Here is a 68887-nt window from a genome sequence, read left to right as displayed (position 1 = left end):
GTATCTTTAGAAAGTAATTACAATGGTGACCCAGATTTCGCCTGAGGTAAAGTTGTATCAGTCCAGAAGCTGCTGTGTCTGCGGTAATATGTCAGGTTCAAGGTGTGAAAAATTAGAGCTGTCAAGTTGACCATTTGTGGTTCTGTGCATCATTCAGTTTAATGTCCTTTTGGAAGTTCACTACAGATCTGAACTGGTCCAGTTTAATATTCGTGCTTGTGGTCCATCTTGGCCATCTTTGCCCGGAGGAACTGGATCTCCAGGCCGAGCTTTTCTCTTTCCAGCAGCAGATTTCCTCTCTTCAGCTCCAGCAGTTCTTCGTCAAAGAACACAAGCCGAGGCTGAAGCGGCGGTACAGGATCTGCTGAGGAGAAGAAGCATAATCCACTGAGACCTGCAGCTACATCAACACAGTTATGGAAGGCTAGTCTTTTAAAGAGGACATATTATCCCCCTTCTCCACCTTTTCAAACAGTCTCCTGTGGTCTAAATGAAACATCTGTGCTGTGCTTTGGTCAAAATATAACATGAATCAAGCACCAGAGGAGGTTTGTGACCCTGTATACACCAGCTCTCTCAGAACGCTCCGTTTTGGTGTGTGTGTCTCTTTAAATGCAATTATTCAAGAAGAGTAATGCACATATACAGTCAGGTAAACAAAAAACAATATTACAATGTAAATCAAGTAAAAGGCAGATTAAATAACTGAAAAACATCCAGTAGGCTACATAAAGGAAAGTACAAATGAAAGACAGTAATATAAAGTAAAATAAACCAATACAGACGCATTTAAATAGTGAAATCATTATTTAAATTGGGGCGCGCTGGTGGTGCAATAGTTAGGGCGCGCGTCCCATGTATTGAGGCTCTCGTCTTGAGCGGGAGGCCCGGGTTCGGCTCCACCCGTGGCCTCCTTCCGCATGTCATTCCCCTCTCTCTCTCCCTGGTTTCCGACTCTATCCACTGTCCTATCTCTGCATTAAAGGCACAAAAAGCCCCCAAAACTTAACCTAACCCTAACCCTAACCCTTTAAATAGAGGGGGAAAGGTTTTATAATAATGCAGACATTTTTTATATTTTCTGTTGTTAATTAAAAGTAGTGATTTCAGTCGGGACTTTAACTCTAGATTAAAAATTTATTAAATTAATCCACGCTCGTTTGTTTTGATTTGGAGGCGCACGTGATGTGACGATTTACGTTTAATTTCGCACTGCATTGTGGGTGGTAAAATACAATTAATTTCCTGAAAGCACGCATCCGATCCATACTGCATAAAACCTGCAAGTTAGTATCCATACTGAAATGTTCAGTATACTGCGCGGACCCTAAAATGCATACTGAATGACCACGAAAGTTCAGCATACTGAAACTCCATACTGAAAAGTACGTACAGCATACTGAACTGTGGCTATTCGGAAAGGGCCCTTCTCTAGTGAGAATAAGAATGGCGGACCTGCTCAAAAGTTTTGTTCTAGGCTGGGGGTGGAGTCCATGGGTGGAGATACCAGGGGAGGTTTTTTTTTTTTTTTACCATAATCCCACTGTGACATCACACGGAGAGCAAATTTGAAACGGAGCATTTTTCACTGTGTTGTAAGACTTATGCAGACCACAAACAAAGGACTGGATGGATTTATTTCACATTTTGTGGTTCGGTAGACACTCAGGTTACCCAAATATATGTTCAAAAACACTGTACAAGTGGATTTTTTATAATATGTCCCCTTTAGAGGTTAGCCTAGCCTAGCATATACCGGTAGTCTGGACACATGCGAAAAGCGTGCCTCAGTCCAGTGGGAACAAAATCTACCTTTTGGCACCTTTTAGCTGGAGGAGGATCTGAAGTTTAAAGGGTTTGTGTGAGTGACTGTTTATCGACCAGGAACAGTTACAGCAACTCTGTCTGATAAAAAATAAAATTAACTGTAAATATTAAGGAATGTAGCCTGAGTGACGTCATCTGTCTGCTCCTGCAGGGGGCTTTGGAGGCCTCCTTGCTGGAAATCCTGTCTCACCCTAACTTTTAGTCGACCTAATGACAGGCTGAGAGCAGGAGCTGAGGCAGGTTTTAAACTTCCTAACAAACAGTAACACCGCGCCCGCCTGTCAATCAGGTTCAGCTACACGCCTAAAATCAAAACAGATGAGTCATCAAAACATTCACACAGCGTTTGTTCAGTCTGTATTTATTCACAGTCTTTAAATCAGTCTTCTGCAGGCAAAAAAGATGCCTTATGATTCTCAGCTAACCTCTCACTCTTCAAAAACTTAACAATATTTTCAGGATTATTAAGAACAGCAGTCCTGGTAGAAGTAATTTTAAGAATGAGATGAGTTGTTTACCATCCTCTTCAGGTGACGTCTTTGTCACAGACTTCATCTCCACCTCCACGGGGTAATGGTCACTCACATCCAGAGCCTAGAAAATTAAAAATCATGAATTCATGACAAGCTGTTTGTAACAGTGATCTTTAATGTAAGTCTGAAATTTTGTATCAAATCACAAATTATGATGCCAATAACAGTTGGCTTCATGACTGAGTAAGCCAGTTAGGTTTCAACAGGTGTGCAAATTTCCCTACGTATGCAGAAATATTCCAAACAAAGTGGAACAGCTGTAACTTTAGTTTTGCTGCAACATCGACGGAAGGTTTCCATGGCTCTGAATGGGACAGTCAAACTTGGTTAAACTTTAAACAAAGGGATTGTTGCGCTTAAAGGCAGGGTTGGTCATTTTCAAAAACTAGCATGATTTTTGAAAGTAGCATTCCCTCAGTGCTCCGTCTGCACCCACCCCCCTCCCCTCTGTGCTCCCTCAAAAGCCACGCCCCCTCACTTACATGAACGAAAAAAGTGGATCTGGAGAAAATTACCAACCCTGCCTTTAACTCTTTAAATTCCATCCCTGTGAATAATGATAGCATAGACTCAATAACACACCTGCTCCTGGCTCAGTTTATATGCTTGCTGGAAGTTGAAGGGTTTTGCAGAGTTTGGCACCACAGCCTGAAGCATGTCATCTCCATAAACAACTATCCTGAAAACACAAAGGTACAGTTTATGTTTTACTTTTTGAGCCACAGTCGTCACTACAAGTACTCTCTCTTTGAAGAGAAACTAGCCATCAACTTAAAAAACAATAAATAATATCTTAGGCCTGTCAGCATTAACCAGTTAAATGCGATTAATTAAGGTCTGCACGCTATTTTGTTTATAACAGTTTAATGTGTTCTACCTGTCGTATGTGTGGTCGTTTTTGTTGTTGGCTGTGGTGTCGACGTCGTCCGCAATCAGCCAGTGGAAGTTTTTGTCACTGCGGATACGGATGCCTTTCATCTCCTTCTTGGAGACGTACAGACCGTCTGCATTGAAGTCGCCCAGAATCATCACGTTCTGGAGGTGGAAGAGCATCAACACAACGTGTGAGAACAGGGTCCAAACTGTATTTGTCTGTGTTCTGATGATGTCATGTCCTTACATCAGTCCTCCACTTCCGCTTGACGTGCTGGAAGAGGTCGTAGAGCTCGTCCAGCTCCTTCTCCGAGTCCTCTGGTTTAGTGTGAACGGGGATCAACACCAGGTCCTTCAGGACTGTGGTGAGAACACACACACACACATACACACACACACACACACACACACACACACACACACACACACACACACACACACACACCGATACCTTATTATTCAGACAGATGCAGCAGAAAACAAGCCCACTGCCGTTGGTGCCATGTTTCTTCATTAATTACACCCAACCTTAACTAAAGTAGTAAGACCCTGTTTTTGCAGATCATACTATAAAGCCCCTCTTTATTGAACACGTCTCTCACCTGTGTTGAGGCATCTGAATCGCAGGATGTAGGGATCTCTGGCGAAAACGTCTCCTCCCTCAGTCGCCGTGTCATCAAACTGATACGAGCCAACCAAGTCAACCAGGTCATCCCTAGGTTTGCAGAAACATGGACTTATAATGCGTCAAAATGAAAACTTTGAAAATAATTTGGCTCATAACATTATACTCATAAAGTGAAAAACAAGATGTTTGCGCAAAAGAAACACTACAGTCCACTATACGATCCTTCAATTGGAATATTTGTCTTTATATCAATGCTACGTGTCGTTCAACAGTGTCCCTATCTGAACAAAAGAGCGGAGAAGAACATACTGGAGTACAGAAAACATTACGCAGCAGTTTAATTATGTGCCGTTACAATTCTGGACTCTGTTGGGGCCCAAGATAGAGACTCACACGGGGCCCCACTAAACAGCGATCATTCCCATTATGTTATAAATAATCACCAACAAACATATTTCGCAGAAGTTATGGTATTAAAATGTCTCCCATCCATATTTAGGACTCAACAAGCATCATTCAGTCATTCACTATTATTTGAGTGAGTGCTGTCAGATGGGGACCCCTTAGGGATGTTTCCTACTGTCATTGCAAACTTTGCACATTTTGAGCCACTGGTTTAAAGTTTGTCATCCCTTGGGGGCCCCCTACTGGCCGAACGTTCAAAGCAGTTGCCTGCCTTGCCTGTTGACAAGCAACGCCTCTGATTATGTGCACAGACATGGTAGCGGTCATGTGCAACACCACCCCACTCCCCCTCACTCGAGATGAATTCTCCTGATTAAATGCTGCTGCGTTCTCAAATCAGCTTATGCAGACTTTTGGCAGAAAAACTCTGGTTCAAGTCATGGTGAAAAATGTGTCTGTTTGCATTCACACATGCATGTGAACGTAAAAAAGCAATAATATGTATAAATCCTCTCCCTAATCGAGCCAAATCAGTCATCCATCAATAAAGAACAAAAATTTCTTCACTGACAAGTTTTACAGACAAACTGCTGCATCTGCTGCAGGTGAATTCTCACCTGTACAGGAACATGAACTGCTCCTTGTAGCGCGTTCGGCCCAGACGACTGCTGATCTTCAGAGTGTAGTGATGTTCCCTGTTGGATCTGGACAGACAGAAAAACAGACAGACATATACAAATTAAATTTTAATTAATTTGATCTTCCATGACAGAGAATTTATATTACAAAACTCACGTGTTGAGTGCGTCCATGAGAGTTTTTATAGACTCTCCACTGGCGTCCACAACCTCCAGAATCACAATGATGTCATACCGAGAAATTATCTGAGGGAAAGACATTAAATTAAATCAGTGTACCATATTTGGCACGCCCTTTTTTCCTTCTCTGGTTGTCTTTTGTCAAAACTTCTGCTTCCTAGATGTATTCAGTAAAATGGAAAACACAGGCAAACACTTTTCAGTCCTTAGTGGTTCAGTGAACTTTACATTTCTTCAGTTGACTGACATGTCTAGTTTTATGAGGAGGGCTTATTGAATGACTCAACAAAGGACATCAGGTTTAAAAACAAACAAAAAAAAAAAAACTCTCCTGACGCTTTATGTAACAGAGATCCAGGTTAATAATGAGTTTACATTATTTTAATTCTTTCACATTGTTGATTTAAAACATTGATTAAACATTGGACTGTGTTTATTGTAATAGTGTAACCAAAAAAACAGACTCCATTGTAGCTTTGTGTAGTGGATTAAGAAATGACTTTAAATTATCATCTGCTGCACGACTGAAACTGAACATCTACAGTATGTTCATTGGGTAAAGTTTACACGTGTTTCTGTGATTGTGTGTGTCTGTGTGTGTGTGTGTGTGTGTGTGTGTGTGTGTGTGTGTGTGTGTGTGTGTGTGTGTTTGTTGTTACCTTAACCAGTATGTTGAGCACCTTTGGGTCGGACACTTTGTTCCTTCCAAACTTTTGGATGTTAAAAGCAGCGACTTTCATGATGGCTGTAGAGTAAACAAAAACACAGATGGCAGAAAGCTTTAAAATATTATGAAGATTTTACAGAGCATGTGTGTGTGTTTGTGTGTGCTACTGTGTGTGTGTGTGTGTGTGTGTGTGTGTGTGTGTGTGTGTGTGTGTGTGTGTGTGTGTGTGTGTGTGCAGACCGATATGGAAGGCCAGACTGTTCAAATAGACGTGACTTTCATCACGTTGACAACAAGTTAACAACACATTGTCTACACATTAAAATGTGACGCGTCAACAACACGTACTGCACTGTACATTGTTGTCTCTCACATTCACACCTACGGGCAATTTTAGAGTCAGCAGTTAACCTAACGAGCATGTCTTTGGACTGTGGGAGGAAGCAGGAGTACCCGGAGAGAACCCACACATGCATGGGGAGAACATGTAAACTCCACACAGAGAGACTCCTGTCAGACGGGGATTCAAACCAGGAACAACCTCGCTGTGAGGCAACAGCGCCCCATACATAAATAATCCATTTTCTAACTTCCTCCTGAACTACTTAGTGAAAAATGTAGGACTCGTTCAAACAGGTTTAATCTGTGTTATTATGTCGCCCCTTCCTGAATCCCCTCTCTGTCCCCCTGCAGCTGTCTGCCTCACATCATCACAGGACACTGTACATATAATCCACTGTAAATGTAGCTCCAAGCACACATCTGTCAGTTCACGATAAAGACAGAAGCCCCCCGACATTTACCCGTCGCCTCTTATAGACACACAGAGACTTTGTTTGAGAAAAATGCAAAGAAATTTCCAGGTAATCGGTCTGAACACGTCATTTACGTTTCACGACTGTGAAAGACTGAAAAAACTAAATACTGTATATCTCCTACTGGCTCGAGGTGAATTCTCCTGATTATATCCTGCTGCATTTTCCATCGGACTTGTTTCATAAAAAATACTAGGGGCATGGTCACACTGGCCATCTGTACCGTGCTGTAACCAAGCACGATTGCCCCCCCGCTGTGCCATTCCCATGCTGGCCTGCACGGCACGCGGTCACACTGGCCAGGACTAACCGTGCCTAAAAGCACGATTACCTCTTGTACATAACGTCGTAATACAACACGTACACACTTAATGTTATTATGAAGCGTGCTCAGTTTACAAACAGGCGGACGAGAGAGAGAGAGGAAGAGAGAGAGAGAGAGAGAGAGAGAAAAAGAGACGTGCAGTCGAGTCCACATCTGCACATCAGAGAAAAACACAGAGAGCATGACAGCTACTTTACAGACTTTGCAGCTTATTTTAAGCCATTTTAATCAGACACAGCAATAAATACATTTAAAAAATAAAATAGACGTGCAGCCGAGTCCGCGGGCGAGTCCGCAGCCGCACATCGGAGAACAACACAGAACATGACAGCTACTTTGTGGCTTATATTGAGTCATGTTAGTCAGATACAGCCATGAAACTCTGGATTTCTCCATAATGAAGGCTGTCAGCGTTGTGTACCCGCGTGCTTGTGCTCGTGCATGAAGTGTACCGTGCCTGAGCACGATACTTAGCGGTCACACTGGTCAAACGACTTTAGCATTGAAGCGTGCTTGAGCACGGTACGGATGGCCAGTGTGACTGCGCCCTAAGATTCTGGCAGGAGAAACTCAAAGTGAAAAATGTGGCTCTTTGCGTTCACACATACAGCTCCTCCTGGGATAATAATATCATAAGTTTTCTGCAAGTGTAAAAGCCCTCCCTATATACACTGACCATCCTATCCATCCATCCATTATCTATACCGCTTGTCGGGGTCACGGGGGGCTGGAGCTGATCCCAGCTGTCATTGGGTGAGAGGAGAGGTTACACCCTGGACTGTTCATCTGTCAATCACAGGGCTGTTCAGAGTCACCAGTTAACCTAACGAGCATGTCTTTGGACTGTGGGAGGAAGCCAGAGTATCCGGAGAGAACCCACATATGCACGGGGAGAACATACAAACTCCACACAGAGAGGCTCCTGTTAGACAGGGATTTGAACCAGGAACCTCCTCGCTTTGAGCCAACAGGGCTGACCACTGCTGCACCGTGTATCTTCCATCCTATCTAGATAATTTTAGATAAATAAAGTTATCTGCATAAAAAACAAATATGTTCACATCACAATATGTTCTTCCGAAATGACCTTCAACGTTTCCATTTAATATCGAAACTTTGCAGGATTGCAGGATTGGCCCTGAAATATTGTTCCAACTTTGTAAATCTGTGAGACATAAAATATTTCCTTTTATTTATAACTTTATTTAACAACTCAGACATAACAGAGCTGCCCGTAGGAGATCAGTTCTCCATAATGAATTTAAAACACTCTAATTGAAGTTTTCTTTTGCATCATAAGTGAAGCAGCAGCATGTGCTGAAATGCATCTTTTATGTTCAGCAACAAGCGGCCTCGGGACAAAGTGTGAGTCACTGTAGTTTAACATCTCGCCACAGGAATGTTATTGACATGTAATCGCTTCTGTCGTTCAGGAACAGGCTTCTTTTTATGTCTTCAGATCACACACATGCACAGCTGGAGGCGTGCTGTATCTGCTTATTATATGTCTGTAGCGTTATTTTTACTGCTGCGTGTGCTGCATGAACATGTCATTAAAACAGTCTTTTAGCTATAAATGTTTGGTATTAAAACACTTTAATGACTTTGTATGAATCTGGTGCCAACACAGAATATTAAGTGGTTCACACTGGTGTTTAAACTAAGAGCAGACACAAGACGAAGAGGAGAGAGGGATCAACAAAGAGGCTTTACAGATAACTGTCCTCTAACTTAAGTGAGTTATCCTGATGTCAATTTACAGATAAGATCCATTATATTTATTTATTCAGGATGTACTTCAGAGTATTTACTGCCTTGGTGTTATTTTTCTAGAGATTAATATCGAAGCCCATTTTGTTTCTTCACTGTGCTGCTGCAGTTTTGGTTGTACTTTGTTTCTGTGAAAAAGGGAGAAGTACGGTGGCTGGGAATTGCAAAACAAAATTACAAAGTGTGAAACACTTTTACAAAACTTGAGACACATTTACATTTTGAAAAAGATTTTTACATTTTATAAAACAAAATCATAAAACCCAAAACACTTTTACCAGTCCTCAAACAAATTTACAAATGTCAGAATCTTGACGGGAAGGGAACGTACTAAATGCCAGAAGTATAGTTCTAGAAGTGGGTGGCCCGGGTTCAAATCTGACCTGTGGCTCCTTTCCTGCATGTCATTCCCCACTCTCTCTCTCTCCCTGATTTCCAATTCTATCCACTGTCTTATCTCTTTACAAAAAGCCCAACAATAAATCTTAAAAAGATGTGGAGACGTACAAGCAGAGATCTCTTATCTCTTTCTGGTCCAGTTCATACACCTGGATCAGCCTACAGTGAACTTCACTGTAATTTTAATTATTAATAATAAGAAGCCCACAGCAGATAGCTCAGGTAGCAATCAGACAATAAGCATATTATATCATAAGCCAGTTGTTTTACACTCTGACTTAAGAGGAAGTAACTCACAATGTCTGTCATAAATAAAACACTAAACCGACCTGTGTAGGAGGGCGACAGCTCCAACGTGCTCTTATCTCTGTCTGCTCTACTTCTCTTTTTGGCTCTTTGCAGCTCCTTTCCTGTACATGCATGTCTGTTTCTTAACCGTCTTACTCACTGTGAAATGTCCAGGTAAAACATAAACACATGCCGTGAATGTCTAAACTTGCCTTCAGACAGCGATGACAGGCATTAAAGATCAGAGCACAGAAAGCCAATTATCTTACTGATGGTCTGGTTTGCCTTAAGTCAGTGGTTCTCAACTGGTGGGTCGGGACCCAAAAGTCGTTCGCAGAGCTGATTTCAGTGGGTCGCAAATTTGGGAAAAAAACATTGTCAAGTGCTTTGTGTTCCATTTCTTTGTTCTGTCTTTTGAGAATCGTCGGAGGCCGATACTAAACACTTTTTAATTGAATTAATCTGATTGGTTGACAAATATTAGAAGATTTGGGTAGCGATTTTCAAGGAAGGAGTTGGTGGTGGGTGCTGAAGCTAGACCAGATGAGAACCAATGCTTTAAGTCACATGGGAGATTCAGAATGAATTAAAAAGTAAGGTATGGGGGGTTATAGTATAATACTCTGGGTATTCATTGCACCCCAACATATTAGTCGAGCTCACCCCTCAGCACCGGGAGAAAAAAAATCCTGGCGCCGTCCCTGCTTGGCCCCTTTACTTCCTGTCTTCCCCCGACTCCCGACTCTCAATATTTCCTGTCTCTCTTCAGCTTTCCTATCCAATAAAGGCCCCAATATATATGTTTTTAAGGTACAGGGAGTTACTTTAGGTCAATGCACAAAATAATTGATGATTAACTAAACCGTTACAGGGCAGCGTTTTATCCATGAGGATTAACAGTTTAACCGTCACTTGTCACTCCTTGGTTGCGAGGCGACCCATAAAACAATAAAACCCTTTGTATGTGTCTGTGTGTTTGCATGAAGCTGTCCAGCTAGTTTGTAAATATGTCAGCAGCAAAAAAGACAGTTAAACGTATCAGTTTGTGTACAAAGATCACGTTTAAGATCCCGCCTCCTCACAAAAATGAGTTTCAGCCAAGACCTGTTGAGGTGAAGTTAGCAGCGTAAGTCAGGTATAAGCCTCCAGACTCGTGTTAGCATTCTTTCAGACGGTAAACAAAGACTGGTTGGATCAGTATTAACAGGATGCACAGAGAAGAAGGTGAAGTTTTACCTTCTCAGTGAATTTCTTTCTTCACTTCTGAGCATCATTATTTTTTCTTCACTTTGGACCTGTTAGTGAGCATCTATCTGTGACCATGATGGGCCAGTTGAAACAGGGTTTGGGTTTTTGAAGGTGCTGTGTTTTCTAATCATAACATTTTGCATGCTGCCAGTGTGACCTGAGCTCTGGAGAGTCTCTGACTACTGTTGTATTCAAGACCATACAAACCGAGACCAAGACACACCCAAGACCAGAGTGCTCCGAGAATGAGACAAGACCAAGACAAAGGCAGGGCGAGACCAAGACAAGACCAAGACATTTAGGGATTGAGACCGAGTTAAGACCAAGGCCTCAAATATCACTGAGAAATCATCATCTTGTAGGGGCCAGTCACTCATTCAGAAAGTAACAATTGGACCTGGGGTTAAAAATTAAACTACAAACCAACTACAAACCAAATTAAGTTATTTGTTATTTCAGAAAGAATCTTTTTCTTTCTAATCACAGTAATGACAAGGAAAAATAACCTCTCAGTAGTAGTCTTGACCGGTCTTTATTTAAAATCCAGAGTCCGCCCAGTCTGAGAATGTGTCACCTGTCTGGACGTGTGGCTATTTAGCCTCAGTGTTCCTTTACTTCTCTGGCATTTCATTTGTTTTTCCACCTGTAGGTCAGTTGGATTTTTGTCTGGACTCTGAAAAAGTATGCTCTCGCTTTTGCCTTTTTGTTAAAAAAAATCCTTCCTTTAGTTCCCTTTTTGGATCCTCCTTGTTGTTTTCTACATTCACGTCGGGGACAGGCTGTCATGAAGTATTCTAATTTTAATGCTAACAAAGCATGCTAAGACAATTTGCCAACTTTGCACATTTTAACTGAAGCTGACCTATCAGACCTGAGATGACCACGAGACACTTTGGGAAGGTGGTTGTTATTTGGTCTCTAATCCAAAGTTGATTTGTTGACACATTAGTGCAGAAGAGTTTTAAAAGTAGACATGTTGCCCCTCACTTTATAATCCCTCCAATAGTTTCCCATTCTGACATTCTGACGCTTTGGGACAGTAAACGTCATCCCGTCGTCAGCAGTGGAACAAAGAGTGTGAAGTACAATAAGTGAAATGCTGTACACATCCAGGTGCACACTGAGGCTTCAGGTTTCACTCTAATTTTAACTCTTTGTTCATCTGAGGAATTTACAGCACAAAGAGTGAGGGGGCCGCACACAGTGAGTGCTCCCGAGCTGCTGGAGGGGGGGTTTGGTGCCTTGCCCAAGGGCACCTCAGCAGGGATCAGGAAGTGAACTGGCACCTCTCCAGCTACCAGCGCAATTTCTAGATGTGGTCCCCCACTGGGACTAAAGCCAGCGACCCTCCAGTTCCAAACCCAAGTCCATGCAGACTGAGTTTCTGCCACTATATGTCATCATGTGCTCCTTGCAAATACAATGCAGATGTTACAGAATCACTAATTGACCTATGATGCAGTTCATAATAACGCCTTAGCCAGAGCTCTGGGATTAAATTATTTTTATGTGTTTCTAAGATCTCTGAGGAGCTGAATCGAAGTGTTTGAAGTTGTAGCATCCTTGATATGCCTCAGCTGTTATTCTCAACGATAAATTGTGAATTCTGTGTAGGACGTGTTGTATCGGGGGGGGTTGTGGGAAATACCCAGCTCTTACTGCTGCCCCCCTTACACTGAACATTAAAAAAAACAATGACAGATGTTGTTTGATGCCATTTAAAAAATCCTTAAATGTAAAAAAAAATCACAAATTCAATTTATATTTCAATCAATCTGAAGCCAGAAGAAAAATCCAAAAATATTTTAAATGTTGAAACCAATTTCTCCAACGCAGCGGCAGTGTTTTATTTGTGCAACAGCACATAAAACATCCACTTTTATAATTAATCTTCCAAAGATGACCTGTCTTATTGCATGTTAAGACGGTTTTATTTTCACTCTGCTTCTTTGTTGAGTGTAAAATGAAGGATTCAGATGACTGAGATCTGCACTGAAATTACTTGTCTGTTTTACTCTGAGTGTTTTAATCCTACAGATGGAAAAAGGCTTGTTTCATTGTTAAGAAATATGCAAGGCCTCTCAGGTATTTAGCTCAGCTTGATGAAAAACAGACCTACAGTCGAGTTATTTCTCACCTGCAGGAGGAGGAGGAAAATCCGCTGCTGCTGACGGGACTTTAGATCAGGTTTGAATAATCCCAATAGTGAAAAGATTCAGTGAAGACAGAGAAGAATTTAAAACCTTGTCAGTGAGCTCTTAAGTCTGCACTGTGACTGCCGAGGGGAAAGCATTCTGTAGTGTTTGACCACATGCAAGGTGATTGGTCCAGAGCCAACCAATGGCATGAGAGAGAAGGAGAGAAAAAAACTCAACATATAACTTCCACCTTTCTTAATGTTTCCCTGATGCGTGTTAGATAAAGTATCTTGAAGAACACAAATGAGGCTGACTGGTGGTGAAAACATGCAGTTGTCATTGTTTCTTCATTTGCTCAAAATAAAAAATATCTCAAGAAGAAGCAATAAAGAAAATGTGTGCGTGGGAAAGAGGATGTTTGTGGGCTTTGAGTTTCACAGCAGCAGAGATCGGAAACATATGGCCTCATGATGAGGCGGAGTCACAGGAAGCACCCACAGGAGATAACCTAAAATATAGAAATACATGATCTTGTTTCTGACTGATAGCTGTGACATAAACCTGCAGACTAACAGTTTAAAACAAACTCTCCACAGTCCTGCAGCCGTGCAGAGTTTTAGAGGGTCATAATGTGTAAATGACTGTTTATAAGGTAGCTGCTCTTAAATGGATAATTATGTCCCAGTTGGGTGTTTAGTGAGCAGAATCAAAGTATGCTCATTTAAAGGGGACGGCATGTCCGGAAACAGCGGCACAAATTGTCTTGACCTCTGCTGTGCCTCCTCCTCACGTCGAGTGTTTCTGTAGCCCCTTTCTGAAAAGCCGCAGTTCAGTATGTGGTGCAGACTTTTCAGTAGACTGAGCCCTCGTGGTCATTCAGTCTACAGAGGTGGACCCAAGCAAAAAAACGCCTTCTGAATGACCACGCAGGTTCAGTCTGCACCCCGTACTGAACTGTAGCTTTTGGGAAAAGGGCCCAGGAGGGAGCTGGCAGTCTTGGTCAGAGGACCACTCGGCTGTGTGCTACTCTCATAACCCTGTAGAGCACTGGTTCTCAACTGGTCTAGCCTTTGGACCCACCACCAACTCCTCCATGGCCAATTGGGACCCAACATTCTGATATTTTTTATTTAATTTAAAAAAGAAAATCAAATTTATTTCGTTAAAATTGTGCAGTTTGGAGGGTACAAAACATGTGACATAAGCGAGAAACTGGGAAAAATAACAAATAACATTTTTTTAAACATATACTGTAGAGAGACCAACTGAAAACAGCGACCCACTTTTGGGTCCCGACACACCACTTGAGAACCAGTGCTGTAGAGGTTGTACTCCTTCTGTGGAAGGAGGGTTTTTTCCTGAAGGACTTGGTGCTCATTGTTTATCTTTATTGTTAGGCTTCTCTTTAGTTGTGTTTTCTAAAAGAAACTAGTTTTCCTTGTTAAGTTTTTCTGATTTTGTAAATAATTTATTTGTGCTCATACGTAGTTCCTCCTTCTTTTCCCTGGGGTTTTATTTTATTAGGTGTTTTTGAACTAAACAGTTCTGGGGACTTTCCGAAAACACATATTGTTCCTCCCCTCATCCCCTAAAGCCATCTTGGGGAACATAACAAGTGACAGAGGAAAGTGATCAATCCTCAAGCTTAAAAAGACAAAGACAGCTGAAGTGATCAGTTCAGTGGGCGATGAAGGAATCAACATTCATTAATTAAATATTTGATCAAAGGAGCGTTACAGACGGCCTTTAATCAGTCAGAACAGGAAATGAGAAAGTAAAAGGTGATTAGTTGAGGTTCAGGGTCTTTATCAGTTTGTTGTTTCATTTGCATCATCAAAGTCTTTTTCTCTATTAGAATTTATTAGGGCCCGAGCCCGAACCGTGCGAGGCCCCTCTTGAAACCCTAATGATTATTTCACTTTGTTTTCAGTGAGAGTATCAGGACGCATTCTTACTTCCCTCCCTCGTTTTTATTTTGAAATATCCTCAGATTTTAGTGCAGTGATTCCCAATCTTTTCTCCTTGGAGCCCCCCCACCCTTCTTGTATCTTAAAAAAGCTCAGAAAGAGTTCGACAGGGACCCCAGACCCAGACTCTCAAACACCTTCTGAGGCTTTGTGGCCGCTCAGAAACCCTGTGTCACAACCAGATGTGTTTTAAAAACCGTCACAGGGAATTCTAACGAAATGATCTCCTTCCATTTTTCCTGTTGTGACCTGTTTCTCAATGTGATGTGAAGCGAAACGTGTCTTTTTCTTCACACAGGCGGAGGACAAGTATGAACTCATCGTGTTTCTCTTGGCATTCCTCCAATGAGAGGTATGTATTCATCACACCTGTCTGGTAGAGCTCGGCTTAAAGGCCCAGTGTACCTAATCTCCTGTAGAGTCTGAGTGCATCACCGGTGGCCTTTGAAGGTTTTTATAAACGATGGATTTTAATGTTGACCCAGATCCAGCATGATAGAAGCCCAGGAGGCCTTGCCCCCCACAGCAGAGGCTGCAGACTCTTGAGTAGACGGAGGTCCCCCAACCTCCAGCGGGTACTACCTGACGTCCCAGACGCCCAGCCATCACCACCGGACTGTGTCATCCCCTCAAACACCGGCGTCCTCGTTCATGCATGGCCTGCTCTGACCTCCACCTCAGCGACAAGGAAGTGTGGACAACAGGAACAAGGGGAATACAAAGGAGAAATCCTTCCTGTATCTTATCCCACCAAGACTTTGCAACTTCTCGCCCCTCCCTGCAGCACCATCTTCATTTAATCAATCAATCATCTTTATTTGTATAGCATCAATTCATAACAAGTGTTATCTCCAGACACTTTACAAAAAGCAGGTAAAAGACCTTACTTGTTGCTATATTACAAAGACCCAGCGTTAATCCATCATGAGCACTTTAGTAAAAATTTAACAAAAGTTAAAGTGGCAAGAAAAAACTTCCTTTTAAGAGGAAGAAATCTTGGGAAATCCAGGCTCATGACAAATCTACGATCTACTGGTACTGTGCCGGGTTTGAAAACGAGATAAGATGCAGGAAGAGGGATAGGGAACGGGGGTGATTGGGGGTGGGGGTGGGGGTGGGTGGGGGTTGGTTGTTCAGTCAGACCGTCTTCTAACGATCCCGAGAAACCTAAGAGGGCTCAGGAGCTACCAGGAAAAGATGTGGTGAGTAACTGAGATTTACAGATAGTGAGAGAGAGAGAGAGAGAGAGAGAGAGAACATGCAGGTTAAATGTTTGACTCTGACTGTCTGTCAAAGCTCCACCTCCAACTCATCAGACACCAACCAGAAAATACACGGTTGCTCCTCCTCTAGGAAGTGAAACACACTGAGAGAGGGAAAACTCAGAACAAAACTTCTCCTGAGGGAGGAAAGCGACAGCAGGACATACAACTGCAACTTTAACCTGGCTGCTGGTGCGTTCAAGGACCAGGAAGTACGGAGAGGCACTAACAGGAGGGGCTGAGACTTACTGGTTAGCATTCTGCCCGGTCTGTTTTTAGCCTCACTCTGAGACAAAATGTCTTTCAGATCCAAGGAGGATCTCACCTGTCCGGTCTGTCAGGGCGTCTTCAGAGATCCCGTTGTTGTGTCCTGCAGTCACAGCTTCTGTAAAGGCTGTCTGCAGAACTGGTGGAGAGAGAAACTGACACAGGAATGTCCAGTTTGTAAGAGAAGGTCATCGAGGACTGAACCGCCCTGTAATCTGGCGTTGAAAAACTTGTGCGAGTGCTTTTTACTGGAGAGAGAACAAAGAGCTTCAGAGGGGTCAGAGGCTCTGTGCAGTCTGCACTCTGAAAAATTCAAACTCTTTTGTCTGGACCATCAGCAGCCCGTGTGTCTGATCTGTCGAGATTCAAAAACACACACGGACCATAGATTTAGACCAATACATGAACTGGCTTTAGATCACAAAAAAGAGATGCAGAAATCTTTAAAACCTTTACAGGATGAACTGAAAATCTTTGAAAAAGCTAAAGGAAACTGTGACCAAACAGCAGATCATATTAAAGTCCAGGCCAGAAACACAGAGAGGCGGATCAAGGAGAAGTTTAAGAAGCTTCACAAGTTTCTACAAGAAGAAGAGGAGGTCAGGATCTCTGCTCTGAGGGAGGAAGAGGAGCAGAAGAGTCAGAGGACGAAGGAGAAGATTGAGGCTCTGAACAGAGAGATAGCAGCTCTGTCAGACACAATCAGAGCCACAGAGGACGAGCTGAGAGCTGATGACATCTCATTCCTGAAAAACTACAAGGCTGCAGTGAACAGAGTCCAGCAGCGCACCCTGCTGGAGCATCCACAGCAGGTCTCAGGAGCTCTGATCGACGAGGCCAAACACCTGGGTAACCTGAGCTTCAACATCTGGAACAAGATGAAGGAGATGGTCTCTTACAGTTCTGTGATTCTGGATCCAAACACAGCAAACCCAGAGTTCATCCTGTCTGAAGATCTGACCAGCGTGAGTCACGGAGAGAGACAGAAGCTTCCAGATAATCCAGAGAGGAATGATTACCATCGCTCCGTCTGGGGCTCTGAGGGCTTCACCTCGGGGACTCACAGCTGGGACTTTGAGGTTGGAGATAGTGCAGCGTGGTTCGTTGGTTTGGCAGCGGAGTCTATCCAAACTAAGGGACGATTAAAATCGGGATTCTGGCAAATAGAGTTCTTCGGCGGTAAATACAGCGTGCGCTCGCTCGGAGCTCTGACCACCGTACTCAGAGTGAAGAAGAAACTGCAGAAAATCAGAGTTCACCTGGACTGGAACAGAGGAAAAGTGATTTTCTTTGATCCTGACGCAAACACACTCATACACACGTTCACACAAACCTTCACTGACAGACTGTTTCCGTGCATTGGCACCTTAGACGAGCTCCCGTTAAAGATATCACAACGCAGGATCTCCATAACAGCAGAATAGCTCCGATATATGATGATTATGAGGATACTGCAGGGGTTGTGTTCTCTCTGTGGTTTAAAGCATTTAAAGATGTCAGCTTACAATATTTTCTACTGAGCATTAAATTTGTGTCGTAAGCTATTTGGTGCTAAACTGTATTGTATTTTTTTAAAGCACTTCAACACTACATTTCAATCAGTAGAGACTTAATTAAGAGTGAACAGTTATTTATTTAACCTCAACAATAGCCTCATAAAGTGCAGAACTTGAGTCTTTAACAGATTGCACAGAATGTCAGTCAGTTGTTGCTGCATCATTTGACCACATGGTGGCGCAACAAACCGCCTTGTGTCATTCCTAAAAGCCTTCAATGTTGACACCTCAGGGATCATCAAGCTGCACTGTATCGTCTTGCAGAGTGTATCATAGTAATCATTTGTGTTTTTTGTGACTTTATGACATTATAAACAGAATTGTACTTTTTGCCTACATTTCTTGCTTTGTTTCTTTTTTCATGCAAAATAGTGAAATACAAATATCTTCAACATGACACACAGTGAGTATTTTTTTTTTTTTACTTTTAGCCTTTATTTTGATAGGACAGTGGGTTGAGTAGGAAATCGAGGAGAGTGAGAGAGTGGGGAATAACATGCAGGTAAAGAGTTGAACCCAGAACGCAGCATTTCTAACATGGTGGCGGCCGTCTATGAGCCTCCGGACCCTCCTGCAGGAACAGATGGCTGACGTCACCCAGGCTTCGTGCTTTAATATTTACAGTCTATGCTCCTAACATGGGGCGCCCTAACCACTAGGTCATCTACGCCCTGTAGTGTTTTTATCCTGATGTGAAACTAGACAATACTAACAAGTACTTTATTTTTTAATTTGCTCAAACTTGTTATCATTTATATCATTTTTGCATGCTGTCGAGTTGTTACACTGCGTTGTGTCTTTGCTGCAGACATACAGACTGCTTAAGTTAATGTTTCCATACCTTAGTGCTTGACAGACTTACTGTATAGTATCAGGGAGTTGAACACGCTAACCTGCATGTATGGTGCAGTTAATGTTTACTTTTCTGCATCCAGTCCTAATAATAAATACCTTCTGTTTACCTAATGAACCAAAGTCTATACTCTCATGATGGCAGTGGATAAAAACATGCAGAAGTCTGACTTTTCTTTATAAAATTTTGACAATTGTCAAAAATGATTGTTGGTAAAAACATTATGACCCGAAACCTGAACCAGATCTGACAAATCTACCATTTTCTGCCTGATCACAAGTTTCATTTCCTTCTGATTAAGTACAATGTGTGTGTGTGTTTATGTGTGTGTGTGTGTGTGTGCGTGCGTGCGTGTGTGTGTGTGTGTGTGCGCATGTGTGTGTGTGTGTCAGAGGAAAAAAGAGGAATACTCGTCCTTTCTATTACAGCTCGAGATCTCGTCACTTGAGACAGAAAACTTGAACGGTAAGTGAAAGATTTTGTCTGATATCATAAATAAGTTATTTTGGAGGATTTTTGTTTATTTGTATAAATAATGTGTGTCTATATTGGATGTTTTTTTTATTTTGCAAACGAGCTCACACAAGAACTGCTTTAAGGAACAAATAGTAAAATATATAAGTTTTGAAACAATTCTCAGTGTTTGCCTGAGTCTTCCCCCTGCTGATAGAAATGTATTTCTGATTATTTATATATGAATACATCCTGCAGAGATTTAGATCTTGCTGCTTAACAACTTTGAACTCTCTCAGTTTAGATATATACTTATTTATCTTTAAATTAAGTATTGGGGGACTTGTGTTTCACTGCCCTGCATTTAAAAACGGAAATTCACCATCGACCCTCAGAATCCTTTTCATATGCACATTTTTTAAATACTTCATCATGTGTGACTCAAAGCCATGGCCAGCACCTGGTTGAAAGTAATTCACTTTTCAGAGATGTGAAACGTCAAGGGAAACTGACAAGAGTAGGTCAGGACATTTACTGCACACTAAACAGAAAGCACCCGACATAACAAGCGACCTTGAATCATCCATTGCACTGTCAAGACTGCCACAGATCACAAAAGATTTATAAAAATGTATTTGTCCTTTGCACAATGAAATGATTAAGTCCCCCCTCCCCCCCTAATATTACTGCACAACATCTGCAGGGTTTGAGACTTTTAACTGCACAATGGTTTATGTCATTACTGCTTTTAATCTCTAACTTATTACTAAACTAAATACAGTTTTTTTTATGGTAAATGGAATTGGGCTTGTTCAGTTATTTTCTAGTCTTCTGACTAGTCAAAGTGCTTTTACACTGCAGGTCACACCTTCACATTCACACACTGATGATAGAGGCTGCTGGGTAAAGAGTCCATTAGAAGTAACTTATCTATTCATACACATTCATACCACAACAAAGTAGCAGGAGCAATTCAGGATTAAGTGTTGCACACTTAAGACAAGTGTGCAACCACAACAAAGCAGCAGGAGCAATTCAGGATTAAGTGTTACACACATCAGACAAGTGGCTGGAATCGAACCCCGACCTTCTGGTTAAGAAATGACCGACTCTACCACTGAGCCACAGCAGAGCCAAAAGTGTAATGATGTCGTGGACTCAAAGCGCTCTGCTGATCTCTTGCTGAACTGAAATGCGTCATGTTTGTCATCATGTTTTTGTGAAGCCAAAGACAACTTTCCACATTTTGGACAAATAAAGTTCTATTTTATTTAATACATTAAAAGCCAATATGGCCTCCAACTTTCTAAAATTGACACCCAAGCTAATAATTTTCTTTTTTCTTTCTTGTTGCCTGTTAAACTTTAGTCGTCAGTGAACTTTTTGACCTAAAATTAAGATCTGAAAGATATTTAAGAGCCATTTTCACATTGCCAGGAATTTAAAATCTATAAAGAGAAATACCATTGGCCTAAAATAACTCGCTCTTTAAGGTCGGCATCAACCTGGGAAATAAAATAATTTTGACTTTTTTGTTTTAAATTGTTGACTTAAAGCCCCAAATTGACAGAACAAATAATCAGTGCTTAGTCTCAATACTTTTCTCTTTTTGTGTTTTGACTTTTATCTTCTGTTTCTCCTCTAAATCAGTGATTGTTTCCAACCATGGGAGGTTATTATGGGATGTTGGTTCTGGTGGGTGTGACCTTGAGTCTGACATCCATCCAATGTGACGTGAGCTGTGGAGGAACTAACGGACAACCAGGAGTTAACGGAGCCCCGGGTAGAGATGGATTACCTGGAGTGAAAGGAGAGAAAGGAGAGCCAGGTATAAACGTATATTTTGTTGTCTATGATGCCCCCTAGTGGCCAAAAATATTAATGTTTAATGTTTTTCCTTCCAGCTTTGATGGCGGCCGGTCCAGAGGATGCAGACGTCCTCCTGAGGCTAAAGGGGGAGGTTGGGAGTCGCGGTTCTCAAGGGGATATGGGTCCTAAAGGTTACAGTGGAAATCTGGGAGCTGCTGGTTACCCTGGAAACGCTGGTCGCCCCGGGCCCAACGGAAGGAGCATCGGCCAAGGTAATGGCTCGTCCTCCAGCCTTACAGTCTAGAGTTTATATCATGTAAAAGTCACATGACATCGAAATAAAGTGAATAAAACGGTGTGCTTTAGCTCCATAAAAGAGGTGTTAGCTTAGCATTTTCAGGATCAAAGTTATCACAACCCTATTTAAAGGTTTACAGATGTTTCATTAAGACCAAAGAGTACTGTTTGAAAAGGTGGAAAAGGGGGATAATATGTCCTCTTTAATGTTAAAATTGCATATACTGAAGCGTTATTATATGTGTGTGTTTCCCATCTATAGGACAACACTCCCATCAGCAGACCCATTCAGCATTTTCAGTGATGAGGACTGAAACCAGCTACCCTGCATACAACCAGGTTCAGTCTCCCTCTCTACTAGTTTCTAAAATGTCTTCAGAGGTGTTACACCATTCAGATGTTACTTTCTCTGCAAGGAATTGTGATTTCTGTCCCTAATTTGAAGTCAGTTTCTCAGCCTTCAGTTTGCATTAAGCCAGGAGGGCGTGTCCAGACCTGGGGGTGGCATGAAGCATTTTTTTTTACCCCTTTTATCCCCAGTAACAATGTATAACACAATTTGGCAACATATAAATCTTCTTATCTTGATACTACAGGGACTCAAAAACGAAGATGTCTGTGCAAAGTCACAACTTAATGTCACAAAGAAAAGTGCATGCAAACTTTTGTATGCTGTCTAACTTGCAAAAAAACACAATTGGCAAGTAAGTCCATCAGATGTTTGACATTGTGTGTTTGACAGAAAAATTAAAACATAACATTGTTTGAAAGAGGATGTAAAGAATTTATTCACAACTAAAAGTGCCAACAAAAAAATGAATATATTTACACGTAAATAAAACTACCAGCAGAGTAGACTGTTGAAAACATCCTGAATAGTTGAGTTTAACTTAAGTCCCGCCTCTGATAAGGCAAATGGCCAATCATAGATTCAGATTTTTGGGGTGGCCAATTAGATGTTCAAGCGGGGGGCCATGCCACCCCTGACCAACCCTCTGAACACACCCCTGCATAAGCGCACAGACCTAACTGTAAGATCCACTTTGAGCATTCCTCTGATTCTTAAACCTCCTTTCTTTAATTGCACCAACTTATAACTCTTATTGACCCTCTCTTCATTTGCTTATGTGTGTGTTTTAGATAGTAACCTATCAGGATACTGTGGTCAACAATCCAGGTCACTTTAACCCAGCCATGGGTGTGTTCACCTGCAGGATACCTGGAGTTTACTACTTCAACTTCCACTCTGCTGCAAAGGTAACACACAGCTATCTGTAAATGCTGCTGCACTCCTTTGTGTGATTATAAATGATGATAATTATATGACATGTCTGGATATCAGGATGTGTTTTACTTCAGATATGTCCTATTTTAGATATATGTTACTTTTATTGTGATTTGGAGTTTTACAAATGAATACTGATTGACTGATTGATGTCTGAGGGTAATGGTGTTCTTGTCTTTTGTGCGTTTTTTAGGTCAGCGTCTGTCTGTATATCGCCAGTGACGCTCTGACAAACAAGCTCGGTTTCTGTGATTACAACAAGAACTACGATCAGGTCAGTGCTGCTGAGTATGACGGAGCTCGAGACATCAGATTCATTCACTCAAATAGTCACACACTATACTCCCTAGAAAAATTTGATGTGAAAGCGAGCTCTCCAAATGGATTGTGCAGCTTGTGCAGCTGTTAAACCTGCACAAGTGGGGGCGCCAGATAGCCTAGAGGCCTATTCAACCGGCGGCCCAGGGGCCAACTCCGGCCGGCAGATGACATCAGACTGGCCAGTGGATCAGTTCTATTTATAATTAATAAATAAATAAATCATAAACGGGGGGAAAACTTGTGAATGACTGTCATTGTTGCAACAGTAAAGTGTTAAAGACAGCTGAGCACTCCCGTTTAATAGAACATCTTTGGTCCTGGTTGGGTTTTTGATGGGAAAAATCAGCTTTCGCGCAGTGTACTGCTGTGGTGGGCTTACGTCCGGCCCCCAGTTCCTTAGCTTTCAGAAAATGGTGTTCCTCTCTCGCTCTTTCTTCACAGTCTTTATATTCCCTAAACCAATCGTGTCGTTGGGTCACATTTTTTGTATTTATCAGATTAACTGAAGCCAAATGAGAGTTCTTTGTGACGGACTGTTTTCTCGCCTCACGTCTTTGATCGTCCGCTTCGTGTTTCAGGTTCTGTCGGGCGGTGTGGTCTTGGAGCTGACGGTCGGTCAGAAGGTTTGGCTCGAGTCGTTCAGGGACCAGCAGACTGCTACCGACTCCCGAGATAACCGAGAAAAACAGATCATCTTCAACGGCTTCCTGCTCTTCTGAAACACAGAATAAAGTTCAGATGTACCCTCTGTAATGTCACTGAGTCGGAGCTGAAACCTGAGACTGTATCTGTTCATGATTTCTGTTTTAGAGACGTATTTTCATCACAACTCACCATCACAGTAAAATCACGTTTTAGAATCACTGCTTCTAACTCTGTTTTTTTTCACCTGCTTCCTTTTTATTGACTACTGGAAATTTTTCTTTACTTTATCTGTGAAGGCCTTTAAATAAAAAAAATAGTACTTATAGGTGTGTTTGTGTTGTTTTAAAGGTCACATTTTATGCAAAATACGCTAATATGTGTCCCTAGCCTGTCTACAAACCCCCCAATGATGAGAAAAGTCCATCCTCTCCATCTTTTGCCTGCTCCACTTTTCAGAAAATGTGTGCTCAAACAGGCCGTTTGGAGATTTTCCCTTCATGACATCACAAAGGGCAGTAACCCCTCCCCCAGGTGGGTGACACTCCCACAGCTAGGTGTTTGTTCTGCCCTCTGAGTCTGCCTTCTCACCGTAAACAATAGGACATGGAGCGAAAAAGCCAGAGACACCCAAGCCCTTCCAGAGAGGGGGCATGATCAGACACAGCTCATTTACATATTTAAAGGTACAGATACAGAAACAGCCTGTTCTGAGCAGGGCTGAAATAGAGGGGTTTATAGGCATGATCAAATACAGGATTAGAGTGGATTTAGAACAAGAAACTTCACAGACATGTTTTGGGGAGCTCTGAGAGTTATTTAAGCTGATTGAAGAGGAGGAGAATATGTGTTCTTTAAATCCTCATTCCTAACATTTCATGTCATGCTGATTTTTTGGGACAATCACTGATTTGTTATAGCTCTCTAAATATCAAATGTCTTCCACTTGCTTCTTTGTTCACGTTCAAACTGTTGAACCATCATAATTTTCCCATATGGAATGAGGATGAAATTTGGGAACATATGATCCACCGAAACTTTATATACTTTCTTTCTATTTTGGTTTTTCTGTTTCCTGCTGAAGTCAGCATCCAACAACAAAAATACATATTAAAGCCAATGCCGGATGTCATGTGCTTTATCAGTTTGAATTTGCTGAAGTTTTCAGACTTTAACAGCCAACAGTCCGGTTTTACAACAATGCTAAGCTAGCAATTTCCCTCTGCTTCCAGTCTCTGTGCTAAGCTAGGCTAACTCCTGGTCCTATTTCTGTACTATATGAAAAAAGCACATACATTAATTAACTCATCTGATTTGAACATCATGAAAACATGTTCATGCCCTCCTCTCACCTCACAAATGTAGAGAGTACACAGTTAATGTTTCTATAATAAACGTTAAAGTCCTGCATAAAGATTCAGTAAATATTGAGTTCATATAATGATTCTATATTTTCACATAAAGTGTCGTTTGACCCGTCGTTGGTTATGGAAGTGAAACTTTTTGTTTTTTTTGCGCTTCTTCTTTCTGGTAAACTTTTGCTTCTTTCTTCACATCCTCAGCTGAACTCTTCGCTCCATTTTTCTGGCCAAGGCAGAAAGTGCTCGGCTGCTACAATCCCTCTTTCTTTATTTGTCTTCCCTCCTTGTCTTGCCTCCTTTTCAGTTCCTGTTTCATCTCCTTTCTCCCCATCTTCTTGCCCCTTACCTTTTCCTCTTCTTTCCCAAACTTCATGATCGTGATGATAATGGCATTAAACCCAGCATGGACTAAACGATTGTGTAGTCGTTGTGGAATACTGTACGACTGAATTTTTTATAATGCATGTACTAAGAGGTCATGCTGCTCGAGTTAAATCAGGACGGAGCACAAGCAATTGCCAATAGAAAAAATCCCAAAGATGGAGGTTGAAGTTGTTTATAAATGCACACACTGCCTCTCTCTCTTACACACACAATCTGCATCACACACACAAAAAAAAAAATCTACAAGCAGCTAAATCATAACAAATATTCTCTTTCAGGTGGAGGTCAGCAGATATTTCCTGCCAACGTTTCTTTCATGTATGTCTGGCATATTTTGAAATTGACAATAAAGTTGACTTTGACTTTGACTTTGAAGACAGATTTAACAGGCCTGCCTGTTGTTGCCATGGGGATTTTGGAAGCTGTCAATCCCTCTCTGTCTGCAAACAATCAGTAAGGAAAAAAAGTCCCTATATCAGGGAATCAGCTTGTCCATAGCGGCAGGCCGTCCTCACCAACACTACAGAGGAACCTACAAGACTGTACATTTCAGTATTTTGTTTTGCATAAATAAAAAAATAAAAAAAACAATGAAATAAAAAACGCTACATGCAGTTGTGTAAAAAACAATGTAATTATTTAAAAAGGATTGTAATGAACTTTCTCTCTTATTTATCACAATTATGATTCAACAAGCTTTTTTGTCGTGAATAAAGCGAGGACAATATTGCCAAAGCATAAAGGAATGCGCAAATAAAAACTAAATTAAATTAAAACAAACAGAAAAAAGGTGTAACTCGTTCTCTCTCTCTCTCTCTCTCTCTCTCTCTCTCTCTCTCTCTTTCAGCTCGAGCTCCAAAAAAATAAAAAAAACTTGAATCCTTCGCTGAAGCTGCTGAATCTCTGGTTTTGTGTCGACTTCCTCTTCTGTGTCGGCCGCTGCACGACTCACTTCAGGCTGCACTTCAGTTTGATTCGAGTTTCATATAACTCCAGGTTCCTTTCAGGTGAGTTTTATACATTTGATTTTTATATTCAACATGTATGACATATTTCATATTATTTATTTTTTTAAAGCCAATGAATTTTAATTATATGTTCTGCATTTGTCAACAATTGTATCTCTGTCTTTTTACATTTTAAGAACTTTTGATTAAGGTCACATTTTCCACCATTAAATAGTTGCTTATTAGCATGCTAATTAGCAGCATATTGGCTGTTTATGAGTCATTACTAAGCGCTTATTAGTACTGTATTCTACATGACCATAGACCATAGGCCAATAACTAAGAGTTTGCCCTCCTAATAACTTCTTAGTGATGGTAAGTTAGGAGGTTGTTGAACATGAATTATGATCTTAATATGATTTATTAGCAGCCAGTATGCTATTAATTAGCATGCTAATTAGCAACTAGTTAATGGTGATTATTACCATGAAGGATAATTAAAACTTTTTTACAAGCTCAACATGTTGCTGACTGTTAATTGACTTCATAATATTGTTGCTCAACTTAACCAGCAAACTGCTGAAGCAGCACCTTTCTCTCCCCTCCACCTTCACCTCCTCTCCGCCTTGTCTCCTTGTCTCCTCATCTCCTGCTCTCTCTCCCTTTCATCCTATTCTTATTTTCTGTTCCCTTCTCTCCTTCTCATCTCTTTGTCCCTCTTAATCTTTCATCGTCTCCTCTTCTCCCTGTCAGGTCATCCATCATGCTGCGTCCTTGTTGTCTCCTTATCTGTGCCCTCCTCTCCCTGGCCCTACCTATGCTGGTTGCCATAGAGACCTGCCCAGCAACAGGGATACCAGGGATACCAGGTATGTGTATTTATATTTGTATGTGTGTGTACTTTGTATCATATACATGTTTGTTTACCTGTCTTTAAATCCTCAGGTATTCCAGGGATGCCAGGCAGAGACGGTCGAGATGGAGAGAACGGACAGAAAGGACAGCATGGTATTATACACACACACACACACACACACACACACACACACACACACACACACACACATAGAACAGTCTGATGCCCAGAGCTAGATTAATAAAGTCAGAAACATCAAAAGAGGTGTGCAGGTAGGACACCGTTTCCTCAAAGCTGCTCTGCAGAATTTTTGTTTTGTGGCCATTTTGGTGCCCGGGCAGCCCAAAGAGGACTACGGCCTCTGCACGGACTAACCACTAGGCCACCGCTGCCCCCTCCCCATCCTTTTAATAAAATAGGCTAGCTGGGTTTATATCGCAGCACCAGCGCCATACTAAACGCACACACATCAAGGGAAGAAAATTAAACTGACATTGACTGTTGTTGTTGTTTTTTGTAGGGGCGGCCTGGCATGGCGGTCTCAGTCCACAGAGAGGAGAGAAGGGGGAGCCGGGGCTGACGGGATTTCCTGGTAAACGCGGTCAGAGCGGGGAACCAGGGTTAGTGGGGATCCCAGGTATACACGGACCTCCAGGAGAACCGGGAGAACCAGGGTAACTTCATTGACCCTGAATTCAATATGGCCACTGTTCACTTAATAAGACCTTAAAATCTAATAACATTGAAAAATCCCTCTTCAAACCTGGAATGGTTCATATTCAAAGGCCCAGAGAGCAACATACAAAGGACAACCAATTATCCGGAAAGGGTGCTATGTGTTCAAACAAGTCACAATACCTCTAAAATCACATTTGATATCATGCCTACATGAATACAGAGAAATGACTGCCCCTCTTTTCCTGTCAGTGTGTGAATCCAGGTGTGAGAGAATCACTTTCTGTTGTGTGTTTGGGCCGCAGGACTGTTGGAGTCCAGCAGAAAGCGGCCTTCAGCGTGGCCAGAGCGGTCAACGATTACCCCGACAGAGCGAGCGTGATTCGCTTCAAATCCGTCATCACCAACATCAACGATGATTACAACACCGAGACAGGAACCTTCAGGTGAGAAGACGCCCGTTTAATTTTTAATTTAATTTTACAACTTCAAATCACACTCATATTCATCCAACCTCGAATCCCATTGGCCTTCATCATCCCATCAACGATACATGCATCTGGGAACGGATGTCATTATCTCAGTCACTCTAGCCAGCGCTTAGTGTTAAACAAACTATTATGCATCGGCATTTGTATTGAAGACATAACTCTATCTTCACATTTTCCATAACATCTGCCAGAGCAGCGCCTGTTCATCTATTTCTCGTGTGTCTCAGTTTTACTGTAAATACTAAGTTAGACAAAGGAATAAAAACAACCAAATTATTTTGCCACCTTAGGACTGCTAGCTTGCACAACAACAAATTAAATTATTTACAGATTGTTCTGCAAGACTTTAGGAAGTCCAGATTAAGTTAAAGGCAGGGTTGGTCATTTCCTCCAGATACATTTTTTCAGATTTTGGTTGAAATTGTCTTTAGGTCCTGACAGAAATTAATAACTCATGTTCTCTGAAAAAGGAACAAAGAAAATCCATCATCTGTATCAGTTGTAAAACTGTAAAAACTTTGACCAATGTCTGCCACGAGGTACCAATCTGATGAACCAATCAGGCGCCTCCCTGTCTCCCTTCTTGTTCTCTACCTCATGTGCACTAGCTCACACTCAACGCATGAGCTGAGGTCTGCTTCGGGCTTTTGGAAAGCACAGAGGGGAGGGGATTGGTGTAGACGGAGAACAGAGGGAATGCTACTTTCAAAATCATGCTGGTTTTCCAGAATTACCATCCCTGCCTTTAACATAGAAATAGAGACAAAAAAAAGGATGTGGTACAAATGTCGACTGTGATTAAGTTGCACAACCAGATAAAGATAAGAGATTAAATGTTGGTTTGATTTTCTAGATGTCGGGTCCCGGGGATATATTACTTTGTGTTCCACGCCTCTTTAGACGACCGGCTGTGTGTGGTGATGAAAGTGGACAGCACACAGCTGACGGCGTTCTGCGATCATCGCCGCAACAGGAGACAGGTATGGACATTTAACACCACCTCAAGTTCATGGGATTCATGGGATAGAAAACGATAGTTTACGATATGTACTTTTATGTCTAGGACTCAAGTGGCTGCACACCATTTACTACCTTCATATCATCACCAATGAACAAAAATAATTGTAAACAATCCACATTTAGAAATAGGCCTAATCCCATATCTCCTGGATGATCAGTGCTTTCACATCACCAATTTTGCAAAGAACTCTGGGTAAGTCCCACAGGAAAGTCAGCTGACTTACTGATAGTGTGTAATTTGCCTTTCGGTCCTGATTTCAGGTGACCTCAGGGGGCCTGGCGGTCTACCTGTCCAGGGATCAGGAGGTTTGGCTGGAAACCCGAGACTACAGAGGAATGAGAGGACAACCGAGTGGTTACAGCATCTTCTCCGGCTTCCTGCTGCAACCTCACTGACCATAAAATGTCACCTTTTACTTCACATATTCACAGTTATATGCCAAGGCTATAAAACAAATTCAAAAAATATTGTGCTCCCCTTCCTTAAAAACATTCTTTAAATTTTAAGACTACATGCATATCACTTTCATGTATTTGCAGGTAACGTCTAAATGTGATCAGTTTGTGTAATCTCTGTAAAATGAAGATAAAACAATAAAATAAGATACATTTGACAAAGTGCTGTGTTTCATTTTCTGTCACCAACTCATGATACATCACTTATATTCAGACAAACTGTTTACTTAAAGCAGAAACCTACAGTGTTGAAAAGTGAAGCCAATGTGGAAGTTCAGAAAACTGTAATTCCTTAAAGCTGTCTCCAAAAACCTGTCCCATTGACAGCAAGAATAAACATGGTTTTGGTAATTTCTTTTATGGTCAAAACTATAAAATTTGTGTAACTTATCTGTTTAGATTGACTTAAGCCTAAGAGTTATGAAAACATTTCATGACTCTTGTAGTTCTCATGTGATCGTGTAGTTCTCCTGTGATGTGTGAACAGCTAATCATGGCTGCGCTCACGTTCCAGAAATGGACCAAGTAGGGCAGGGCGTGCGTCGTACGACGGAGCAAAATCGTGGCACTGATGGACCGTGGCGTGCATACTAGTGTATCGGGGAATTAGGGGTTAAGGCCATTCCAGCTCTACCTCTTTGGATTTTGGATTTGGAAAATCTTTTTTGTCCCCGTGGGACAATTTGGTTTGCAACAGGCAATACATCCATAAAAAACAGCACAATTACATAAATACATAAAACATAACTCTCATGGAAATCCTGGGCTCCATAATGCCTGTTAAGAAACCAATGGGTGATGTCACTGAGGCTACATGTATGTTCTATACAGTCTGTGGTTTTCCAAGTGAACAACACATACATGGACTCCAAACAGAAAGCTGAACACTTAAAAAAATATATAAACCCTGTCACCTGACTACTGATTCTGTGATTCTTTTTATTTCGTTATTTGGTGTTAAAAAGTCCAGCTTACTTTACAAAAACAATGTGCATTTTATGTCATGATCACATATTTATAATTTACATGAACTGTTGGGAACAGGCTGAATCTCAAAGATACACAAAACGAGGACACTGAAAGAGGATCTGACAAACACAGAAACCAACAGACTGACATATTTCACAGGACATTGTATTAAAATAATACTTCAGCTCTTTACAGTTGGAGGAATTAAATATTTTGTGGAACAGATACTGAAATGTAACCTCAGTTTGGAGCCACAGAAACACCCCGCCAGGAAACCAGTCAGGCAATGGAGAGGAAGTTCAGAGAAAAACAGAACAAAATGTTAATTAAAAAAACAAAATCTGATACATTTAATGATGCTTCATCATCAGTTTTTCTTCAGGTGGAGTTTTTCTTGACTTCTTGTTTAAATGTTTCACTTCCTCCAATGAGGGATTCGCCGTGTCAGATAAATTTAATATAATTATTATTACAGGAAAAAGACATCAATGCAGCTGTCTTTGACATAACATCCTGTGTTTCCAACGATAAACATGTTCATGTCTTGTCTTGGCGGCTCTATCATGGCGGCCGCCAAGAAAAGACATGTCCTGTTACAAATGTAAAATGATTGAATGATGATATTTGAGGTAATGTAAGTAATCAACAAAAAAACAACATAGGTTAAGTCAATTTTACTTAATTTAGACATTTTAATGTATATACTGTCATAAAATTCTACATATTGTACGTTTAAGGTATGTAGCACCTCTATTTTTCTACTTCACAATATTTTATTTTTATACTTTATAACAGTTGCTCCATTTACAGTATGCAATTATTTCCAACGAAAATGTTTTCAACACAAAATTGGGAATGAAAAGAGTAAGAAAACTACCAACAAAGCAGCATCAACATTAAAAACAATGGCGCACCGAGAAAAAGACGCTATTGCCAATGCAAAGTGGAGGTTTCCACATTTCTAAATTAGATTAATCTTCATATTTTACATTTGTAAGTATTCATTCACAAACGTCATATCACAATATTTCTTATAAAATGTGTTACTGATTGAACAAAACAGATGTTTTCCCCAGTAAATAAAACATACTGTAGAAAATAACACAAAATCAAGATGAATGTATTTCTCTGAAAAAAATAAAAAATGCATTTGCCTGATATGGAAAGGAATAAGTATAAGAAACATGAAATTAATTTTGAGATACTGTTGTATCTCAAAGTTTCCCTTTGAACTCTGAGTATCTTTATAAACTTTGTAACTTCCTGCAGCCATTCTTCTGAGTCCATCTGTATCCTACTTGATTTCTATGAGCACCAATAGAGGAGCGATCGTAATCTCTTGAAGCATGGCACTTCCTGTTTTTGGTTTTTTTACACTACTGAGCTGCTGTTGTTGCTGAGGAGCAGAACGTCTCTTCATCAGCTTATCATTTTCACCACAGCACGAGTGACTGCTTTACCTGCAAATGGTGAGACTTTTAAGTGCTACTAAACTGAACAAGTATACATCTTTATTGAGTGGGAGAGAGAATAAGTGCGTGTTTAGAGAGAAGAATTGTTGCTTCAGAAGTGAGTGGTCTTACAAGAAAATCTTGCCGTATGTGTCTTGATTTTTCTTAAGTCTTAATTTCTTTGGTTTTGTGTTTCACCTTCAAACTTAGGAAAATATTATTTGTCAGACTAGAAGATTTTGAGCTGTATTCGGGCTTTGTCCTCTGCATGTTCTTAAAACGCTAAAAATTTAAATTTACATGCAAAAAAGAACGAGTACTTCGTAATCAAATTGTGTTAAGCTTGAATTATTATATCTTTATTTCATTTGTTTTATTTAATGGCGGCTGGGATCAGCTCCAGCCCCGCAACCCAGAACGGGGAAAAGCAGTATAGCTAATGAATGGATGGATAATCAGATGTCTCTCTTTAATTTGTGTTTTAGTGCTCGATTTTCTACTCATGGCAAATAAAAGAAGAATAAGCAAATGTACACTCCATGCTATTAAGTCAGCTATGGAAAACCTTACATTTAGGACAAAGAAAAGACCAGGTCCTGATAAAGCAAAACATTAAATTCAAAGAGGCAGACTTGATTTATAATTATAGTCATGGTAAAGATTTTATTGTCCTGGTTAAAGTTGAAGTAGTGTATGTCCTTCTATCACTGTGTGTTGACTCAGGCCCCCTGGTGGCTGACCTGCAGTACTGCAGCCTGCCTGCTCCTTGTTCACGTTGGCCCAGTCGTCACTCAGTCCTGCGGTGGTTTTCCAGGGATTCCTGGGGTACCGGGCACCCATGGCCCCAACGGCTTAGACGGCACCAAGGGAGAGAAGGGAGACCCGGGTGAGCTCAAACATGGAGACGGACATTTTGTGTTTTTATAGCATTTTTTAAAACATTAATCACATATGGCTGTAATATGTATTTCCTACTGAATAGCTGTTAAATAAACTTAACATGTTGAGTTTAGTGTTTATAGTGTTTATTAAATCAAAACATTTTGTGGGGGTGTTGCTCAGTACAGTACAGTAAGTATTTGTTTTGTTTTTTTACTCTACAAACTCAACTGTGGACTGTCGTATTGAAGCTCTACATTGAGAATCAATCGCTTTGATGTATTTGATCCAGTGTACGGACAAGAGGGTGGAAACAATTAGCTCTGACCTTATCTGAAGGTCATTTTTTTCCTCATAAACTAAAAAAAATATAAAAATACGCTTAACAATTTACTTCTTTTGAAATCAGTGGAATCGCCCCCTGCTGGGCATTTTGAAAAAAAAAATATTTTCACTCTTGCAGAAGAAATCTACCACTATTTAAACTGAAAAATCTTGTACATATATCCTATGTCTCTCTGTAATTAGGGACCCCTCAGAGCTAAAGACACTGCATCTTAAATAAACACATAAACGTAAACTAAACACAAAATAAGTAGGCAAATAAGTGGAAGTGTATTATTTAAAAAAAAGTGTGGTCCTTTTTATATTTGCAGCAAGTTTTGTTTAACTATATGTGTGGTGTCAAACTGTAAGTGAATACAGTTGTTAAGTAATATTCATGATGGTTTTGGTTAGTAGTACAGAGTTACCTTTACTTTTTGAAGATAAAACTTATTTTTCATTTCAGTTTCAGTTGACATAAACAACCCTGTGACATGTAATAACAGTGTGACTGTCTGCGCAGGTGAGACAGGTCAGCCTGTCAGGGGACAGAAAGGGTCACCAGGTATGCGGGGCCCACCTGGACGGCCTGGGCTGAAGGGGGACTTGGGTATCCCGGGGCCTCCTGGTAATCCAGGCCGGCAAGGCGATAAAGGAAGACCCTTCAACTCTGCCAACGAGCAGAAATCCTTCTTCTCCTACAAACGGGTTTCATCAGATCCACCAGAGACCGACATAGCCATAGACTTCAACAAGTCAGTGCTTTGAGCTACTGATGAACTTAAAATGAGTGTTTTGATGATAGAGAAGGAAACCAACAACATGATGATTCAAAACTAACATGTTTCATGTTAAATGTGTTTAACTTTCCTACAGCAAGATTTTGCCGGATCTGGGTCCACAGCTTCAAGGAGAATCCTTGACAAATGGGACGTACACCAGCGTCATCAAAGGCATTTATTTCTTCAGTTACCACGTTTCAGCTAAAAGCAGAGTGAGTCCGAAGAGTGAAACTGGTCTGAGTATCTGATTCTTTACTTTAGACTTTCTGTCTCCTTTACCTTTTCAGTCCAAACTCTCAATTTACTTTAAAGTCCTAAAGGCAGATTTAGTTTTATGTTAGATATAAATCTGCCCAAGGACATTTTAGAGACAGATGTTTTATTTACTACTACAGTAGTAACTTTGACTAACTAAAGGTGGAGTCCCTATTTCTTTATATTTTTAGGGTCTAAAATTTAGACTTTGCTTTTGGGACCAATTGTTCATTTAGACTCAAAATGAACAATTGGTCCCAAAAGCTTTTGAACTGATGTAGTGCAACAGTATAATGACTGAAACAGAAGACATGAGGTCAAATGAGCACCATAGAAATGTACAAACTAAAAATACAGTTTTTGGCCACAGACAGCTTTGTGCCAAATCAATGTTCACAAACGGATGATGCTTGTTTTTTGCTGCAGACAGTGCTGACAGAGAAGATCCCTACAGAGAAGTCCTTCTATTTAGAGTGAAGTACTTTTTAGAAACCTAAAATCTCTGCTTTGCTGTTTTCAAAAAAACAGACTCCATTAACAAAAACGTTGATTTTACCTCACAATGCGCAGGATTAAATGCTCATTTCACAGCACGACTTTATGACTGAGATCGCCTAATCTGACACAGTGACCTTCTCTACAGACAAAAAGACGGTGTCGTCTGACCTCGGCATTACTCAATGAATAAAATCTCATAATGATGTTAGTGTCGATGAACTCTGAGCTCGTATCTTTCTGAAGCTATTTCTGTGATCTCATCCAGGTGTGTCTGAAGCTGATGAAGGGCAGTGATGTTCACACAACGCTGTGCGACACGGCCGATGGGTTTCTGGTCACCTCCGGCTCAGCGATGCTGGAGCTTGAGGTCGGAGACACGGTGTCTCTGGAGTCCACCAGGTACAACAACATCGTGACGAGCCCGAGCACCAGCCACACCTTCACCGGCTTCCTCATCTTCCCAACCACCTAGACCCCCACCCTGAAAACATTTTAATTAACATCACAGACTTTGTGACATCACAGCACCTGAATCAATAAAGACTGGCATTGAAGTACAACATTTTACTTGTTAATTTCATGTGCATTTTCAAACTCACAAACTTGTTTTTCCGATGTGTCAGACACCAAATGAATGCAGGGTAACTCAACACAATCAAACACAGGTGAGGCTGAAGCCCTGAATAAACTTGTTTTTAATTACGCCGATGTAAACGCAGGACATCCGCCTCAGTACCCTGCGGTGGTTTGGAGCGTTGATCGTGCACGTCCTCAGAAATTAACGCTACACGTCCGCGAGATGCAGTATGCACATTACCGCTAGGAGCAGTGTAGGGTTGTAACATCCGAGACACCAGAGGGCCGCTACAACAATGGCGGAAAGTGTTGAAGAAACATTAATAGATTATGTCCCGCACTATGATGTGTCATTGCCACTGCAAAGTAACAAACATGCGCGCCAGATGGTGACAGATCCTCTCTTTTTCGGTGTTTTACACAGTCTGATTTGTGTGGTGCTCCCTCTAGAGGAATCTTCCAGTAACACACGTTGTACATAGTCTAGTATGTGAACATTGACGTTAACGAAGCAACAGGTCAAAAGTAAGTATATTTGAGTCTTAAAGGAAGAATATGCGACTTTATGATCCAGTAGATGTCGCCCAGCATGAAACCAGAACAAGTCGCGCTGCATAGTTGTGTTAGCATGCTAATGCTAGCGATCTTTAGTTTGCTCGTAGCTTCACACTGCACATAAATGTACACGAAATGATCTAAAAACGCTTACGTGACATTCAATTAAGAAGTGAGTACAGTATGTTATTCTTCTTCTCTCTAGTCCTTCAATTAAACAGCTTTTATTTGCCAGGGGAGGAGCCGGCCGGCCGTCCCGTCCATGTAAACACGCTGTAGATACGGCTAAGACAACATCACAGACAGCGGGACTCGGGTGTCACACTCATTGTAGACAGTCATGACTCACAGAGTTATTTTCAGAGGATGTATTGGATTTCTGTTTTATTTGTGTGTAAAATGTCGCACATTCAGCCTTTAACAAGACACAGGTGAGGACAATGAGTGCAATCAGAAAGGGAGGGAAACGCATAGAGGGAGTAAGTAACCATCGACCAGAAACACTGGCAGCAAAAACTACAAAATGAAACAGGAAAACACTAAAGCTTAAACTCAGGAACATGAGCAACATACAAGCAACATGAGGGAACAATTCACAATAAAACAGGAAATGAATTCTAAACACTGAAATTAACAAAATATAACACTTAACAAGAACCAATCATGACAATAAGTAATGATTAATAAACATATTGATGTTCAACATGAACACAGGATATTTTAAGAGAAAGCATAATGGAATTGTGAAATTAGACATTTAATAATTAATATTGTGGTGTGTAACATTTCCTGCACTAGCTGACTCTATAAAAACACAGAGGTGTCAGGTGTACAACTCTCTGAATGACACCAAACCAGAAGTTCATTAAAAATGAATCCAACAGTATCGGGTGGTCCGACACTTAACCTTACACCTGTGTGTGTGTGCTTGTGTGTGTTGTGGACGGACAGTTAAACAAGAAGTATAGGATTCATACTGTGGAATCTTATATTCTTTATACTTTTATGTTTGCTCATTAACTGATCCAATGCATTACACATATCACGTATACATGCACCGTGTCCTTATATGACCACTGCAACACACGAACCTTGCACGATACTCACCTCACCACAGGTGTTTTATCTCACGTACACAAACTCAACAACAGCTCCTTATAAGGACTACTTCTTCAAACTCTCAAGGACAAGTTATTGCTACATTCACATATTTATACACTGACCACAAGGTGCTGACACAGATAAAGCTACACCTTTTTCTTTGATCCTCCTCTGTAAGTTTCGATCACACTATATGCTCAAGTATATAAAGATTGTACGCCCCAAGAGCGGGCAGAGAACTTACTTTGTGTATCCTGTACGCATAGCTGAACTTCTCTCCATGCTGCATGTAATAAACTGGGTGACTTACCAACTCAACAGTTTCTGAAAGTCTCTTTTATTTACTCTCGTCCCAAGGTTCGGAGGGGTTTCTCTTTCTGCTGATTTTCTGCAGGCCCAGTTCTACCACAATACTGAGGCCACTTTTTTCATGTAGGAGGAAGATGGCGTCAAAATCATTCAAACATGAAATGATGAAAGGAAATTAGAATAATCTAAACTACCAACATTGTGCACGTACAGTTTTCATAAAATCACCTAAATCCTCAAACATGAACTACTCGGACATCTTGGTAACTCATGTCTGAAGTATGAACTTCAGCCGAGGGTGTCGGTGGCTGACTTGTTGTTGAACACACCGTTCCTGGCGTAAAAGGTGTTCTTCACCACTGACGACTTGGCCCGGGACGGAGTTGTGTAATCCAGAGTGTAGTCACCTGAGGAAGCAGGCAGAACATGTTAACCTGGAGGGGAATAAGTAGAGCATAGATCTGTCACCAGCACTGATGATAGTCAAGGACGGGTGCCAAATTAGCTTGTGCTAGCTTGCTCAATTACTTACTTTTCTATCACAATTTATGTAATATTCTCAGGTAGCTTGCAGCGTCGGTGCAAGCAGTTAACAGACACGCTAATCACTTTGGGCCCAGGAGGAGGGGCCAAAGTGAAATGTTATGCTGCAACAAACATGGCTACTGATTCGACATTAAAAGAGACTATTTATGCATTTATCTCAGCATGTGGACTTTTTTTTATGGCATAGTAAGAAGGTAAACATAGTAACCCGTTTGATAAAGGTTTTGTAGTTAGTGTATTCATCCTACCGAGCCTCCAGCCGTACTCCCAGGACGAGAGCACGGGAAAGTCAAACCTCTCCTCAGGTCTGATCTGCCCACGTCTCTGCAGGTACAGACTGCGCCCTTTCCCCTGTAGAGGACATTTAGTTTAGGGTCAACAGCATGCAGAAATATTGGAATACTGACCGATCGCTGTATGCATGTGGAGGTGTATTAGTCCAAGTTTTTCTGTTTTATGCATACTCTTCTGTATGGTGATTTAGGTTTAAGATAAAACAAGTTTGATTTTAAACTGCAAGTATAAAACCGAGACAATCTGAAACATTTAGAGCACTCTCCTGCAAACAACCTTAGATTGATGCTTCTACTGGAGCGTTCGTCTTGTTTAAGTGAACGAAAATAAAGTGTTGCAGTGAGCCGTACATGATGAGAGGATTCCTGATAGAGAGCGCTTCTTGTCTGTGGAGAAACAGGTCTCATTAGGGGGGGGGCACTGAGCCGTCCCTCCTCGTCCAAAGACACCACAGGAGGAGGAGGGGGAGGGGGAGAGAGGTCACTCTTCTTCTCAGGTTTCCTGGTTACAGTAGGAAGAACAGTCCTGTTGGGTGGGACAGTAATACAGGATTACTAAATATGTGTAATTATTAAAGAAATTAATTGACACAAAACAGTCAAAAGCTAAAACTTTAGGAAGAATTACAGAAACAGTTCAATCAATCGATCAATTATGTGCCGATGGAGACATGAGCTAATCAGAACCAGGCTGTACACATGTTCATCTCTGCTGACAAAACGTTTTTTGAATGGGTGTGTATGTGACTTCAGGTGCTTCTGCAGCCAGCCTCTAGTGGACACTCGATGAACTGCAGGATTTTGCACTTCCACATCAGCTTCATTTTTCAACACCAGAGGTTGCCGCTTGGTAAAACATGGAGTTTGCTACAGGACTCTCGTTTGTTGCATTTAAGAATCGACTTTTATATAGCTCGGAGACAAAAACAATTAGAAACAGCTAACACCTGATCAAGCTGCATGGGTCACACTTTAGTATTCAGACATGGCTGCTATCAGAGCTGAAGATTTACAGAAAATGTCCAATACAGTATATAAATCAGCTCACCTGTGGTCTGCAGGTTGATGGGGCAGCTGTGTGGTTTCTGCACTAGTGTTTCCAGGATTATAGCAGGAAGGGTAATGCTCGGCATAGCGTCTCTTCCACGCCAAACGGGTCATCGTCTCCTTCTGGATCTGCTCTCTGTAGCAGTTCTGGCTCTGAGTCATCAGCAGGTAACGCATCTCCAAAAATTAAAATAAAACTAGATTAGCTCTCCAGTCACATTTATTGTCTTTGTACCTTAGACGGACACTGAACGGTCCATCATAAAAAAGATTATGAAATAAAGGATCTTTTAACCAGACAGTCAACCCTTAAATGCTAAGTTGCAGAAGTACTTGAACTCCCTCAAAATTGAATTCATAACAACAAGGTATAAAACAAGAAAAAACTTTAAATACAACACTGAAGCCATGCTATATGTTAAGCTAAAAATTCAGCTCTCTTTTCAAGCTGCATGCCTTTATGTACAGATAAAACTCCTGCAACGATGAAGACGCATTAATTAAATTAAAATATATATAATAATATCTTAATTTACCTTGGTGTGCTGGTTGCAGAGTTGTGCAGGATCAGCTTCTCTGTGGAAATGGGATGTGGATCAGATAACGCTCTGCAACACACAGAAACATGAGACACACTCACACACACACACACTTTTCTTTTCTCACACACCGGAACCTAAACATGATCTTTTGTTTAACATATCCCCACAGAGATAGAAATGTTTGACTAAGAGTCAAAGGCTTTTTATAGAGCAGAAACAGCAGCAACAAATATCTTCAGAACAACAAAACTTAGAGGCAGGGTTGGTCATTTTCGAAAACTAGCATGACATTGAAAGTGTAGCACTCCTTCAGTGCTCCGTCAATGCCAAGTGGCAACCTCCGGTCTTGAAAAATTAAGCCAATGAGGAAGTGCAAAATGTAGTTGCTCGAGTGTCCGCTTGAGGGTGGCTGCAGGAACACAGAAAGTCACATACACATGACTGGCAAAAATTTTTTTACAGCATGAATAAATATGTTTACAGCCTGGTACAAAAAAACAAATATGTCTAAACCTGGTCTCCTGTCTCATTTAGCAATAAGTAAACTCACAATGTAAATTAAAGCAGCACTTGGTTAAGTCTGTTTCTATGCTCCCTGAGATCTTATTGCTCTTCTTTTTATTATACAAAATAGATTTTTCACAATGCTCCAGATTCAAAATGGCAGAGATGGCTGTGGCTCAGTGGTAGTGTCGGTGATCTCTGAACCAGAAGGTTGGGAGTTCAACTCAAATGAGTTAATACTGATGGACTCTTTACACAGCAGCCTCTACCATCAGTGTGTGACCTGCGGTGTATAAAGTGCTTTGAGTCTTCAGAAGACTAGAAAATAAATATACAAGCTCAAATCCATTTACCATATACTGTTTATTTGATGTTATAATGTATACAGGGATTAAAGCAAAAATTTTTTTGAAACATCCCAGCTCTGCTACCCATCTTTGGAACTCTCTGCCACCTGAAATACGTAACATTGACTCTCTTCCCATTTTCAAATCCAGACTGAAAACCTGTTCAAGATCGTCTACTTACTTTAACATTATAACTGTAATCACACTGTCCTACATTTCATTTCTTTCATTGTATGCTGATTTTATTCATCGTCACTTTTTAAATGTTGATTGTTGTACAGTTTCCTTATGTGTCCAGAAAGGCGCTTATAAATAACATTTATTATATGATTATTATTAATGTGAATGGGATTAGACAGGCTACATAAACTTCATTGAAATGTTCAAATATATGTTTTGGCTCCAGACAGATTTTTTTCTCTTCACATGGCATGTCCATGTGTGACTATTGAGATGCGCACATCGCGATGACGATGCTGAAACAATATATCAATTAAACAATAATGTGCATGTGCGTATACATACATACATATACAAATACATATATAAATGCAATAACATCATGTATGCAATGTGTAAAATTATTTAGTGAGGAGAGTGAGACTTGCCAACTAAGTTAGTCGAATTGTAACATATTTTCCTGAACTTTCGTTTATAATTAGAGATCTGATTATGTTTTGCCTATTAACGACATGTTTGATAAATTCATAATGTTTATCCCTCAGACATGATATATATATGTATATGCTACCTGAACAGGAACATCAATAATAAAAAATTGATCACAAAAAAAGGATTGCAGGGCAGGTTTTAAAAAGTTTAGATAGAGAATATGATTTTACGAAATGTTAAATATGATGTGATTGTCACATGAGAAAAATAACTGCAGCATTTTGAAGCTTTTGACTCTTAACATTTCTACCAGCTGTTAAATGTTCTACCTTCCACTCCTGAAATGTGTGTGGAACAAATTCATTAGAAATATAACTGAAATGAACTTTGATGTGATTCCTCTGTCAGTCCTTGAGGGATGAGGCTCTCCTCAGCTTGGTCTGTGGATCATCAGGACACAGCTGCTCCTCTCTGCACCACCAGCGTCCTGATCGCTCACATTCTGACAGAGATCACCACCATCTAATGAGAGAAGACACATCACAGAAATCATAAATCATTTTGTACACTGACTCCCTTCATCAGCTGTAAGTCATCATATTCCCCCACAAAGCTCCTGAATTTCTCCAAGGGGAAGACTAAAGTATCTATCCATCCATCTATCTCTCAATCTCTCCACCCATCCATCTATCTCCATCCATCTCTCTCTCTACATCCATCCATCTCTCCATCAATCTCTCCATCATCTCTCTCTCAATCCATCTATCTTTCCGTCCATCTCTCCATCATCCATCTCTCTGTCCATCTCTCCAACCACCCAGCTCTCAATCTATCTCTCCATCCATCCAATAATATCACAAAATGTTATCAAAATAACTAAATAAATTAAAGGGGAGTAAAGATGCTGCAAGTGAAGTAAATACAACTATTGGACATGTTTCATCAAATAAAGAACCTGTATTATTAATATAGTTCAGTGTTTGTTAGATATGACAATTTGCTGACGGAAAACTCAGGGATGATTGTGATTATATGAAGCTAACTGCGCCTCTTTTATGTGAATGCGCTCTCTGAAACTCTGGGTCTACTTCTCTGGTTGATAACAAGCTTCATGTGACTGTTCAGCACGATCTCTTATGTCAGGGTTAGTGAAGCCAGATAACAGAAAAAAAAACCCTGGGTTTGTTTAACTCTCTTTGTAGTATAGACCTCAGAAAAGGATTTCACCGACACAAAACTGTCCCCTGAACCTCTCTCTATTTATGTTCAAAGACAGGACGGAAACAGGGTAACAAGAAGAACTGTGAATGGAAACTGTGGCATACAAAACGTAGATCTACATTTGACCAATCAACTTTTGCCATCAAAGGCTGTAAACTGTGGAACATATTAAACACCTGAAATAAAATTAATCTCAGACTTAGAAAATGCTGAAATCCTGGCTGAAAGCTAACCAGAACTGTACCCTCTTTTAAATTGTATATTAAATCTGTAATTTAAACTGATTTATAGCATGTTGTATTGTCATATTGTTGTACGTATTTTAATGTATCCTCATATAGTGTTATGAGGTTTTATGTGAATGTTGTACATTTTCACTCTGTTTGTTTACCCAAATGCCCAACTAGGGACACAAGTTGGAAATTAGCAATAGCTGTATACTCTTAATGCAGCACATCAGTTTCATGCTTTGTATTGAAACTATGTTAATTTGCATTGTTCCTATTAAATAAATGAATTCAAATTCAAATATGTGAAGGGTTTACTAAAGAACACTGAGAGACTGACCTCAGAGTCTCCAGTCGATAGTTTGGATTCTTCTTAAGATCATGCAGCAGCTTCACATCTGAATCCTGCAGCGTCTCATCTGAATCCTGCAGCTCCACTCCTGAATCCTGCAGGTCGTTCCCTCTCAGGTCCAGCTCTCTGAGATGGGAGGGGTTGGACTTCAGAGCTGAGGCCAGAGAAGAACAGCTGATCTCTGACAAACTGCAGCCCCTCAATCTGAATAAATGATGTAAATGTAGATGACAGTGAGCTTTATGCTTGAATGTGCGATGTTGTCCACATGAACACACTGACATGATCATCATCTGGGTTCTCATTTATAACTGTTAAGTACGCACAGGACGGGGCCTGAAACCGGCGTCTGCATTTCAGAATCAGAATCGGGTTTTATTGCCAAGTACATTTACACATACAAGGAATTTGACTTGGTGTATTGGTGCTAAACAAGGAAATAAAGCAGAACTAGCAACAACTTAAATAATACAGTATAAGAAGCTGTTACAATATATAAAATAGAATTTAAAAATGTAAAATATAAATAATAAATAAATACATTTAAAGAAACACAAAATGTACAAAAGGTGCAATGTAGGAGCTGTGCAGTGGACAATGAGAAAAAATCTTATAGTGTATGTAACCTACTCATAGAGTGCATGTAAAGAAATAAATTTAAAGTCCAGTGGGCGTTAATGTAACGCATAAAGAACAGTTCAGCATTCACATTACTTTTACATTTTTATGCTGTTTTTCTTTGCGTTTACCACACAAAGTTCTCCTCCTCACAGTACGTTTCAAATCAGAGTTTGTTTTGAAATATGATCATAAAAAATATGAAGGCTATGAAAAAGAAGAAGAATGATCCATAAAGATATGTACATCAAATCACTTGAAAAGTAATCCATCCTCACCCATTCAAACAATCATCATTATTGGATCTGTTACTAAAGGACGGTTAATGGAGGTTTGACAGAATCATCTCTACAATCCTAAATGTCTTTGTGCTGCTCTTCACTGGATCTGTGAATTTCATATTGAGCTTGTTTGGAAGTTAAAGGTGATGGGAGGCTCATGAACTGTTAGTGAGGTTCACCACACATTCTTTAAACCTGTGAGCCGTACAGGAAGCTTTTCTTCAATCAGAGGCAAGACCCCCGAACAATCAAATGAGTCATGAAGGCAGGAAGGAAAAACACAACATGACACACGTGATTAGCAGACCCTCTTCAGTTGACTCAGGAGGTGAGTGTGGGCTGGGAGCAGAGCTGCTGCTAATGTTAGCTTGTTTCATGGTGCTCAGATTGTTTTAAGGTTAAGATTCACAAAGTGTTCATTATTCCTGAGGTGTTCAACAGTAGCACAGACTCAAAGAAAGAAAAGGTGTCTGACCTCAGAGACTCCAGTCTGCAGTTTGGACTCTGCAGATAATCACACAGCAGCTCCACTCCTGAATCTCGCAGCTCGTTGTAGCCCAGGTCTAACTCTCTGACATGGGAGGGCTTGGACTTCAGAGCTGAGGCCAGAGAAGAACAGCACATCTCTGACAAACTGCAGCCACTCAATCTGAAGAGAGAATAAAAGATGAAGAAAAATAATGTATACTCCACTCATGTGTTCAGGTTGTGATGAGTATCTCAACATCACTTTGACCTGATGAATAAAGTTTTCTCTAAATGATTAGAGGATCATTACTGATTGTGCATTCACAAAATCTAAATCCTCCAAATGTCAGCACAACCTTCATACAGCTGTTCATGTGCGCAGATGAATAACAGGCTGCTGATCTCAGTCAGCTCTGTGATGTTTGTACATTTATCAAATCAGACATTATTGAATCAAAAGTCTTCATGATTTCACTTCTTAACAGAACCAGAGGAAACCAGAGGCTTCATGTGCAAGTTGTTCAACTGTACTTCACATAGTCATAAAAACATTTCACATCAAATGTGAAAATGAAAAACAATTGAGGATGTGGATTGAAACGATACAAATGAATAACACAGTCAGTGAACTGACCTCAGAGTCTCCAGTCTGCAGTTTGGACTCTGCAGATAATCACACAGCAGCTTCACTCCTGAATCCTGCAGGTTGTTCTCACTCAGGTCCAGCTCCCTGAGATGGGAGGGGTTGGACTTCAGAGCTGAGGCCAGAGGAGAACAGCTGATCTCTGACAAACTGCAGCCCCTCAATCTGAATATAGAATAAAAGATGTAAATGTAGATGACAGTGAGCTTTATGCAGGAATGTGCGATGTTGTCCACATGAACACACTGACATGATCATCACCTGTTCATTCAAACATTGAATGACTTTTTTAGGATGCCTTAATACTTTAGTTACTTCCTGATCGTTCAAAGATTCAAACACTCAAAGCTCCTGTGAGGAACTTTCATTATGTGTCTGTTTTGGCGCCCCCTATTGACAAAGTGAAACCTCTTATCCCTTTACTGATCTTGTCCTGTACAGTATTCCCTAACAAAAAAACTCCTCATGCTTTCTTTAGACTCTAAAAACTAAAAGTCAGTGTGGATCTCTTCTGTAGAAAATGTAAATAAAGGCTTTTCCAGACAGGTCTTGTAATTCTCAGAGATTCAAAGAAAGAAAAGGTGTCTGACCTCGGAGACTCCAGTCTGCAGTTTGGACTTCGCAGATAATCACACAGCAGCTCCACTCCTGAATCCTGCAGCTTCTTGTTCTTACTCAGGTCCAGCTCTCTGAGATGGGATGGGTTGGACTTCAGAGCTAAGGCCAGAGAAGAACAGCTGATCTCTGACAAACTGCAGCCCCTCAATCTGAATACAGAATAAAAGATGAAGAAAAATAATGTATAATCCACTCACACGTGTTCAGGTTGTGATGCGTATCACAACATCATTTTGTCCTGATGAATAAAGTTTTCTCTAAATAGAGGATCATTTCTGATTGTGTATTCACAAAATCTAAATCCTCCAAATGTCAGCACAACATTCATACAGCTGTTCGTGTGCGCAGATGAATAACAGGCTGCTGATCTCAGTCAGCTCTGTGATGTTTGTACATTTATCAAATCCGACATTATTGAATCAAAAGTCTTCATGATTTCACTTCTTAACAGAACCAGGGGAAACCAGAAGCTTCATGTGCACATTGTTTTAATTGAGAGTTTTAAACTTGTCTCCACATTATCAGAAATATTTGCATGAAGATGATTCCTAGGATGCTTGTGTATTACTTTATATTTGTGTAAAGACCCCCTTAAAGAGGAGTAGGATATACTATTGATGTGCAATATAACGATCTTAGATCTTGATGGATTTGAATGTCATGACGATCTGCCAAAACAGAGATCGTAGAACCGGGCTAATGTGTTCATTCTATCATGCTGCAATTAAGGCTCCTACACAGTCGCACGCGTGCAGGATTTATCGATATAAATTAAGACGAAACTTAAGAGTTAGTCAGTAAAAACAAATCCATCCCTGTTATGCAACTGTTTGTTAAACTGTTAAGAAACAGTTAAGTTTTTTCGTATACTTTGCACAGTTTATGTTTACATCTCAGATAGCGAAACAACAAACTCTTTTTTTAATGAGCCAGAGAGACATTAACAGTCTGCTGAGAGTAACAGAGAGCGGAGCTCAGACAGTCAGTCAGTCAGTGATGGGTGTTCAAAGTGTTGCTGTCAGTGTGTATATTATATATAATTATATGCATATATTACAGTCAGTGATCTGACCTCAGAGACGCCAGTCTACAGTTTGGACTCTGCAGTCCAGCAGACAACTTCACTCCTGAATCCTGCAGCTTCTCGTTCCAGCTCAGATCCAGCTCTCTGAGATGGGAGGGGTTGGACTTCAGAGCTGAGACCACGACGTCACAGTGAGTCTCTGAGAGTCTACAGCCAGAAAGTCTGTTATGACATATAATAGAAAAATATTACTTTTACTCTTACTTGCGTTTGATATCTACGTGTCACATTTGATGATTAAACAGTTTTTAAACCTGCACATCTGTCATCTTTTAATTGTTTACTAAATGTTGGAGATGAATGGAAACAAATGCAGTTTGGCATCATGTTCATAGTCTGTGATCTAAAGTGTTATCTATTCAGATGACTCTCTGGAATTTGAAACTCAATGAACAGTAATACTCTGGCTCACTTCTATAAACGGGAAAATACCATTCGACTGCTGCCGAATGGTCCAGAAATCAAACAAGTCAGCAAAGAATAAAATGTAGTGAGGTTAAGGATCTCCTGCCAGAACAGTTTCTACTGCTGAGATTTTAAGAGATGATGCTCATTATTGATTTGTAAAGCCTGCAGAGGCTGGAAGGGGGCGCTCAGGGTCCAAAATTAACTTTTTGACCCTTTGCTTACAGCATCTGATATCTCCCTTTAAAGGGACTGACACTATCAGCAATCTCAGTCAGTTCTTTGGGAATCTCCTCCTGAATGTGTTCACGAAAAAAAACTATCAGAGCAATTTTTGAACTCAAGGCAAAAAAGCTAAAAAACTACGACTGACTATTTCTCCTGAACATTAAAAGTGGAACACAATTTGGCGAACAGTAAGGAAAAATAAACAACTAAATGAGTACATAACACTGATTTATAAAGCTCTTCACATCTGGACTTACTTAGCCTTCCTGCAGTTCCTCACAGCTGGAATCAGTCTCTGTCGTCCCTGGTATGATGTGTTGTACTTATTCAGGTCCAACTCATCCAGAACCTCCTCGGACATCTGCAGCATGTAGGCCAGAGCAGAGCAGTGAATCTCAGAGAGTTCCTTCTCTGATCTGTTCTCTGACTTCAGCAACTCTTGGATCTCCTGATGGACTGAGAGGTCGTTCATCTCTGTCAGACAGTGGAAGATGTTGATGCTTCTGTCAGGAGAGATATCTTCATTGTTCATCTCCTTCAGGCTGATAATGACTCTCTGGATCATTTCTGGACTGTTGTCTGTTCGACCCAACAGGCCTCCTAAGAGTCTCTGGTTTGACTTCAGAGATAGTCCATGAAGGAAGCGAACAAACAGGTCCATGTGACCATTATTATTTTTCAGGGATTTCTCCATGGCTCTACTCAAAAAGACTTTTAAACAAGTGTCGTCTACGCAGCCCTGGTCATGGTAGTTTTCTTGCTCCAGGAAAGCCTTCAGAACTGTTGTGTTCCTGTTGGTGAAACAGTGGAAGATGTAGACCGCAGCCAGGAACTCCTGAACGCTCAGATGAATAAAGCAGTAGACAGTTTTCTGGAAGATCACACACTCTGTTTTAAAGATTTCTGTACAAACTCCTGAGTACACCGAGGCCTCTGTGACATCCAGGCCACACCGCTCCAAGTCTTCTTGGTAGAACATGATGTTTCCGTCCTCCAGATGTTCAAACGCCAGCCTCCCCAGCTTCAGAAGAACTTCCCTGTCAGCCTCCATCAGCTCATGTGGACTCATCTGATGTCCTTCATCATATTTGTACTTCTTCCTCTTTGTCTGAACCAGCAGGAAATGTGAGTACATGTCAGTCAGGGTCTTGGGAAGCTCTCCTCTCTGCTCTGTGTTCATCATGTGCTCCAGAACTGTCGCAGTGATCCAGCAGAAGACCGGGATCAGACACATGATGTGGAGGGTCCTGGATGCCTTGATGTGTGAGATGATTCTGCTGGACAGATTTTCATCATCACTGAACCTCCTCCTGAAGTACTCCTCCTTCTGGGCATCAGTGAAGCCTCTTACTTCTGTTACCCTGTCAAAACATGAAGGAGGGATCTGATTGGCTGCTGCAGGTCGAGAAGTTATCCAGATGAGAGCTGAGGGAAGCAGATTCCCCTTGATGAGGTTTGTGAACAGTGTGTTTAACGATGACTTCTGTGTGACATCAGTAACAACCTCACTGTTTTTGAAGTCCAATGACGGTCTGCTTTCATCCAGACCGTCAAAGATGAACAATAGTTTACAGACAGTGAGCGTCTCTGCTCTGACCTTCTGTAATGTTGGATGGAAAACACGGAGCAGCTCAAGAAGACTGTACTCCTTATCTCTGATCAAGTTCAGCTCCCTGAATGAAATCGGGACCACCAGACTGATGTCTTGGTTCTCTGAACCCTCTGCCCAGTCCAGAGTGAACTTTTGCACTGCGAAGGTTTTTCCAACACCAGCAACGCCATTTGTCAGAACCACTCTGATGGGTTTCTGTTGGTCGGGTTGAGCTTCTGTCTTTTGTTTCTGTTGGTCGGGTAAGGCTTTAAAGATGTCGCGGCACTTGATTGTAGTCTCATGGAGGGTATTCTTTTTAGAGTTTGTCTCAATCTGTCTCACCTCATGTTGGGTGTTCACCTCTTCACTCTGCCCCTCTGTGATGTAGAGCTCAGTGTAGATCCTGTTGAGGAGGGTTCTACTTCCTGTTTCATCACTTCCTTCAGTCACACATTCACATCTCCTCCCTAGACTGACCTTATGTTCATCTAAAATCTCCTGCAGACCTCTATTTACTGAAAGAGAGAATGATAGAATCTGCGTATTAGTTTCAAATGTTATTGTAAAATAAGTAAAAATAGTTTTTATTTATTCTTACATAATTTCTATACTTTTTACATTTACCAATAAAAGTCATGTTTTAGGAGGAGATCACAGAAGAAGAAAGGTGTACAGTCTTACTTTGTTCAGTGCTGCTCTGACTGACTGGCTGCAGTCCAGGACAGGACGACTGCTCCTCTATAGCATGACTCTTCTTCCTCCCCCTGTGAACACATGTCTTTAGAACTAAACTGATCGTTGACTGATAGAAAATATAATAAGATAAGATTTATCAAATACAATCTAAACAGTCAGATGATCATAGAGAGCAGGTAACGCCTTCTTTCTTATAATAGCATTCAGCTCTTAGTCTGCAGTGTAGGACGGCAGCTGGGTCTATTTTCAGACCAGGATCAGCCACTTGGCGGCCTGTGTACTATACAAACAAGCAAAGATATCAGTGTAACAGTATGACACGGCTGTGTTTCATGGAATACTTTTGAATGTCTCTCTGTTCCCTCAGAGAAAGTGTTCTCTGCTCAGCTGAGAAGCTGAATTAAAGACTCAGTTTATCATCTCTACACTTTCCCTGTCGTACAGCCTTTTCCTTTGGCTCTCTGGTTTCTCAAATACCTTCTTACGTATGACCACACAGTATCATATAAGATGATGTTGGAAAAGACTAAACAGAGACAATAACAAACTCTTTGAAACAGGAGCCGGGCTGAGCGCCATCTTCTGTTGGTAATAACTAATGACAGTACTAATGAGAAGAAGGATAACAAGCAGGTTCAAAGGTTTGTAAGAGCCCTCTTAAACCCTTTTCACACATACGGAAATCTCCTGAAAAAACTCTGGAGATTTCCTGGAGGAGCTGTATGTGTGATCGCAAACAGCCAAATTTGTGAAGAATTCAGATTCAAATCAATTTCCCAGTTTGGGATCAATAAAGCAAATCTATCTAATGTTTCTTTTGACAGGAGGCTTACTTCATGTGTGAAAGATGCCTTCTGAAGTTTAGCTCACGATCATTCGACAAATCACTCTTCAGAGACAGACCGCTGGGTTCAGGAGCCTCTGCTCTCTGTCTGCTCGAGAAAAATCTGCAAACAACAAGTTTTAATTTATATGACATGAATCTTTGAACAACTCTCTGATGACAAAGCTCTGGACAGCTCTCTATACTGTTACTGCTCATGTACAACTGTCATCAGTGTTTTTGTACATTTACATCTCTACCTCCAGGAAAGTTTGTTTACTTTCAGTTTGACATGCTTGAAAAATGTTTAATCTTTCATATTTCAGACTTTAGAAGTAATGTTAAGTTAAATCCTGGATGTATGTATGTTAGTATACATTTTCATGAATTCATTCATCTTGATAATTTTGTGGATATGCTATTTAATTCTGTCTACCATCTTTAAGTAATTCTTCTTTTAGGTCTTGGTTTTTGCTCTGATGACCTGCTGCTGTAACACCACAATAATAATAATAGCAAATCTATCTAATGTTTCTTTTGACAGGAGGCTTACTTCATGTGATGCCTTCTGAAGTTTATCTCACGATCATTCGACAAATCACTCTTCAGAGACAGACTGCTGGGTTCAGGAGCCTCTGCTCTCTGTCTGCTCGACAAAAATCTGCAAACAACAAGTTTTAATTTATATGACATGAATTTTTTAACAACTTTCTGATGACAATGCTATAAAAGAAGCTGTAAATACAAAAAGGGCTTCAGCTGTGGATAATGAGAAGCTATCCAGGTTTGTAGAGTTTACACATCATCCTTACTGTCAAGTTAACTTCAATAGTCTGTCCGCTCAGCATTATAGTTAATAGTTAACATAACATGTCTACACTCTTGCACTTTAACATATCAGTGATTGCACAGCTCTGGACAGCTCTCTATACTGTTACTGCTCATGTACAACTGTCATCAGTGTTTTTGTACATTTACATCTCTTACCTCCAGGAAAGTTTGTTTACTTTCAGTTTGACATGCTTGAAAAATGTTTAATCTTTCATATTTCAGACTTTAGAAGTAATGTTAAGTTAAATCCTGGATGTATGTACGTTAGTATACATTTTCATGAATTCATTCATCTTGATAATTTTGTGGATATGCTATTTAATTCTGTCTACCATCTTTAAGTAATTCTTCTTTTAGGTCTTGGTTGTTGCTCTGATGACCTGCTGCTGTAACACCACAATAAAGCAAATCTATCTAATGTTTCTTTTGACAGGAGGCTTACTTTATGTGTGAAGGATGCCTTCTGAAGTTTAGCTCACGATCATTCGACAAATCACTCTTCAGAGACAGACTGCTGGGTTCAGGAGCCTCTGCTCTCTGTCTGCTCGACAAAAATCTGCAAACAACAAGTTTTAATTTATATGACATGAATTTTTTAACAACTTTCTGATGACAATGCTATAAAAGAAGCTGTAAATACAAAAAGGGCTTCAGCTGTGGATAATGAGAAGCTATCCAGGTTTGTAGAGTTTACACATTATCCTTACTGTCAAGTTAACTTCAATAGTCTGTCTGCTCATCATTACAGTTAATGGTTAACATAACATGTCTACACTTTAACATATCAGTGATTGCACAGCTCTGGACAGCTCTCTATACTGTTACTGCTCATGTACAACTGTCATCAGTGTTTTTGTACATTTACATCTCTTACCTCCAGGAAAGTTTGTTTACTTTCAGTTTGACATGCTTGAAAAATGTTTAATCTTTCATATTTCAGACTTTAGAAGTAATGTTAAGTTAAATCCTGGATGTATGTATGTTAGTATACATTTTCATGAATTCATTCATCTTGATAATTTTGTGGATATGCTATTTAATTCTGTCTACCATCTTTAAGTAATTCTTCTTTTAGGTCTTGGTTTTTGCTCTGATGACCTGCTGCTGTAACACCACAATAAAGCAAATCTATCTAATGTTTCTTTTGACAGGAGGCTTACTTCATGTGATGCCTTCTGAAGTTTATCTCACGATCATTCGACAAATCACTCTTCAGAGACAGACTGCTGGGTTCAGGAGCCTCTGCTCTCTGTCTGCTCGACAAAAATCTGCAAACAACAAGTTTTAATTTATATGACATGAATTTTTTAACAACTTTCTGATGACAATGCTATAAAAGAAGCTGTAAATACAAAAAGGGCTTCAGCTGTGGATAATGAGAAGCTATCCAGGTTTGTAGAGTTTACACATTATCCTTACTGTCAAGTTAACTTCAATAGTCTGTCCGCTCATCATTATAGTTAATGGTTAACATAACATGTCTACACTCTTGCACTTTAACATATCAGTGATTGCACAGCTCTGGACAGCTCTCTATACTGTTACTGCTCATGTACAACTGTCATCAGTGTTTTTGTACATTTACATCTCTTACATCCAGGAAAGTTTGTTTACTTTCAGTTTGACATGCTTGAAAAATGTTTAATCTTTCATATTTCAGACTTTAGAAGTAATGTTAAGTTAAATCCTGGATGTATGTACGTTAGTATACATTTTCATGAATTCATTCATCTTGATAATTTTGTGGATATGCTATTTAATTCTGTCTACCATCTTTAAGTAATTCTTCTTTTAGGTCTTGGTTGTTGCTCTGATGACCTGCTGCTGTAACACCACAATAAAGCAAATCTATCTAATGTTTCTTTTGACAGGAGGCTTACTTTATGTGTGAAGGATTCCTTCTGAAATTTAGCTCACGATCATTCGACAAATCACTCTTCATAGACAGACAGCTGGGTTCAGGAGCCACTTCCTCTAAACACACATCCATGTTCTGATCTGAAGTCAGTCTGAAACACAGTAACACACACTGTGAGATTAACACACAAGAAACAACAGGAAACAGTTTGATCTAACGCCCCACCCAGGACACACACACACACACACACACACACACACACACACACACACACACACACACACACACACACACACACACACACACACACACACACACACACACACACACACACACACACACACACACACACACACACACACAGTCAGAGCTCATATTAATCTAAATTTTGACTTCATTTGAAACTCTCTCCATACAGTTCACAGGGAGAAAACTGAGAGTACAGAAGTGAAGATATAAAAACTCTGGATAAACACTCACCCCACTTCACATTTTAGTTCTCTGCTCGGTTCTGTCGACTTAAAATGGAGTCTTTACTGACTGCACACTTTCACTTTCTCTGTCCCGCCTCCTCTCATGAGCCTGGATCACATGTCGCCCCTCCCTCCTCCATTTACAGGAAATCAGCAGGGTTCTTGAAATAGTGTGTCTCATATAGATACGTTTCTAAACTTCTCTCTCACTCTGAACACTCTGAGTTTGATCTCTTAAGGTTACATTCTCTATATGTAACCTTAACCTTATGTACATACAACTCTAATGATGTTTTGTAGAGAATCTCTCGTGAATTAAAAGCTGACAAAGTGTTTTCTTTGACTTCAAGGAAACTCACACAGTGAACGACTTCTTGTTTAATGAAGGACACAGAATAAACACAGACTGCAGCTTGTTCTCCAGGTTTTTTTTCTCTTTTTATGAGGCTGTCTTAAGTAGTTTGCAGTTTGATCCAGCAGAGGGCGCCCTCAGTGTAACTTACTGTAGCTTCCATGAGGGAGACTCTCTGCAAACAGCAGCTCACCAGCTTTGGTGGAGAGACACAGGCTCGCAACAAACCTGCAAATATATGTGTGTGTACCCAAACCTCTGTACGCTCTGAACGGTTAATATTGTGAATCAACAAAGGCTACTTCAAAACAAACACAATTGTTAACAATATATTATCCAAAATGAAGTTTAAATAAATACACAGCCTAGCATACATAATAAATACAACAAAAGAAAAATATTTAGAAAACTACGGTAACTTAAAAACGCACAGTATGTAAAATCCGCCAACACGCTCCCAATCAAAACAACAACAAAAGATGACGCCGAGGCCAGCAGGGAATCATGTTAACATAGGCCTAGGTCTTATTTAATTTCATGGATTTAATTTTGAACACCTGCAGCACAGGTTTTTATTTGAACATTAACTATTAACGAACGACACATATTTATATCACCTGACAACCGAAGTAAACAGAGTTATTAAAATAAATCGTGAGTGCTTCGCATAAACAGAGATTGTTGTCGTTTCCATGTTAACTAATCAATCTACAGCGTGTGACGACCTAATATTAACAGTCACAAAGCCATCGGAAGTGAAACTAAACTTAAAAAGGAAGTTACACAACACAATAAGTGCGTGTGATCACCTCAGTTTGTTTAGCACACATATTTAAACTTTTTTTACTGACGTGTGTGTTTGTTTCTGCTGGAAACGAACAGGCAGCAGAATTAGGCCATGGATCAGAATTGGTCAATATCCACGGTGAAGTTCAGTAAAATGTTGATCTTGATGATCCTACAAAAAGATCCTACAAAATACCTTAAAAACCGAGTGTCCACTAGAGGCTGGATGCAGAAACACAGGAAGTCACCAGATGTCTTTGATAAAGATTAATTCAAGATTTGGCCATCGTATGTAGCTCTAGCGAAAGGTCAGTGAGGAAGACTATCACGGGCGGTTCTAGGGAGCAGTGCCCCTGTAACACTAAGCTTGGTCCCCCCTGTGGCCACCCCTACAAAAGGAAGAGCCCCCCTAATAACACATACACAGTATTTGACTCAACAACCGGACTCACAATCTAGTATTAAATACTGTTACTGAAACAAATATAAATCATGGTATTTTATGATGTGGTATTTAATTATTTATTATTTGGGATTATATTAAGATTATTGATCCTGCAAGGGGAAATTCTGTTTTTACACTCTGGAAGTCATGCAACACACATAGACTGAAATACACACATGCACAAACAGGATCCTATGGGCATGCACTAATGGAGAGATGTCAGGGTGACGGAGCTGCTCCTGGGCTCCTGAGCTGGTGGTGGGGAGGGGCTATGGTGCCTTGCTCAAGGGCACCTCGGCAGTACTCGGGAAGTGATCTGGCACCTCTCCAGTTACCAGACCAACTTCCATATCAGCGTGTCCCTGCTGATGTGCTTGTGCCTGGTGTTGTTTCAGACTCTGGGGGTGCTGGATCTCTGCCATGGTATGTGTCATCCATGGTGGATGGACTGGAGGCTGCTTTTTTCAGCCGCCAGTCTCAATGCTGCAGAGGCTCATGAGAGACAAAAACTGTATTATGACGCTGATGTTTGCCACCGTGCCTATGAGGCGGGAGAGATGGTGTGGTTGAATAATTCCACTGAGAGCCGCACGAAGCTGGCGCCACATTGGAAGGGCCCATACCGGGTCATGGAGGCGTTGGCGTCTGGAGGTGAGGCTGCACTGACTTAGCGCATAAGCGATCCTCTGGACTCTCTGGAGAGGATCACCATGACAGGCTGAAACGTTATACTTTGCCAGTGCCTTCAGGGACTGTTGGTGGCTCCCCTCCTACCCTTCAAGTATCTCCTCTTTTGGGGGTTCCGCCACTCCCGTTGTCACCACAAATGGTTGAGCAACAACTGACTGGGGGTGTGGACATGAGTCTGTATGGGGAGTTTTCGAGGCTGAACTAGTGCAGTCACGCAGGGGGTGTGTCCTGAGACCACCTTCACGTCTTCAGAATTTTGTGAGGTTCTGAGTTTGATGCTTTGTGTTTGTTTTCCTCTTTCTGGGATGTTTTTTCATGTGTTTTTGCAGTTCATGTTAAGTACATTTGGGTGACAACAGTGATACACAGGTTTTCTTTTCATGCTCAGGTTAAATTCTGCTAGGGGACTGTTTTCAGAGGTTTCCTGTTGTCTCATGGATGCCTGTGTCAATGTTTTATGTGAAACGGGGACGTTTCAAGTTGAGGGGGATATGTAACAGATTGTTGTGTTTGTTATATGTATTGTATATCTCATTCGCTTTTAGAGTGAGGTGTCCCTAGAGAGTTACCGTAGCTGCCATAAAGCAGTTGTTGTTGTTGTTGTTATCCTGTTCGCGGTACACAGGTGTGTGTGTAATAAAGTGGAAGCCGTGGATAAAGAAGCTCCCCGCCTATGTGCCGTTTATTGTTTTCTTATTAAGTGTATCCGGTCCGACAAACCCAGAAAGCTCGGTTACAGTATGATTTGATGCTAGCCAGTGTTGTAGTGCAGGGTATACGAAGTATACCCATTTCTAAATCTCCTCTGATTGACATCATTATTTGATTGACCATATTCAGTTGGATGCTGCAATTCCTAGGATGGTGAAGGGGTGACCCTCAGTAATCTGACTCTAATCCACTAGCAGGACCACTAACTAAATATGCAAGAGGAGTCTTATGTCACTGTTAGTAACAGAAACCGTTTATCCTCCGCTGGACGGAACACTTAATAAAATAATTTGGGAAAAATTAAAGAGTATACCCACTCTTTTAGGCACCACTACACCAGTTTCCCTGTTTTATCCCAGTGTTGCTTGTTTCCCTTGTGTGTTAATGTTTCCTAGTGTTCATGGTTTCCTAGTTTTGTCTTCAGTGTTTTCTGTTTTATTTTGTCATTTATTATCCTCGTGTATTTGTGTGTTTTGTTAGACTTTTGAGTTTTGTGTGTCTTTAGTGTTTCAAGATTTATTTTGTATTGTCTTCAGTGTTTCTGGTCTTGTGTTTCTCCCTGCCTTGATTGCCCTGATTGTCTTCACCTGTGTCATTAGTGTCACCTGTGTCTGATTACCCCATGTCTATTTAGTCTCTGTGTTTCTTCACTTCTGTGTCATTTCATTGTATGTGTTTGTCGGTGGCGGTTGTTGTATGTCAGTTTGCCTGTGGCTCCTTGTTTTCTCCTGTTTGGATATTTGGAAGTAAGTTTTTGTTTGCCTTTCTGTTTAATTAAATATTTTTGTTAATTCTGCATTTGGGTCCTCCTCTTGGTTTTCTTGATCTGTGACAGTTTGTGTGTTTTCCCTCTTTTTAAACACTCAATAATTCACACAGATAGTTTCACTTCTCTTTTTTTTTTCATGTTATGGCTTCTTTCCGGACTCATGCATTGTAGAGAGTTCCCCATCAATCATACCCACTCCGATGCTGTCAGACTCTAAATGATTGGATCTACCCCCTGTGACCGTTTATTTTATTATTTTTTTTTTTAACACCTCTCGGGGTGAGATTCAGAGACTCTCTAACAGCTCGCAGTGGTCAGAAAAGAGTGGGAGGCGAGCAAAGAGATGAACTACTTCCAACCCTCGTCCTCGACTTAAAAACTAAAAACTGGCTTTCAGGTGGAGGGTTATAAAGGATGAGAATCATTGCTATAAAAAGTGGATTAAAGCACCAGCAGGAAAATAAAGTAGGGGTTTAGTTTAGGAGGAACAAACACAAACGGGGATCCAGATCCGTGGGAACAGGGTACAACCTGTCAGGATTTTTTTCACCCTTAAAAGAAGCTTCTGATTGGCTCCTGATCGTTTGGCACGTTTCTTCTCATGGAGCTTATTAGAAACATGCAGAGGCTTTTTAGGTCGGGTACAATCACTTCTATCTGAACCAGATCTCTTGCGCGCTTCCATTGCTGCAACACCTGTTGGTTTGACCTGATAACTGCTCTCATATCTGGCAAACTAAAAACCCTTCTGGACACTAGTGACTGGAGCTCTCTCTCCTTACCACTGGCATCGTCCAGATGGCTCCCTAGCTCCATCGACTGGTGTATGAAGCTACTTCTTTCCACTGAAATTAGGCAGGATTTAGATTCTCAGGTGAGCCCTATTATCAACACTCTCTGCTCTCCCTTTCCCGTCTCTGCTCCAGTATTTAGCATCCCTGTACTCATGACCAGTGTCCGTCAGCACTGCCAGTTCCTCCCCAGCACAAGTTTTTGTAACCAGGATAACTTGGTTCCAATTAAACCAAAACCATTGCCATCTGCTAGTGGGCCCTCCTGTGACTCTAAGCAAGTTTTATTTAACCCACATACTTTTAAGTCAAGAAATGGCTTAGGTTTTATGCATTTAAATATAAGTCTTTGTGCTCAGTTTAAATTAGATCATCTGCAAACTCCTGTATCACAAACTGACCCAGATATCCTTGTGCTGACAGAAACTTGGCTTAAAAAGAGTATCCATGATTCAGAAGTTGCAATAAATAATTACAACTTGTACAGAAAAGACAGAGGGACGAGGAGGTGGCGTGGCGCTATATATATATGACTTTATATCTGTTACTATTTCAAATACCGTCTCTATACCTCACTCGTTTGAATGTATTGCTCTACAAATTCAAATCTCTTGTAACAGATAGACTGTGCTAGGTGTATATAGACCACCATCAGCTAATCCCAGTGCTATTAATCAACATTGATTGATCTAATTTTTTACCAATAGAAGGGACAAAATTACAGCCTCTGGGGTCTTCTCCCTAGACATCAGTGACCATTGTCCTCTGGCATGTATAAGGAGTGCTAGAGTAGCAAAATCTAAGTCCAGGATTGTACTTGAGAAATTTTAGAAATTTTAATGAACAGGTGTTTTTTAATGACATTGTGAACAGTAATATATGTCAAACATCTGAAATACCTGATGTGGATCATGCACTTGAATATTTTACAAATACATTTCTTGAAATTATTGACAAGCATGCACCTTTTTAAAAAGTGAAGGGTTAAAGATAGATCAAGCCCATGGTTCTCCATTGAATTATCATTACTCTTAAAGGAAAGGGACAAAGCCTGGGCATTAGCAAGAAAGACAGGCACAGCAGCCCATTGGCTTTTATTCAGACAACTCAGAAATAAATGCACATATTCACTGAGAAAAGCTAAAACCTCATATCACCAGGAGTCGATTTCTAGTTGCTCTTCAAACCCATCAAAATTCTGGAAAGCAGTGAATATAAACAAAAATAAATCCGCCCATCTCTCCCTTCTTATGTTACTTTAAATGAAGGCGAAACAAATAAAACTTCAGATATTTGCCGTGCCTTTAACCTCCATTTTGTTGCTTCTGGGAGTCAGTTTGAAACATTGTACTCTGGAAACACTGTTAATATCCGGCCACTGGCTCATAGTCCTACTTCCCACAACCATTCCCCTAAATTTACTATACAGGCCTTCACTTCCTCTGCTGTAATGGAGGCTCTGCACTCTATAGATATTAGGAAAGCAAGGGGAGAAGATAATCTAGAGCTGTACTTTTTTAAAACTCTGTGCCCCTCTAATCAAGGAACAAATGTCCTATATTTTTAATCTTTCAATCACCACTGGAGTTGTCCCTAAGGTTTGGAAGTCAGCACACATTGTCCCTCTGCATAAGGGCGGCGACAAAAACAAACTCAACAACTACCGGCCGAACTCCAAAATGTCCAGCCTCTCTAAAATCCTGGAGACATTAGTCAACAATCAACTAAAATCATTCATTTCAAAAAATTCTGTATTAAGTCCTCACCAGTCTGGGTTCAGAAAAAAACACAGCACCACATCAGCAATTACCTTTGTCATAAATAATATTGTATCTGCTGTTGATCAAGGGAAATACTGTGCTGCCCTCTGTGTTGATTTAACTAAAGCGTTTGACACTGTTGATCACACCATACTCCTGCAGAGGCTACATGATGTTGGTTTTGACAACTCATTTAAATGGTTCCAGAATTATCTGTCTAATAGATTGCAATGTGTGACTGTACAATCTGATCGCTCTGAATACTTACCACTATCAAAAGGGATTCCACAAGGTTCTGTATTGGGTCCTGTGCTGTTCACGATCTATATTAACAATATTGCTTCTGTATTTACAAATTGTAAGGCCCATCTCTACGCTGACGACACAGTTTTGTATTGTTTTGCAGAGACTGCACACTTAGCAATGGAAACTTTACAAGAAGCACTTCACAAATTACAAAATGCACTCCTTGATTTAAAATTATTATTGAATGCAGAGAAAACTAAATACATGCTCTTTACACAAGCCAGAAATACCACAGACAATGACTTGTATATAACAACTCTGGAAGGTCACAATATTGAAAGAGTACCTCATTATAAATATCTTGGCATCTGGTTGGATCAATCCCTTTCATTTAAATTTCACATTGATACATTAACCACTAAACTACGACAGAAAATTGGATACTTGTACAGGAACAAAGTGAACTTCCTCTTAGTGAGTAGAAAGCGAATAATGGAAGCCATCATCCTATCTGTTCTGGACTACGGGGATGTCATTTTTAGACATGCTTCTGCCTCCACCCTAAAATCATTAGACACAGTTTATCACTCCGCCCTCAGATTTATCACTGGTGACAAATATTCCACTCATCATTGCATCCTGTACGATAAAGTTGGTTGGCCTTCACTAACAGTTAGACGTGAACGGCATTGGCTGCTATTTATTTATAAATCACTTGCGGGTAATCTACCAGCATACATCACTTCTTCATTAATCTGGGCTGATTATCAGTCTCTAGACTCGATCAAGTGACTGGCTGATGTTAACGGTTCCACGTGTAAAAACGAACTTTGGGAAAACATCCTTCATCTTTTGTGCTGCACACACCTGGAACACAATACAAAACACATTCAAACTCAATACAATGGTTACCATGGGTCAACTTAAAAACTTGATCACAGCTCACTGTACTCATGAGTGTAAATGTTATTAACTGTAGTTACTTGCTTACTGCTTATTCTTTTGGTATTATAGTCTATGTATTTTGTCTTTGTTATTTTTTTGTCTTTTTTGTCTCTTATTCGTTTTAATTGTACTCTCGACGTGATTGTAAATGAGGGCTTGCCCTCAATGATTTCTCGAGAATAAATAAAGGTAAAATGAAAATGAAACTGAAAACTGAGGGGCGTCCAAAACGGCTGTGTGGGGGTCGCCTTAAAACTGCCTACCTTCTCTGGTCCAAACAAATCCAGAGCATTCAGGACCAGAATCTAAAGTTGGAAGGAGGACATACTGGCTGCTGCATTGTTGTCAGAGAAGCCAGCACTTCAACATAGCATGTTTCCTTAAAGAGGTCATATTATGCTCTTTTTGGGGTTCATATATTTAATCTATGTACCTACTAAAGTATATTCACAATAGCTAAAGTTTTCATGTACTGCTGCTCCATGCACCGGCTCGCTTCTGACTCTCTCTCTCTCTCTAAGGCTCTGAAGTGCCCACCAAGTCTGATCTGATTGGTCGGCCTGTCTGCTCTGCTGTAATTGGTCAGCCGCTAAGCACGGTTCTCTGAAATGTCACGCCCCTTTTACCATATTGGGAATGCAGCCACTTTGGCTCCGAAGGGATCAAAAACATTAGCACCTTAGCACTACTGTGGCATATACTGTATATACTACGGCATATCGTGGGCGTGCTACAGAAGTTAATGGGCGTGCAACATGAGCTGCTGGGCTTGCCGCAACGAGCCAATGGGCTTAGATCAGTGATATCACACTGACAAGATGTCACACTGGCAAAGTATTTTCGAGGGGGGCTAGAACCGAGCGTTACATGCAGCTAATGCTACAGCTAACAGGAGGACGTAGGAGAAGCTGCGTTTCCGCAGACTTTGAATTTTTGCACATAGATGTGCCTAAACATGCACACATGGAAAACACACTAAAGAGCATATAAAACCAGAAAAAAAGCATAATATGACCCCTTTCATGTCTGATCATATAGTAAGCTCACTTTATCATTTCAGTCAGTTTAATTACAGATTGGACCTTTAACTCATACTCATCCCTGAATGAAATTGGATGTAAAAAAAAAAAGTTGCTTGAGGAAAACAGTCTAAGACAGATTCATTCCAGTTGTTTTTAATTATCAAATGTACATCAGCTCATGTTTTAGTTTCACATTAAAACACCCATTCCCACATACAAAATGAGACGTTTATTCATTATCCCCCGTACAAAAATCCTCTCATCCCTTAAGTATCAAAAGGAGCAGTGATTAGGACAAACAGATTCATCCAGATTTACACACAAACCAGTAATCTGATCTCTCCTCCTCAGCTCAGATCTGATACTTATTGGTATTTTTCATGGTGTTATGCAGTGGTAGACGGGGCTTCTGTTTGTTGGTACTTTCAGGTGAACGTTCTCAGACAAATCAAAAAATAATGGATGATAAACTTTGGTCGCATTGATGATTTTATCCCACCAGAGGACGGGATTTCTACTCTATTTAGGACGATGTGACACAGTTCAGAAATGAGCCACAGAGTTCAAAGTCAGATCTGTTTGTGTGTGAACATACAGTTGGAGGGACAACAGAGAAAAACATCGAACCCACGACTCTACTTTGTAATGGAGTAGCGTATCGAACAGTGCTGGATTCAGTAGTGAGAAGGCAGCTTTAACAGTCATCGACTTAGAGATGTGTGACAAGGGTTCTGGGAGTCAAGGTTGAAGAGCATAAAAAACAAACAAACATCAGTAGTCGTGTACAGTTAGGCGTTTTCCTGTTGGAGTGAGTCTGAGCGGTCACTGCTCTAAAGAAACATCTTACATACCATCAGATCACAAAGACTTCCAGTTTGATCAGATGTTTCTTTCACAGCACTTTGAAATTTTTAAGCGAAAAGTTCTACACATATTGTCTTTTATTTTGGCGGGGAACTCAGCTGGTTGTTTGGCCCTCTAGTCCACAATCATGCAGCGTACACGTCTCAAAGAAGTCCAAGAGAAACGTGTCCCTGATTTAAAGTCTGCTCCTCAAAGTGCTGTGTAATTCCAGTTATTTACTTTAATGTGAGCACTTAAAAGTTCAGATCCACTCGGCCCAAACCTTTTCTTAATCTTGTTAAATATTTTTGGAAAAAGTTACAAATCAGGACTTTTTCATCCACTAACTCCTCGTGTTAAACCAGCGTTCTTTAATATACCAATCACCTTTTAAAATGAGCCAAAACCAGTGCAAAAATTGTCAATGGAGAATAGCGGTTCGGTCAGAATCTATTGCATCCAATCAGGTAATTTCTTTTTTTTTAGAACAAGTCGTTTTCAGCACCGCTCTTTAAGATTTCGCCTCCCAGATTCACTGCACAAATTGTCCAGCTCATGTTATACATTCACAGCTGTGTTTAGTTTATCTTTTCTTTTTTTTCAAGGACAGCTCGACAGGCTAAGAAACGTTACCACGTGTTAATTATTGGGGCAGAAAGTCAGAACATGTGATTTGAACTGAAGACAACATTAGTACATAAAGCATTATAAAGCAGCAGTTAATTGGACAGTCATTCGCAGTGCCACTAAGTTGTCCACTCAAACAGGGATGCAAAAAATGGCACATGAGGAGTGTCGGCAGGTCTTATTGTGGTGCATCATGGGACAGTGACTTGGAAAGGGGAGCCTGGGATGTGGTCCTCGCCCCACTTAACCACCAGGATGTAGTTTCCCCGCTCCTTCAGCACGTAGCTCACGTTGTACTGCAGGTTACCCATGTGTTTGACCAGAACCTCCTCACAGGGGACCTGAGGACCGTGCACGCCCACCAGGAGCATGTTCTTACCTGGGGAGACAAGTGGGAGAAAATCAGGATCAGAATCCAAACACTGATGTTGTTAAAGTTTGAGGAAGTCCATCTGGTTTTCAAACGTAGATTCCCGAAGTCAAAACAGATTTACAAGAACTTTGAATGAATTAAATGATCCAAAACTTAATTCTGTAATAATAGAAATCGGAAAAGAAAAACAGAACATTAAACCTGTGACAATTTGAATTCTAACTTGTGGTATGTGATAGTTTATGACAAATGAGATTTGTAGTCTGTGTTCATGGGGGGCGTGCACTAACCACTAAGCTTCTTCGACCACTATAAGTGAATCTTAAATTCAACATCTTCAGGGACCGACCTCAGCTGTGTTTGTGCTGGCAGCATAAATTTTCAACAACAAAAAAAACAATGTAGATCAGGGTCAGCTTCAGTTGTTTTTTGTCGCTATGCTCAGCGCACAGAGTTGAAAAATGTTCAACTTTTTGTAACAGCACTACACTCGTCATATTTCACTTCTCCCTAATCGACCAATCAAAATCAAGAAGGGGCGAGACGTCTGATATCAGCTTTGTAGAAAACAATGGCAGAGAAGAAACTAATCTGAGTTTCCAGGTGTAGAGCTGCTGCCAATGGCAGGACAGGATTCCCTTCACATTACTTTCATGTGGAGGTTTTCGAGCGAAGAGGTTAGCTTGCGTAACCTAACAACAATGAGCATTGGTGAGAAGTGCTCTGAAACTGGGGTCACATTTGCTGCCAGCACCCCTTATGCAGATCTACAGTTACACTAGAAGGTCAGTGAGGCTGTTAATGTTGAATGAAAAAAAAACTGGATGGTGGATAAAAATGGATAAATGAAAAATTCAATGATCACCTTTTGCTGCCCTTCATGAATTCATGTATTTGTAAACTTCAGCGTGAATAAAGTATGAAATAAGTCGTTAATAATCTAAAATCAGGCCATGATATAGAGATGATGCAGAGTTTGGAGTCTTCCTTACCGGCCTTGCTGCAGTCGACAGAGAAGCTGCTCCTCTGGCCCACAAAGGCCTTACTGAGACCGGACCCTCGGCTCAGAACCTTGCTGGCGTCTGACTCGCCCGGCCGAGGCATGGCATAGGTGAAGCTGCTGCTGGACCCCCTTATTGCCGGATCCACCATCAGTGTCGAAGTCTCGCTGGCATTGGTCACATTTACCAGACGAGGTCCTGAGATAGGTAACAAAAAATGTTGAAATGCTTCACATGGGCTCTTTTTTTTTTTAACTTCACAACATTTCCCAAAATTCGCCTGGTTTGCAGTCTAAGTCTACAGAGTCACAGTACAGAGAGTTCAGCAGAGTGACCTTCACCACTTTACCTGTGACTGAGGCCTTAAAGGGGCTGCCACTGATGTGGTTCGGCCCTCCATATTTGACGCTGATCAGGTAGTTTCCAGGTGCCATGGGGGTGTACTGCACCTTGTAGCCCTCTGGGACTTCCTGACAGTCCATCTTGACTTTGGAGGGACCTTCGATGGTTACGCCCAGGGACCCGGGGCCCGCCTTAGTGTTGTTAATGATGAACTCGGACTGAGTCCCTGTGAGATTCAAACACTTTGCTTTATAACAGGAAGTGGTTAAAATGTTGGGCTCCTTTTAATAAATGTACAGAAACGTTCATGAAACTTTATGGAACGGTTCAGTGTCCGATGTTAGCTGGGTGCCTTTAAGATCATGGTGCCTTATTTACGATTTGGACGTTTTTACCCCCGGCATAAAGCATACTGAGCGAACCTGTAATCAAATCTGCTTTATGAAAAATGCTATTAGCTGAAGTCCTGAGAGAGTTCAGGAGACAGGTGAACAGAGAGATAACATACCTGTTGTGCCTCTCTCCAGCCCAGCACCGTAGGCCGAAACAAGACCAGGCTCTCCTGTCTGTCCTGGTTCCCCTACTCTGACTTGGAAAGGACTTCCTGGTATATGGGAACCGTTGAACTTGACGTCGATGGTGTGGATACCGTTCTCCCTGGGGATGAACCGCACTGCGTACTTATCTGGAGGACAGGACAGAAGGATGTGACAACCAGTGGATGAGGATCAGCAGGACCACGAGCAGCCACTCTGGCTTCTTGGGACCTCTAGAATTCAAACATGCGTTGCATCAAAAACACACACACAAACCTTTTTCGAGCTCGGTGACGACACACTCCTCCAGGGCTCCAGAGGGGCTGTGCACTTTGGCCGTCATCTTTCCCTGTGCTCCGTTCAGACGCACTGCAAAGGATGCTGGGTGATTCACCTTGAGACCAGACTCCTACCGAGGTCAGACACACAGTTAAGTGTATGTGGGGAATAAAAAATTTGCCAACCACAGCTGGATCCATTATTCAACGAGTTGTTGATTGGTGAGAGCATGTCTTCAAGAAAAGTATTTTCTGGTTCATCTATTTGAGAATGTGTTGTTGAAAATGAAGCACAGGGATTGGACGGATTTGTCAAACTACTGTAAGGACGGGATTATCTTTTGATTGATTACTTTATTAAAATTACAAGACCTTTTATTTGGGCTTTTGAAAACACTGATTAACATTTTCATCATTTTATAGACAATTCCTCAAATCTATTCACAGGGAAACTGATATATTGACTAAATAATGAGTAATAACCAGGAGTGTGTCCAGAGGGGTGGCCAAGGATGGCATTCCCCCCCCTTGAAATCTGATTAGCCACCCAAACTATCCCCTCAAAATCCAAATCTATGATTGGCTAGTTGCCTGACCAGAGGCGGGACTTAAATTGAAATTAACTATTCTGTCTTTTTTCAAGACTGCTGATTTTTCAATTTCAGACTTCTCACAAGAGTTTGCATGTAGCCTACTTTTCTAAGTACTTTCAATTGTGACTTTGCACATAAATCTGTTTTGGAGTCCTTAAAGAATCCATCTAAAAAGAGTAATATGTTGCTAAATTGTGTTACTTACAACTCCATATTGGAAGTGGGGAAAGAAAGGGTAAATTTGCCCACAAACTTCAGGCCACCCCTACATAAGTCAGTGCCTCAGGTGGGCCACCCCAGTCCAAAAAGCCTGGACACGCCCCTGGTAATAACTGATAATTATTAATGAAAATAATTGTTAGGTAACATTTAAAAAAACAGTTTTATTAAAAGCCTACTCACCTCTGTGAAGGAGAATAAAGTGCGAAAACAAAAAAAACTCTGGTCTTGTGTACAGCATCTAATCTCTCTATGATTTCTATGATTTGTCTCCATAGTTTTGTACCGACTTGTTTCTACTCTTACCTGCGCTCCTGTCGGTGCAGCTGCAGCAGACAGAGGCAGACGGCCACAGTGTTAGAAAGCGGAGTTAGACACGTTGATGCACTAAAGAGTTTTAAAGTACAGTCTTTGTACTTTTTAAAAGTGAGACATTTTTAATTGCAAAAATTAACTCAGCTCGACAAACTATGTTACCATAAAGCTATAATTACAATACATGAAATTAAGAGGCTTTATGGGACCTTTCAAAAGAGTTATTTGGGTATTATTGGTGTGCTACCTGTTTAGCAGCCTCACTCTGACATCTCTCCTTTAATGCATGTCCATAGGATCCTGTTTGTGTATATGTGTGCATTTCAGCTTATGTGTGTGTAGCATGTTCTTAGATTTCCCCTCATGGGATTAATTAAGTATAGTATCTTATAGTATCGTATAGTAAGTATATTTTATTATTTTAAAGAGAGCAGCACTTCACCTGCCGACTGTACTGTAAGACTCGGCTTCACCAAACGCTGAACAGAGAAAAAGTTTTGGCCTATAGCTACAGACGATTAAAAAAACTACAGTCTCTAAAAGACAGCGGGAGGTCAACTGTGCCCCCGCCTGCATCTGCTGTAGCTAGACAACCAGGAGCTGACGATTCCTGCTGCTGACGATGATGAAGATGAGGAAGATGAAGGTTCTGTTAAAAGCCTTTAAATGAAACACAAGAGAAACACCAGCAGTTCCACACCACACAGAAGAGGGATGACCAGAGCCAGGCAAAAACGGTGAAAAACTCTAGTAACCATGGTAACCAGAGGATGGACCTTGTTAGGGGTCCCCTCTTTAGCTTCCCTGGAGTACAGCCATCATTACTAATTTAATTAAAAGTCTTCTTGAAGCTGTGCATTTTCAGGAAGGGTCAAAAAAGATGACAGTTTTTGTTGTCGTTGTTTTTTCCTGAGGCTAATGAACGAGTCATCGAGGCTCCAAAATGGAAAGTTTAGAGTCAAACAATTAGCTGATTTATCAGCATAACAGGATGAAAGATGAATCATTTCCATCTTAGACTCCCCATGACGTTTCCTTTAGCCCCTCCTCCTGGCCAAAATGTAAACTGCACTCACTCACCAACATGTTTGCCTGGCTGTGGTCACATCCAAGAGGCCAGTTGCATAAAAAGAAGGTTCAAAAACTGTAACCTGAATTTAAGTACGACAGAGAGGGTTCGACTGAAACGGGATGTTTGAGGCCGCTGCTATGGGACGCCTGATGGTTACGTTTGTAACAAGTCAAAGCGGTTTCTGTCTCTGAGTCCACCTGGCCAATTTCTTAGTGCAGAAGAGTGCTGGCTGTGTGCTCGGGAGCACTTGGATTTAGCTTTTGACGGCTCCTCTATCACAGCTCCGATCAGATACGGAGCGAGGAGGATGAGTAAACGACTCGATCCGTAGGAGACAAAAATACGACGAACATCAAATATTTTGATATGAGCGCCAGAGACGTCAATACCACCCTTCTGAAAAGTTGATTTGAAAGGACGCTGGGCGCTCTGGAAAACTCTGGAACAGATTGTATACCAGATCATAAATGTACAAAATTAACTTCTTCTCAGCTAAATGACATATCGTGTTGAAGGCTGTTGAGTTTT

At 40.8% G+C, this 68887-nt stretch overlaps 8 protein-coding genes across 11 annotated transcripts in view; 4 read left to right on the top strand and 4 right to left on the bottom strand.

The window, feature by feature from the left end:
• dnase1l4.1 (deoxyribonuclease 1 like 4, tandem duplicate 1) overlaps positions 1 to 12893 on the bottom strand; it is a 13422-nt gene extending 529 nt beyond the window's left edge. The window contains exons 1-10 of one of the 2 annotated variants that reach the window (XM_020652149.3): positions 12734 to 12893; positions 5744 to 5829; positions 5062 to 5150; positions 4884 to 4970; positions 3836 to 3948; positions 3481 to 3593; positions 3238 to 3395; positions 2943 to 3039; positions 2346 to 2421; positions 1 to 364 (exon numbers count right to left, since the gene is read on the bottom strand). The exon at positions 1 to 364 is cut by the window's left edge and continues 529 nt beyond it. In XM_020652149.3, coding sequence (XP_020507805.2) covers positions 204 to 364; positions 2346 to 2421; positions 2943 to 3039; positions 3238 to 3395; positions 3481 to 3593; positions 3836 to 3948; positions 4884 to 4970; positions 5062 to 5150; positions 5744 to 5824 — 975 coding nt within the window. In that variant the 5' untranslated portion in view covers positions 5825 to 5829; positions 12734 to 12893 and the 3' untranslated portion in view covers positions 1 to 203. The remainder of the gene's footprint in view (positions 365 to 2345; positions 2422 to 2942; positions 3040 to 3237; positions 3396 to 3480; positions 3594 to 3835; positions 3949 to 4883; positions 4971 to 5061; positions 5151 to 5743; positions 5830 to 12733) is intronic. The other variant, XM_020652150.3, reaches the window with a different exon arrangement.
• A 3103-nt stretch (positions 12894 to 15996) lies between these two features.
• On the top strand, positions 15997 to 18111 carry LOC109997624 (nuclear factor 7, ovary-like). Its single transcript, XM_020652164.3, has one exon. The coding sequence runs from the start codon at positions 16260 to 16262 to the stop codon at positions 17652 to 17654; it is 1395 nt and encodes a 464-aa protein (XP_020507820.2). The 5' UTR covers positions 15997 to 16259; the 3' UTR covers positions 17655 to 18111.
• An 840-nt stretch (positions 18112 to 18951) lies between these two features.
• Positions 18952 to 23772, top strand: LOC109997625 (complement C1q subcomponent subunit C). Its single transcript, XM_020652165.3, has 7 exons — positions 18952 to 19104; positions 20743 to 20920; positions 20997 to 21173; positions 21461 to 21537; positions 22339 to 22455; positions 22677 to 22757; positions 23383 to 23772. Exons 2-7 carry the CDS (start codon positions 20758 to 20760, stop codon positions 23521 to 23523), a joined length of 756 nt encoding a protein of 251 aa, XP_020507821.1. The 5' UTR covers positions 18952 to 19104; positions 20743 to 20757; the 3' UTR covers positions 23524 to 23772.
• Positions 23773 to 26059: 2287 nt separating this feature from the next.
• On the top strand, positions 26060 to 29798 carry LOC109997626 (complement C1q subcomponent subunit C). The gene is made up of 7 exons (XM_020652166.2): positions 26060 to 26198; positions 26892 to 27007; positions 27084 to 27146; positions 27515 to 27668; positions 27975 to 28115; positions 29014 to 29140; positions 29442 to 29798. Exons 2-7 carry the CDS (start codon positions 26902 to 26904, stop codon positions 29574 to 29576), a joined length of 726 nt encoding a protein of 241 aa, XP_020507822.2. The 5' UTR covers positions 26060 to 26198; positions 26892 to 26901; the 3' UTR covers positions 29577 to 29798.
• A 2118-nt stretch (positions 29799 to 31916) lies between these two features.
• c1qb (complement component 1, q subcomponent, B chain) lies at positions 31917 to 35356 on the top strand. Its single transcript, XM_020652146.3, has 5 exons — positions 31917 to 32074; positions 32780 to 32942; positions 33783 to 34014; positions 34136 to 34253; positions 35060 to 35356. Exons 1-5 carry the CDS (start codon positions 32072 to 32074, stop codon positions 35264 to 35266), a joined length of 723 nt encoding a protein of 240 aa, XP_020507802.1. The 5' UTR covers positions 31917 to 32071; the 3' UTR covers positions 35267 to 35356.
• A 935-nt stretch (positions 35357 to 36291) lies between these two features.
• Positions 36292 to 40460, bottom strand: LOC114921201 (protein SPMIP1). Its single transcript, XM_029280828.2, has 5 exons — positions 39758 to 40460; positions 39223 to 39398; positions 38526 to 38700; positions 38130 to 38232; positions 36292 to 37742 (listed from the first exon to the last, which is right to left on the bottom strand). The coding sequence occupies exons 2-5, from the start codon at positions 39396 to 39398 to the stop codon at positions 37624 to 37626; spliced, it is 573 nt and encodes a 190-aa protein (XP_029136661.1). The 5' UTR covers positions 39758 to 40460; the 3' UTR covers positions 36292 to 37623.
• Positions 40461 to 40611: 151 nt separating this feature from the next.
• On the bottom strand, positions 40612 to 53748 carry LOC109997620 (NLR family CARD domain-containing protein 3). 2 transcript variants are annotated; one of them, XM_020652157.3, is made up of 14 exons: positions 53651 to 53748; positions 53193 to 53321; positions 52473 to 52580; positions 51755 to 51868; positions 51035 to 51142; positions 50492 to 50605; positions 49644 to 49726; positions 47629 to 49477; positions 46727 to 46900; positions 45627 to 45803; positions 45028 to 45201; positions 44401 to 44574; positions 43015 to 43230; positions 40612 to 41748 (listed from the first exon to the last, which is right to left on the bottom strand). In XM_020652157.3, the coding sequence occupies exons 2-14, from the start codon at positions 53300 to 53302 to the stop codon at positions 41739 to 41741; spliced, it is 3411 nt and encodes a 1136-aa protein (XP_020507813.2). In that variant the 5' UTR covers positions 53303 to 53321; positions 53651 to 53748; the 3' UTR covers positions 40612 to 41738. The 2 variants fall into 2 exon arrangements, with proteins under 2 accessions (XP_020507813.2, XP_065811299.1); XM_065955227.1 differs by lacking the exon at positions 44401 to 44574.
• An 8549-nt stretch (positions 53749 to 62297) lies between these two features.
• Positions 62298 to 68887, bottom strand: part of flnbl (filamin B, like) — a 71863-nt gene continuing 65273 nt past the window's right edge. For both annotated transcript variants that reach the window (XM_065955225.1, XM_065955226.1), the window contains 5 exons: positions 66159 to 66291; positions 65855 to 66031; positions 65354 to 65572; positions 64996 to 65202; positions 62298 to 64009 (listed from right to left, as the gene is read on the bottom strand). In XM_065955225.1, the coding sequence (XP_065811297.1) occupies positions 63822 to 64009; positions 64996 to 65202; positions 65354 to 65572; positions 65855 to 66031; positions 66159 to 66291 (924 nt within the window). In that variant the 3' untranslated portion in view covers positions 62298 to 63821. The remainder of the gene's footprint in view (positions 64010 to 64995; positions 65203 to 65353; positions 65573 to 65854; positions 66032 to 66158; positions 66292 to 68887) is intronic.

Source organism: Labrus bergylta, chromosome 5 (genome assembly GCF_963930695.1).
Source record: "Labrus bergylta chromosome 5, fLabBer1.1, whole genome shotgun sequence".
Classification (NCBI taxonomy): Eukaryota; Metazoa; Chordata; class Actinopteri; order Labriformes; family Labridae; genus Labrus; species Labrus bergylta.
The sequence above is the reverse complement of the archived record's forward strand: the minus strand, read 5'-3'. Positions and strand labels throughout refer to the sequence as shown.

What these genes read in the sequence shown, in the direction of transcription:
- LOC114921201 (XM_029280828.2), bottom strand. Translation starts at nt 39,398, where the DNA reads ATGCGTTACCTGCTGATGACTCAGAGCCAGAACTGCTACAGAGAGCAG. An exon ending in CATCAACCTGCAGACCACAG is followed by an intron (nt 38,701 to 39,222) that starts GTGAGCTGATTT and finishes CCCACCCAACAG; the next exon opens with GACTGTTCTTCCTACTGTAA. An exon ending in ATCAGGAATCCTCTCATCAT is followed by an intron (nt 38,233 to 38,525) that starts GTACGGCTCACT and finishes TGTCCTCTACAG; the next exon opens with GGGAAAGGGCGCAGTCTGTA.
- LOC109997620 (XM_020652157.3), bottom strand. Translation starts at nt 53,302, where the DNA reads ATGGATGTGTGTTTAGAGGAAGTGGCTCCTGAACCCAGCTGTCTGTCT. An exon ending in AGGAATCCTTCACACATAAA is followed by an intron (nt 52,581 to 53,192) that starts GTAAGCCTCCTG and finishes TGTTGTTTGCAG; the next exon opens with ATTTTTGTCGAGCAGACAGA. An exon ending in TGTAGACTGGCGTCTCTGAG is followed by an intron (nt 45,804 to 46,726) that starts GTCAGATCACTG and finishes TTCTGTATTCAG; the next exon opens with ATTGAGGGGCTGCAGTTTGT.
- c1qb (XM_020652146.3), top strand. An exon ending in ATAGCCATAGACTTCAACAA is followed by an intron (nt 34,015 to 34,135) that starts GTCAGTGCTTTG and finishes ACTTTCCTACAG; the next exon opens with CAAGATTTTGCCGGATCTGG. An exon ending in ACGTTTCAGCTAAAAGCAGA is followed by an intron (nt 34,254 to 35,059) that starts GTGAGTCCGAAG and finishes GATCTCATCCAG; the next exon opens with GTGTGTCTGAAGCTGATGAA.
- LOC109997625 (XM_020652165.3), top strand. Translation starts at nt 20,758, where the DNA reads ATGGGAGGTTATTATGGGATGTTGGTTCTGGTGGGTGTGACCTTGAGT. An exon ending in AGGAGAGAAAGGAGAGCCAG is followed by an intron (nt 20,921 to 20,996) that starts GTATAAACGTAT and finishes TTTTCCTTCCAG; the next exon opens with CTTTGATGGCGGCCGGTCCA. An exon ending in GCTACCCTGCATACAACCAG is followed by an intron (nt 21,538 to 22,338) that starts GTTCAGTCTCCC and finishes TGTGTGTTTTAG; the next exon opens with ATAGTAACCTATCAGGATAC.
- LOC109997626 (XM_020652166.2), top strand. Translation starts at nt 26,902, where the DNA reads ATGCTGCGTCCTTGTTGTCTCCTTATCTGTGCCCTCCTCTCCCTGGCC. An exon ending in ACCGAGACAGGAACCTTCAG is followed by an intron (nt 28,116 to 29,013) that starts GTGAGAAGACGC and finishes TTGATTTTCTAG; the next exon opens with ATGTCGGGTCCCGGGGATAT. An exon ending in ATCGCCGCAACAGGAGACAG is followed by an intron (nt 29,141 to 29,441) that starts GTATGGACATTT and finishes TCCTGATTTCAG; the next exon opens with GTGACCTCAGGGGGCCTGGC.
- LOC109997624 (XM_020652164.3), top strand. Translation starts at nt 16,260, where the DNA reads ATGTCTTTCAGATCCAAGGAGGATCTCACCTGTCCGGTCTGTCAGGGC.